The 72,089-nt window shown below is 37.9% G+C and overlaps 2 protein-coding genes and 3 pseudogenes across 2 annotated transcripts; all 5 read left to right on the top strand.

Annotated features, from left to right (window-relative positions):
* Positions 1–6,132: 6,132 nt before the first annotated feature.
* On the top strand, positions 6,133–13,374 carry LOC115953734 (annotated as a pseudogene).
* Positions 13,375–18,972: 5,598 nt separating this feature from the next.
* On the top strand, positions 18,973–44,579 carry LOC115953735 (annotated as a pseudogene).
* A 7,159-nt stretch (positions 44,580–51,738) lies between these two features.
* On the top strand, positions 51,739–52,215 carry LOC115951657. Its single transcript, XM_031068820.1, has one exon. The coding sequence runs from the start codon at positions 51,739–51,741 to the stop codon at positions 52,213–52,215; it is 477 nt and encodes a 158-aa protein (XP_030924680.1).
* Positions 52,216–62,998: 10,783 nt separating this feature from the next.
* On the top strand, positions 62,999–65,525 carry LOC115953868 (annotated as a pseudogene).
* A 1,721-nt stretch (positions 65,526–67,246) lies between these two features.
* LOC115954075 (cytochrome P450 81Q32-like) lies at positions 67,247–71,620 on the top strand. Its single transcript, XM_031071934.1, has 2 exons — positions 67,247–68,134; positions 70,994–71,620. The coding sequence occupies exons 1-2, from the start codon at positions 67,247–67,249 to the stop codon at positions 71,618–71,620; spliced, it is 1,515 nt and encodes a 504-aa protein (XP_030927794.1).
* The last annotated feature ends 469 nt before the right edge of the window (positions 71,621–72,089 follow it).

Genomic DNA, 72,089 nt, shown 5'->3' with positions numbered 1-72,089 from the left:
CGTAGTCCTCCTTGTCCTCTATCTTTTCTCCTTTTTATCTCCTGATGGAGGAGCTAACAAGTACCTGGAATAACCTCTCCCTAAATGAGAGAGAAGGCTCAAAATTTACTCTCCAAACCCAACATAGGTCTGTGGAGTTTATTATTGCAGCAAAATTTCTGACTAAACGTGTGCTGAATATGGAAGCCGTGGCAAAAACTTTTAGGCAACTCTAGAGATCCACTGAGGGTTTTAAGTTGAGGAAACTTGATGACCATTTGATCTTGTTTGTGTTCAAGAAAAAAGGAGACCTGGACCGGGTTCTTCAGAGTGAACCTTGGTCTTTTGATAAAAACCTGGTAGTCTTGCAACGTTATGACCAAGATGATCCAGTTAAGGATCTAAAGTTTGATCGGGCTATGTTCTGGGTCCAAGTTCACGACATTCCGATCCGATATATGTCTAGAGAAGTTGCTGAATCTATTTGTGAGTCGGTTGGTGTTGTTTGTCATTCAAATGCAGGGGTGGAGGCGGATGGTGGCAGATTTATTCGGGTTAAAGTGAGCCTGGATATCTCCCTTCCCCTTTGCCGTGGACGGTTGATTACATTAGATAACAAAAAAAAGCATTGGGTTAGCTTCAAATACGAACGGCTCCCCAATATATGTTACTGGTGTGGTAGGTTGGACCATAACAATAAGGATTGTGCTCTTTGGATTCAGAGCAAAGGCTCTCTTACAGAGGAAAATAGACAATATAACCAAACGTTGAGAGCTTCTCCGTATAGGCCCCAAAAGTCTGTGATTTTTGTCCCAGGTTTCTATGAGAGAGCTGAGAATCCTAGGACGAGTTCCGGTGAGCCTACGGACGATCAGGTGATGCCAGAATTTTCTGATCCTCCTCCGTCGACTGTGATGAACCCAGAAATGGTAATGGACACGCATGAAGAACCCAGTAAGGCTGATGCGACATCGGATGTGTCAGGTTCACGGGATGATAGAGACTTAACGTATGAGCCCCAGGCCGATCCTGGATTTTCCTCTCCCTCAACTGTCATTTGTCAGGCTACTGAAGAGCGTGCTATCCCAAATGGTGATGGCTCTCTGCTGGCAGATTTGGAAGCCATTTCAAAGCCGCCCAAATCAGAAATGTTGCCAAAAAACACTGGCACCTTTGCTGATGGTGACCCTTTCCTTGCCAAGCTCCAAGAATTTGATAATGACAAAGAAATATGACCATGACCCGAGTTTCATGCCTAGTGTTTTGGGTGAGTCAGGCTCTGGCTTAGATGGGTTGGTGGCGGTACAGACTCGAAGCGAGAAGGCAGTAGAGAAACCTTTGATAGTTAGGCCACAAGAAAATGGGCCTAACTCCTTTAAGCTAGAGGTTAACCGGCCCAACAAGAGACTTCCTCTTCAGGATTTATCAAATTCTAATGGGCAGCCTATCAAAGCAAAGCCCAAAAGAACACCCAAGTTACAAAAGCCCATTGTATTTTCCAACTTGGCTTCTCCAGCTAACGTTAAAAAAAGAGAACACTCACCAGAAGATACTTCAGATGCTCCAGCATTGAAAAAGAGAGGTGTAAGCTCCAATGCGTCTTCCTTCTCTGTTATTCCATCGGCGGTGGCTGCCTCTCAGCCCCGCCGCGAGCCATGAATTGTTTAAGCTGGAACTGCCGGGGGCTTGGGAACCACCGGTGAGTTCGCGAGCTTTCAGAATTGGTGAAAGCTAAAGGTCCTAAGATAGTTTTTCTCATGGAAACGAAGAAGAAGAAGTCGTATCTTGAAAGGCTTCGGTGCCGCCTGAAGTTTGACAACCTGTTTATTGTGCCGCGAAGAAACTTGAGCGGCGGTCTAGCTCTGCTCTGGATGAACGATGTTAATCTGCATGTTCGCACTTTTTCTCCTCGGCATATCGACGCAGTTCTGAACCCAGGAATTGATGACGCTTGGCACTTCACGGGGTTTTACGAAGCTCCCGAAGTGGCCAACCGGGAAGATTCTTGGTTAGTTCTTCGTCACCTTAGCTCTCAATTTATTTTACCTTGGGTTTGCATTGGGGATTTTAATGAAATCACAAAACTTAGTGAAAAACTGGGTGGGGCTATACGGTCTGAATTTCAAATGCAAAATTTTAGGGATTGTTTGGATGTGTGTGGTTTGAAGGACCTGGGTTACTCTGGTTAACCGTATACATGGTGTAACAGAAGGTTTGGGGGTCAAGTGGTTTGGGTCAGACTGGATAGAGCCTTTGCGACCTCGGATTGGTTGTTAAAATTCCCAACGGCTTGCCTCCATCATTTATCGGCATCATCCTCTGACCATAAACCTATCTGGCTTTGTCTAGATAATATTCGAAATCGTTTTTTTAGACCCGGGAAGCCTTTCCGGTTCGAGGCCATGTGGCTCAAGGATGTGAGATGCGAAGGAGTTGTTCATTCGGCTTGGGAGGAGGTTGTTCAGGGGGACTTGATGGGGAAAGTCATCAAGAAGGTCGAAAATTGTCAAGCTCAGTTATAGTTATGGGACAAAAATGTGTTTGGCAATGTTCGTCGTATTTTAGCTCAGAAAAAAATTGAGTTAGTTGAGGCTGAAGCTGACTCCATGGCTGGTAGAGGAAACTCTAGATTACAAGGGCTCTCTGATGAAATTAAGAAGCTCATGGACCTGGAGGAGTGTATGTGGAATCAACGATCCAGGGTTGATTGGTTGAAGTATGGGGATATGAATACGAAATATTTTCACTGCCGTGCAACAGAAAGAAACAAAAGAAATCTTATAGCAGGTCTAGAAAATGAGTTTGGAGAATGGGTTGAAGACGAGAATTGTATTGGGGACATTCTGAATTCTTATTTTTCCTCCCTGTTTACATCGGCAAATCCCAATGTCTTTGAACCAGTTCTAGAGGGGGTGGAAACAAGGGTCTCGAACACCATGAACGAGGAGTTGCTCAAACCTTTCGTAGCAGAGGAAGTCAGGGTGGCTTTGAGTCAGATGGATGCAGATACGGCCCCAGGCCCCGACAGTCTCCCTCCTCTTTTTTATAAGCAATTTTGGGATAAGGTGGGAGGGGAAGTCACAGGGGCAGTCCTATCCGCCCTAAATTCTGGTTCTTTTCCTAAGTCCATAAATCATCCCTATATAACTCTTATTCCGAAAATTCAGAGTCCTAGGAAGGTTACCGATTTTCGGCCCATTAGTTTGAGCAATGTGCTGTACAAGCTTATTGCGAAGGTGCTGGCAAATCGCCTGAAACCCCTGCTACCTCAACTAATTTATGAAACCCAAAGCGCTTTCATGTCAGAGAGACTTATTACGGACAATATTTTGGTTGCTCATGAAATTAGATATGCGAAAAGCATACGACCGAGTTGAATGGAAGTTCCTTGAACAGATCATGGAAAAAATGGGTTTCGCCTCGAAATGGATCAACCTAGTTTCTGCATGTACCCGTTCAGTGTCTTTCTCTATTATGCTAAATGGGCAACCCCATGGTCTTATCCATCCTACCAGAGGCCTTCGCCAGGGCGACCCCTTGTCCCCTTACTTATTCTTACTGGTTACTGAAGGTCTCCATGCTCTTTTCAGAAGGGCTGAAGCTAAGGGCGATATTAGCGGCGTCTCCCTCTGCCCAGCAGGTCTTCGGATTTCTCATTTGTTGTTCGCTGATGACAGCTTAGTCTTTTGCAGAGCCACTGTCCCTGAGTGTGTTAAACTCCAATCTATCCTGTACAATTATGAAGAGGCATCGGGTCAAAGTATTAATAGGGGTAAGACAAATATTTTTTTCAGCTCTAATACTTCGCACCAAACTCGGGTAGCTATCATGAGCTTCTTGGGGATTTCGTCTACCCAAAGCTTCGAACAATATTTGGGCCTCCCATCTTTGATCGGTCGGGTGAAGAAGAAGTCCTTTAGTGTAATTAAAGAAAGAATCTGGAAGAAGTTAAAGGGATGGAAAGAAAAATTATTATCACAAGCGGGGCGGGAAATTCTTATTAAAGCTGTAGTGCAGGCTATTCTGACATACACTATGTCTTGCTTCAAGCTCCCAAAAGGCTTGATAAAGGAAATTGAGGTGTTGATTAGGAATTTTTGGTGGGGCTATAGAGGTGCGCAAAAGAAAATCCATTGGTTGAGCTGGGAAAAACTTTGTCTCCCTAAGGGAGAGGGTGGAATGGGGTTTAAGGAGCTAAGCAAGTTCAATGATTCCCTTTTGGCTAAACAGGTCTGGAGGTTAAATACCCATACTGATTCTCTATTTTATAAAGTGTTTAAAGCTAAGTTTTTCCCCGATTGCTCCATCATGGAATGTGTTAATTCAAATAAGGGATCCTTTGCTTAGAAGAGCTTGATGCAAGCTAGACATGTGTTAGGTTTGGGCATGATTTGGAGAGTTTGTAACGGCGAGTCTATAGTAATCAGACGTGATATGTGGCTGCCAAGAACTTTTGCCCCAAAAGTGGTTTCTCCGGCCTCTGTTCTGCCCCCAGATTCACGGGTCTGTGACCTTATAGACCAAGCGTCTCATACATGGAAGAAGGGGCTGATTGCCCAGGAGTTTCTATCACACGAAGCAAGTCTGATTGTTGGCCTGCCTTTAAGCCTTCAAGCTACCCCGGACAGGCAAGTCTGGTTGCCTTCAGCTAATGGTGAATTCTCAACCCGATCAGCCTATCAACTCCTAGCCACCTCTGGCCGGGCTGCCAATCCATCATCCTCGTCTAACAGCCGTGGAAAATCCTTGTGGAAGGGTATTTGGAATCTCCAGGCCCCTCAAAAGGTGAAACATTTACTATGGAGGGCAGCAAATGAATCTATTCCCACTATGCTCAATTTGTGGAAGAGGAGGGTGGTTAATGTAGCTTGCTGTCAAATGTGTAAGGCAGAACCTGAAGACACAATCCATGCCCTGTGGGGTTGTAGTTCTCTCTCAGCAATTTGGCATCCTCTTGAAGAGCTGAAGAAGATGGTAAGGCTTAAATTTGGTGTGTTCTCTGATTTGTTGGAAGTGGTGTTCAGTAGGCAAAGTTGTGTTGATGTGGAGGTGTTGGCCATGATGTTTTGGTTAATATGGAATAATAGAAATGCTAAAAGATGTGGTGGGGAAATTATAGATTATCACTTGATAAGGTCTAAGGCAGAAAGTTTGATCGCTTAATTCAGGTCAGCCCAAGTTTCTCTCAGAAAGCCGTCTGTTGCTGCAACTCGTGCTGTGAGGTGGATTCCACCTGAACCTCCATCATACAAGATCAATTTCGACGGGGCAGTTTTTAAGGAGTTGTGTAGTGCTGGTCTGGGTGTCGTGGTGCGTGATTTTTCTGGCCGTGTCATTGGTGCTCTAGCTGAGAAGATTCCACTCCCTAATACAGTAGCAACGGTGGAGGCTTTAGCATGTAGAAGAGCTATGTTTTTTGCCAAGGAGCTTGGCCTCTTTGATTGTGTATTTGAGGGAGATGCCGAAGTCATTGTTAAGGCCATCCAGAGGGAAGATTCATCGCACCCAGAATACGGCCAAGTCCTTAGTGATGTTTTATTCCTTGCCGCTGACTTTTGTGTATGCACTTTTTCTCATGTAAAACAAGCAAGTAACTTAGTTGCCCACTTTCTCGCTAGACAGTGTATGTCTGGTGATGAGCTATAGGTTTGGTCTGATTCCATTCCTGAGGATATAGCTCCTCTTGTTGCGCGTGACGCGTTGTAATTTGTTTCTTTTCTCCTTTAATATATTTCCTAGACCTTCGGGTCTGGTTTCTCGAAAAAAAAAAAAAAAAAACTGCCACGGTAGTCCTGTCCTTTTCTCATCAACTATTGTTGCCTCTTATCCACATATTATATATCTTATGACGCATGCAAAGCTAAATGCGATTATGCACTCGGTGACGCAAATCAAATAAGAGAAACAAATATACGCAGTCAGTGACGTGAGGCACTGGTCATCACTGTCATTGAAAACGTGATCACCCATGTGGTGTACACAAAATTGATTTCTGCTCATTTGAAGAGTGTCGTGTGTCAACGTGTGATTTACCTTTAAAGCAAATGATATTCTAACACTAACTACCTAGTCCCTGTAAATATGCAGTGATCACATGCATCTTCAATCACAGAGCATCAGAAATCATTTCAGTATCAAAATATCATAAAAATAGACATGGATGCCATCTTACTATATTTGTGTTTCACTCTTCTCAGTTTTCTTGTTGCTTTCAAGCTCATCCTCAAAACAAGAACTACTCGACCAAAACACCTCCCACCTAGCCCACCTTCTCTTCCAATTATAGGTCATCTCTATATCATTAAAAAACCATTACACCGTACTTTCCATGCCCTCTCACAAAAATATGGTCAAATATTCTCACTCAAATTTGGTTCACAACTTGTGGTCATTGTTTCATCCCCATCAGCAGTTGAAGAATGCTTCACAAAGAATGACATAGTATTAGCCAACCGTCCTCCCTTCCTATTAGGCAAGCACGTTGCCTACAACAACACCACCTTAGTACAATCCCCATATGGCGATCACTGGCGCAACCTCTGCCGCATTAGTACCCTCGAAATCTTCTCAAACAATCGCCTCAACAAGTTCTTAGGCATCCGAAAGGACGAGATCAAGCACTTGTTACGAAACCTGTCCCGCAACTCTTGCCACAGTTTCGCCAAGGTGGAGCTACAATCAATGCTCTCGGAGATGACATTTAACAACATAATGAGAATGGTGGTAGGGAAACGGTACTACAGGTACGGTGAGAACGTGAAGGACGAGGAATAGGCGAGACAGTTTAGGCGGATAATTAAAGAGTTAACAAGGTTTGGAGGGGCATCAAATCCAGCAGAGTTTGTGCCCATCTGGCGGTGGATGGATTATGGAGGTTTGGAGAAGAAGTTGAAGAGTCTCTCCAAGAGGACGGATGAGTTCTTGCAAGCACTCATTGATGAGAAAAGGCGTAAAGAGGAAAAGGGTAACACTATGATTGACCATATGCTTTCTTTGCAAAAATCACAGCCAGATTACTACACGGACCAAATCATCAACGGGCTTATATTGGTAAGTGCACTCAATAATTCTTTATCTCTTATTGAGAAAACTAGGAAATCATGGTTTTGTTTGATTCTTACATCTTAAAAGCAGTTAAACAATTATCTGTTTCATTTTTCTTTAATAGCTTCATCGGAATTGCTATCTAGTGCGAAAAAGTGATATTCTTAGTCCCAGGAAAAAAAAATTCACAGTAACATTAGACTAACTAGTTACATATCATCATCATTGACAGTTTTTAGACCTCTTAAACAATTGATTAAACTTAGGTAATTAGCCAAGTTGTTACTTAGTTCAATTAAACAAGTCTAAGTTATCACAATAGTAAAGATCAAATCATGCAAAGCAGCGGAAAATAAATAACACACAATATGATCACCCAGGAAACCAAACAGGTAAAAACCTGGGGAGGATTTGACCTAGCTATCCTCAAGGTAAAAAGCAAATCCGCTAGAAAGAATCGAAGTTCATACAAAAGGACTTACAAGCACCCCCACTTGACTTCCTAATGCTACCAACCAGTAGAACTTACTGACACGACCATGTGCAAGCTCTGAATCTATGGACTCCTTCTTTCTTTGGCCTTTGCAAAACATAAACACCCCCGTTTGTGACTATGAGATCCCACTCAAAGGTTTAGCAACACAAACACTCCTATTTATGACTCCAAGACCACCCTTGAAGGTTTAGATCATCAGCACCTTTGATGACAAGAGAAGGCAGCAACTTCTACAATACCGGATCTTGAGATTCTTCAAGGAATAATACCGATAGAAGACATAAGAGAGATTTTTAGGAACAAAACCCTAAATACAAAAGAGACACACTCTTTTCTCTCTGAAAAGCCACACAAAAACGTGCTTAGGGTTTCCTTTATATAGTGGGAGAAGTAGATTAGAAACCCTAATCCTAAATGGGCTTGATCTGCTGTTTGGGCTTAATTAAAATTCTGCAGATACGACTTTCGATCGGTCGAGCCAGACAGATTATGAAATCTTCTTCCTGCAGCTTGTATGTTCTTGAATCTTGACTTGAATCACATTGAGCATTGTCTAATAAAACCTATAGACTCTAAGATCTATATCTAAACAAGTTTGTGTTCACGATTTGCCAATTGTTCTAAACATTTAGAACCTAACAAACTCCCCCTTTGGCAATTCGTGACAAAACTTTCATACAAAATGAAATGCTCAAATACAAGAACAACCCAATACAATAAAATGCCCAATTACATCACAAATCCCAATCTAAGACTCCTAACCTAGAAGTTGCATGAAGAGGTAGAAGGTCTCGATCAAAATGCACTTGTCTTTCCTGAAATACTCAACAAACACATCACCGCATGTGTGGAAAGAAAGACATATAAACAATAATATGAAACAGAATATAAAAAACAAAAGTAAATTCTAACTCTCCCCCTAAGTTAGATACATCAAAAAGTTTTTATATTCTCCCCCTAAACAAAACAAACAGGTCATCTATTTCTCCCCCTTTTTGTCACGTATTGACAAAGACTACCCAATCAGAAGGTAGATAGAAAACATACGCAAGAAAGTAAGAGAAAATAGAGACAACTCCCCCTATGAAGAGCAACAACTCCCCCTATGAACCACAAAGGTTAAAAAAAATTTCTCCCCCTATAAAAATAGGAAAAACAAAACAAGTTTTGGGAAAAACAGTTTTGGGAAAAAATAAAGGGGTTGGGGATAATTATAAAGACACAAACCAAGATTTAAAAAAAAAAAAAAAAACTAAGTTGAGGATACACATGAAGAAAAATATTCACTCTTTCAATAAAATGCAAACATGGCACTATGTGACCCATAAACAGTTTCATGAGTAGAGAAAATATTTGCACATTGATTATCCATCATATCTCTTAAGAAAATAATTTTCTACAATTCACACATAAAAATAGCATATACTAGAAAGTACTTAACTCAAAAATTAATCAATCAATTTTTAAATCAAGTTGAGTACCCAATGTAACAAAGTGTATGCATGTTATGTGTGAAAACAATGAGAGATATGACTGCAAAACTGCAAGATGGATACAAAAAACAATGCAATACATGTGAATCCTAAACATAAATGATGCATAAAAAAATTTTGGTAAAAAAACATAGAAATTGAAAATTTTCAATTTCAATCAAACATCAATCGAGTCTGGCAGACTCAAACCAAAAATTTTAATCGCAATTTCGATTGATCGAAAAACAGGTTCGATCGATCGAAAGTCTGCAAAAATCATATTTTTGAAAAACAGAGCATTTTATAGCAGAAACTCCTCAAAGCACATTGTTTTATAAAAAATGCATGAGTATGAGACGAAAAGTTTTTTTTTAAAAAAAAAAAAAAAAAAAAAACACTTGAATTCAACCCAGATCTTCCAAAAACAAGATTTTTTAATCAATTTGTCTCCAAATCTCAAACTTTAAACATATTTTGCATCAAAATCAAGGAATTTTCAATCTTGGATGGCCAAAACAAGATTACACACAATATAATGTACCAAGTTTAACAAAGAGTAACTTGTGTAGTGTGTGCAACTGGCAAAAACTTAAGATACATGTGAGGTGATATGTGAATAGAAATCAAACACAAAGTCTACAAAATTCATCACATAGAATTTGAAAGAGACTATCACCAAAAGAGTTACATCATATAACCCTCACATCTCCTAGAAAACAAGCTCGCAATCATGTAAGTTTCTTGATTTTATGCCTCATAATATACACACCAATTTTAATTATGTGATCAGGCATCAAGCCTAATAGTACACACCAATTTTAAGTATTAAGCAATTAAACCGAGGCTATACCTTATGTTCTTTTTGTGCATGTGCTACACTTTCTCGAGCACAAAATCTTATGATATGCACTAAGGTGTTCATGATTGGCTAGTAAACAGTGGTGAGATGGTTATTTATGTATTTCTCTAAAAGTTCAAGTCCAACATTTAAAAACATGTGACTTCAAGATTAAGACATAGTAATCAAAAACCATCAACATCTTTCCCACACAACATGCACTACAAAGTTTCAACTAGTAAAGTGCAATAAATAAGCTCATCAAAGCTAAACAAGGTACATAAACTTGTTATGTAAAGATAATATGGCCAATCCTTGACTATAAATCCAAGATGTGAAATACAAAACACAAAAATTTTTTGGTTTAAAAAAAATTTATGACCAAAAACAAAAAGCACACATTATGCTAAATGAACAATGCAAATGCAATGCATGACAGTGCTTAACTAAGCTATAGAGGGTACATAAACAAGAAATATCAATTTCTTAATTAACCCTTGAGTACATGTACAAACTAGTACATCCTCACATAAAATCAAAAATAACTTTCAAGTTTCTCCACAATGTCAAGCATGTTCTAAATCAAGAGAGATATCATAATTCATGTAATCCTCAAAACAAATAAAACAAGACACAAAATAAAATATTTTTGTCTTTTTGAAAATTTTTCAATGTTTTTGGATTTTTTTTTTATTAAATAAAAAAAATATTCTAAAAGAAACAAAACAACCAAAAAAAAAAAAAACAAAAAATGTCCATAAACAATTGAAAGAATTAAATCAGGGACAAGTCAGCAACACTCACTTTAGAGAATCTTTTCTCACCCATCTAGCACGAGTCTTCGGCTTTGTAGGTGAAAATCCATGAGAAGCAGAGTGTATTTGAGGGATTACACCAATTTTCTAAGACAGATTGAAATCCTGCAAATTCCTTTCACAAGCCAACAAGCTCAAATTTTTCAAAAAAATATGAAACAATTTATATGGACTTATGGCAGGAGAAATATCATCACAAATCCTAGACTGAAACATAGAATGCTTAAATTTCAGTTTATGACAATTATGACGAATGTGACCACGGACACCACAAAAATGGCAGATAGGAACAAATTTAGGAACATCAGTATTCCTAACAACAAGTCTAGTCTCAGATTTTGGTTTTTGCCTCAACAAAGAACAATTTGGTCTAATATGACCAACAACACCACAAAGGTGACAAGTAGGCACAAAAACAGATTTATTATGCTCTCTAACAATAGGTTTAGACTTAGGTTTAGAAACTTCAGCGTCAACATCAGAACTTTTACCTTTGTCTAACCTAGCAAAATAAGCCTTTTCTTTATTATTCCTCTTGAAAGGAGGGATATAAACTTTCTCAGTTTTAGGCTTAAGAGAAGCAAAAATACTTTTGTTATCAACAACAGGCTTGGTACTAGTCAAAATTTCAATTTTAGCTTTAGATTTAACTAACTCTTGTTCCAAGCTTTTCATCTTCTCATCTTGAGAGGAAATTTTATTTCTCAAAAATTCATTCTTTTTATTAAATTCATCTAATCTAACAATCAATTCCTCTTTTTCAAGATTAGCCAATTTTAACTCTTCCTTAAATTTCTTAGCAGTTTTCATAGATTTCAATAATTCCTTACGAAGAGTTTCATAGGCATCAATAAAATCAACAGAAGCATAAGCAGAAACATGATCAGAAAGACACTTCAAATTATCCATGACAACAAGGGTTAAGGATCAGCTCTTAGATCAAAAGATCTAAAAAAAGAGAGCAACCCGCTCTGATACCACTTGACAGTTTTTGGACCCCTTAAACAATTGATTAAACTTAGGTAATTAGCCAAGTTGTTACTTAGTTCAATTAAACAAGTCTAGGTTATCACAATAATAAAGATCAAATCATGCAAAGCAGTGGAAAATAAATAACACACGATATGATCACCCAGAAAGCCAAATCAGTAAAAACCTGGGGAGGATTTGACCTAACTATCCTCAAGGTAAAAAGCAAATCCACTAGAAAGAATCGAAGTTCATACAAAAGGACTTACAAGCACCCCCGCTTGACTTCCTAATGCTACCAACCAGTAGAACTTACTAACACAACCACGTGCAAGCTCCGAATCCACGGACTCCTTCTTTCTTTGGCCTTTGCAAAACACAAACACCCCCGTTTGTGACTTTGAGATCTCACTCAAAGGTTTAGCAACACAAACACTCCTGTTTATGACTCCAAGACCACCCTTGAAGGTTTAGATCATCAACACCTTTGATGACAAGAGAAGGCAACAACTTCTACAATACCGGATCTTGAGATTCTTCAAGGAATAATACCGATAGAAGACATAAGAGAGATTTTTAGGAACAAAACCCTAAATACAAAAGAGGCACACTCTTTTCCCTCTGGAAAGCCACACAAAAACGTGCTTAGGGTTTCCTTTATATAGTGGGAGAAGTAGATTAGAAACCCTAATCCTAAATGGGCTTGAACTGCTGTTTGGGCTTAATTAAAATTCTGCAGATACGACTTTCGACCGGTCGAGCCTGTCTTTCGATCGGTCGAGCCAGACAGATTATGAAATCTTCTTCCTGCAGCTTGTATGTTCTTGAATCTTGACTTGAATCACATTGAGCATTGTCTAATAAAACCTATAGACTCTAAGATCTATATCTAGACAAGTTTGTGTTCATGATTTGCCAATTGTTCTAAACATTTAGAACCTAACAATCATCTTTGTTGAATGTTGCAGTACATATGAACAAACCATTTTTATTTAATATATTGATGTTCTATTCTAAACACCTCGTATATAATGCACAGGGATTGTTACTTGTTGGAACTGATACATCAGCAGTCACATTAGAGTGGGCAATGACTAATCTACTTAATCATCCGGATATATTGAAGAAAGCTAGAGATGAGATAGATAGTCAAATTGGAGAAGAGAAATTGATTGAGGAATCAGATATTTCCAAATTTCACTACCTTCAGAATATTATCTTAGAAACACTTCGATTGTATCCAGCAGCACCATTGTTAGTACCCTATATGTCCTCCACTGATTGCACCGTTGTAGGATATGATGTACTGAGTGGCACAATGTTATTGGTCAATGCATGGGCCATACATAGAGATCCTAAGGTGTGGGATGATGCAACTAGTTTTAAACCTGAAAGGTTTGAAAATAGTGAGAGTGAAGGACGTAAGCTAATGCCATTTGGGATTGGGAGAAGGACTTGTCCTGGGGCAAGCCTCGCCTAACGTACAGTGAGCTTGATGTTGGGTTCGTTGATTCAAAGTTTTGAGTGGGAAAGGGTTACCACAGAAGAAGTTGATGTACATGAAGGTAGTGGGCTCACTATGCCTAAAGCCATGCCATTGGAGGCCATGTGTAAAGCACGCCCAATCATGCATAAGCTTCTTTCTAAGTCAACAGATGATGTTTGAACAATCTCCTTGAGTTACTTTTGAGAGACTTGCTTAGTTATTTGTTGATAATTTTAATCACTTAATAACCTAAAATAAACCATTACATATTCAATTTGAAAATTGAATTATTGTATCTATATAAAGTTGTATCCTTTTTTGGTTTTTTTTTTTTTGGGGGGGGGGGGGGCAGGGGGGGGGTGTGGTGTAGTGTTGTTGTTTTTGGCTTGTACTGGATGGTGATTTTTATATTTGTTTAAGGAATAAGAATGGATTTGGATGATTTTACTTTTCCCTTCCAAATTTTTATGTCAAATTAGGATATTTTGTTATAGGATATAAATAAAACAATTCGTCTAAAATTTGAAAGTAATATTATCAAAAGAAAATAATTGAGAAAGATTTTTTTTTTAAAGGGAAAGACAATGGTGAAGAAGAAGAAAACTACTCTCTCTCTCTCTCTCTCTCTCTCTCTCTCTCTCTCTCTCTCTCTCTCTCTCTCTCTCTCTCTCTCTCTCTCTCTCTCTCTCTCTCTCTCTCTCTCTCTCTCTCTCTCTCTCTCTCTCTCTCTCTCTCTCTCTCTCTGTGTAATAAAAAAGAAGGAGAAAAACTATGCTTTTACACAAAGCCTACCTCCCTATATATATACAAGAGTGTAACCCATGCACGTGAAATGAGGTGTACCAAGCCCAATGAAGAAAATAATTACAAATCAATAAGTGGATTATTTGGTTTTCTCTCTTTATCTTTTAAACATTGAAACTACTCCGATATGATATTATAAACGCAAATAATTAAGGATTATGTTGCCTAACATTAAGTTAAAAATCAGTCTCTCCCACTTGGGAAACATAGGTTATTCACAATTTTTATTTTTAAAAAGAAAAAAAAAATGAAAATTAGGATGAAAGCTATGTGGTTTCAATAGATATCCAACACCCTTTTGATCCTGGTATATGAAGTAATAAATCTCTCAATTTTATTCAATGGGACAAGTAGAAAGATTGCAGGGATGTTTAGTGGCTTTATTATTTACCTTAATCCTTAATTATTTACATTTGTCAAATAATATTGAAGAAGTTTGAATTTTTAATAAATAAAGAAAATAGACCAAATAACTCACTTATTGGTTTGTGATTATTTTTGTTGTTGGACTTGGTACACTTGAATTCATGTGTAAGGGTTACAATCCTCTATGGAGCAAGGGTTTGTGTAATAATAGAGTTGTTCTCTTATTTTTGCACTTAGTAGTCACAATCTCTCCATGAGAGAGAAACAGAGAGAGAAGGGACAAGAGAGAAGATTAACCACAGATAAAAGTTGACTAGAATAAGCTCGATTGGTAGTTTTCTTCTTCTTCACCATTGCCTTTCCTTTAAAAATATAAAAAATCTTTCTCATTTATTTGCTTTGGATAATATTATTGTAAATAAGGAAAGACACAATTGAATCTAATATAAAAGTCAAATTCAAGATGCGTATCATTTATAAAAAAAACAAAACAAAAGAAATATTTTATCCCAAAATTTATAAATGACAAAAGAACGGGTTTGATGGATGTGTAGTGTAATAGAGGACAAAAGAATACATAGTTGGGGTATATACTGAGTTTGTAGTGTGATAGTAGGGCTTGTTAGTTGAATTTTCCTATAAGGCAAGCGAAGTATTAAAAGTTTAGTATTGTTCATTTAACTTTATTTCAAACACTTGGCAAGCTCAAACTAATCATCAAATTAGAAAAAAATGACATTAATTTATGAACTTTTAAAAATTAGATTCACAAATATTAATTGTTAAAATTTATATTATACATATCATGGATTGTCCATATTACCAATTTTTCTTTTTCATTTTTTAAATTATTTTCCTTTGTCCTCCAGATACATATGTGAACCCAAAATTATCAAGTTTGATAATCAAACAATTGAAATAGTTTCACAAATGTAATGTTCATTGATGAATTTGTAAGTACAATTTTATGTATTTGGATTCTAATACAATAGAATAATCATCTGAGTCTATCTTCTTTTAATCTTGGTTTGGTCGTGAGAACTTCTTCACTTTGGTTGGAAGATAGATAGATAGATGGAGTGGTCTTCACAATAAATCGTTGGTTTTGAGCTTGTTAGAGATTTGTTGTTCTTCAAGTGTTCTTTGAAGATTTTTCGAACACAAAGGCTTTTGGATGGAAATTCTTTGGAGCTTTGGAGGCTTGGTCCATTGAGCTTCAATGATTTAGGGCTTTTTGAAGTTTGTGGAGGCTTTTGAGTTCGATTCCAATAGAACTCTGAGTCTTGCAAGAGTGATTTGAATGAATTTCTTTGAATGTTTTTAAGTGTTTTTAAGGCAAAATTTCTCTTGAATTTTGATGTCTAGAGAAAAGTTGGTGGACATTTATGATGGAGTGCCCTCTATTTATAGTGTCTTCAGAGAACGAATTCCACTTTAAATTGATCTACTTGAGGATAAGTAGTGGATTTTGATTGTCCCAAAGTCAAAGAGACCCCTAGGACTTGTTGCATGTAGATAATTATCTCTATTTTTAAAAATTTATTTTGATAAATAGAATAATCAAACAAAGAGTCCCAGATTTATTACTTGTAGATAATTGTCTCTATTTTTTTATAGTAAAGATAATTATCCATTAATTCTAAATAAGAAATTTAACTTTATTTTGTGGGCTAAAGACATGTGGAAAATTTTCATTTGCCAATGTGATATCATCTTGGATTTCACATGTCTTCATTTGATTTAATTAATTTAATGACACATAAATTTGGAATATCTCATTAAATTTTGACTTGGCATATTGTAATTGGATTAATTAATTTTTTTCCTTCCACAACGTTAAAAAAAAAATAATAAAAAAATAAAATAAAAGAAGACAAAAAAAAAAAAAAGAATAATGTTTGTGTAAATTTACAGAGTTATTGTAGCAATAATTTATTTTTACAAAACATTATAAAGACTATTGTGAATGAATTTTAGGCTTGGTTAGCTAAAATGTTATACTTTTTTTTATTATGCAAGCATTGATGTGGGTGCTCTTACACATTGCCCGTAATTTAAAGTTTTCATGACAACAATAATAGGGATACATACATATATTTTTATATATAATCTTTTTTCAAGTTACTAAAGCAGTAAGTTGTGATTAGTGGCAATATAGGCCACTAATATCATCACATTTTCATCTATCAATCACACCTTGTTGAAATAGCAAGTTGTAAAAAAAATGTGTAAAACAAATATTGTACATAAATTTACTCGTATTTAGAGTATTCATAGTAAAACATGTAAAAAATATAGCCTTTAGTAACTCAAAAAGTCACTTTATTTATTTTAACAACTCAATTTATAATACACCCAACATCAAATGTTTTATTTTAGTATTCAACACACCTTATTTCCTGCTTCTGCCAATGTTGATGAGTAAGAGGTCTTAAAATCAAACAATTTTTTACCGCAAGAGGCAGGAAACCTATGCTGTAAAGGATATGATGATCAAATTAGAGTGGAAAAAGCGTAGAGATGTCTTGCGGCATCTCCCACCTACGTATGCCATTGTTCAAGCAAATAATTAGGCAATTGGATCCTAATTCTTTAAACTCTTTCTTAGCTAACACAATCACGTACTTGACGACGAAATAACAAAGAAAAGAAAGCAAATACGCGCAGCCTTTGATTTTGTGGTTTACCTTTCAAATTAGGAAAAGAAAATAGCTTGCTAAGTAGCTAACGCCAAAATGATTTTGTGGTTTACCTTTTAAACAAAATCAGCATGTCCTTGTTGACCGCTCAATTTCTTTTTCTTTTTTTTTTAAGGAAAATTTAAAAACAATTTATGGATTGTTTCCCTTTTGCTATTAACGTTAATGTTAAGATTGGGACCAATTTTCTTTGAAACTTGTCAATGAATACCATTGTGGAGAACTCCATGAAACTTATACAGGAAAAAAATAAGAAATAAATGAAAAGTCAACTTCATGAAGCCTATCTCTTTTCACAATTAAAATAATAATTATTAAAAGTATATTATTTCACAAATTTTGCCTAACATTCAGATAAAGGAAAATACTAAAATTGTTGTTAATTTTATTACAAAAATACTACAATCTAACGTTATAATTAATATTATTGGTGGGTGGTATAAATTGTTGTTAATTTTATTACAAAAAATATTACAATCTAACGTTATAATTAATATTATTGGTGGGTGGTATACATAACACAATAAATATATTTATAAATTACTTTATTTTTATTTTGTATTTAAAATTCAACACAAAAATTTAATAAAACTTATACATTACCTCTACCAGTGCAGTTGAGACTGGTGTAGAGATTAGAGAGAATTTGCCGTATTGACTTCCCATCTACCACCTATGCCATTACAAGAGCAAATAATTTCGCAATTTTTTTTTTTTTTTTTTGACACCAAATAAGTTCGCAATTGAATCTTAATTCCTTATTTTTTTCTTCTTCCATTTCAAACCTGCCACGATATACCTTCAACTCTTCAACTGTGGCCCAAACATCTATATATATATATATATATATATATATATAAAACTGAAACTTTTGAAACTCCCACATTTTTACACATCAACGTTATTTTTTAAAAAAAAATTATTGAAAAAGAAAACCTAAAATCCTTAACTATTTCTCCCCAAAACAAACCCGATAAAATTTACTCTCTTCAACTCCTAAACAAAACCCGATACAAAAACCCAAACTCAGCCCAACCAAAACTGCAAGACCCATAACACAGGAACCCAAAAACGGAAAATCTAGACGCAGAGCTTTCTCTCTTCCCCTCCAATGGTAAGCTTCAATTGAAGAAAGTGAAAGTAAACCTAACATTTGACTGTTGGAACGGCTACAGGTAAAATATTTTATATTAATTTTGGGTGTTTAAGATTTAAGAAATTGGTTCAGATTTTGTTTTGATTTAGAATTGGTTTTTATCAATACTCAAATCCCTAATATAGGAAATCCCTCAATTTTGGTTCCTTTCAATATATCAATTTTTACTATAGGATTGGGGATATGGGTTTTGGCATCAGAATCAACCCCACATAATGAGCTTGAGTCTAAAAGCATGACCTACACATTAAGCAATCTAGGTTGGATTATAAACTGTCATGGGATGGGATTGTAGAAACATCTATGCTAATCGGAAATTTCAGCTTTTACTAAATGAAGCAGGCTTGATTTTATCACAGCATGATAGAGAGGTGTTCATTGTCAGGGATGCCTAAGCATGTATTTTTGGATTATGAATCTTTTGATATGGTGTGGTGGGTAAAGGTCACAGATTCAATGATATACTAGTAATTGATTTGTATTTCCCTTTTAAAAAATAAATTTTGTTTTTAATTTTATGATGGGTTCTGAAATTAAAAGAAAATACAAAGAAGAAAAAGTAGATTTCACATGTTTTTTATGTTTTGCAAAGTATGTCATTCATGCAAAGCCTAGCTATTGCCAATTGCCATCACGCACTTTGTGACGCAAAATCAAATGAAAGAGACAAAAATATACGCAGTCACTCAAACAATCCTCTAGCTATCTCACAAGATGTAGGATGCCACCACAAAATGATCTTACTCATTTGATGTAGAGAATCGTGTGTCAACGCGAGATTTTTACCTCTCAAACAAGTACTATAAGTACCTACAATTATCAGTATCACAATTTCGAAACAAACAAACATGGAATACATCTTACCATACTCATCCCTCACTGTTCTCCTTGTTGCTCTCAAGCTCATCCACCAAATAAGAACAAAAGCCAAGCACCTCCCACCTAGCCCACCTTCTCTTCCAATCATAGGTCATCTCCATCTCATTAAAAAACCACTCCATTGTACTTTACATGCCCTCTCACAAAAATATGGTCAAATATTCTCACTCAAATTTGGTTCACAACTTGTGGTCATTGTGTCATCCCCATCAGCAGTGGAAGAATGCTTCACAAAGAATGACATGGTATTAGCCAACCGTCCTCCCTTCCTATCGGGCAAGCACCTCAGCTACAACAACACTGACTTGGTAAAATCCCCATATGGTGACCACTGGCGCAACCTTGGCCGAATCAGTGCCCTTAAGATCTTCTCAAATACTCACCTCAACAAGTACTTAGGCATTCGAAGCGACGAGGTCAAGCATTTGCTACGAAACTTGTCACGCAACTCGTTATACAGTTTCACCAAGGTCAAGCTTCAATCAATGCTTTTGGAGATGACCCTTAACGACATCATGAGAATGGTGGCAAGGAAGAGGTATTATGGGTACGGGGAGGATGTGAACAATAAGGAAGAAGCAATATAGTTCAGGGAGATAATGAGAGAGGTTATTTCAAGTGGAGGAGCGGCGAATCCAACAGAGTTTGTGCCAATCTTGCGGTGAATGGATTATGGAGGTGTGGAGAAGAGGTTGAAGAATTTGTCCACGAGGACCGATGCTTTCTTGCAAGGACTCGCTGATGAGCATAGGTGCAAGGAGGAAGAGAGTAACACTATGATTGACCATCTGCTTTCGTTGCAAAACTCACAGCCAGAATACTACACCAACCAAATCATTAAGGGTCTTATATTGGTAAGTGCAGTCAATACACCTTCTCTGTTGTTTAAAAATTGAACAAATTTGTTGAGAAAACTAGGAAATGGGTTTTGTTTGATTCATGCAATTATCAGTATTCTATAGTAGCTTCATGGGAATTGCTACCTAGTGCGAAACGGTGACATTCTTAACAAAAAATAAAAACAATGACAGTAATATTAGAGTTAGACCCCCATAAAATAAATTAGTTTAACGTAATGAATTAGTAAAGTGTTTACTTAGGTTAATTATGAGATTTAGGTTAAACAGTGAAAATCATGTCATGCACGACAACGGAAAAGTAAATAACACACAGATATGATCATCCGGGAAAACCAATGAAACGGACCGTTTCAAAGTAAGAACCTAAAGAGGATTTGACCTAGCTATTCTCAAGGTAAAAAGATTCACTATGATAGAATAGAAGATTTTACAATAGACTTAACCCTAAATCTACTACTACCTCTTATAGTACTTGCTCACACGACCACGGATAGCTCCGAATCCACGGACTCTTCTATCTTGAATCTATTGCACACAAACACCCACGTTTGTGATTTTGAGATCTCACTCAAAGGTTTCAAGTCACCAATAGTTGTTAATCTTATTTGCAACAACTTCTACAATACCGGATCTTGAGTTTCTTCAAAGAATATTCCTAGTAGAAGACGTAAGAGAGTTTCGAGTACAAAAAACCTAGATCTACAATCGAAGGTGTAAGATGCATTCTTCTCTCTCTAAAAACCTCTAAAAACCCCCTCTAGGGTTTGCCTATAATGTTCTTTAATTACTGCAAAAAATGGATCGCAATTTGGGTTTCAAACGGACAAGTTTTGGGCTTTTTAAGTTTGCTAAATTTTGCTAATCTGCGACTTTCGATTGATCAAAAAATTCTCCTGATTGATCAAAAAATTCTCTCGATCTATCGAAAAATTCTCCTAATTGATCGAACTAGTGTGATTTTGACTTTCTAAACCTGCAACTTGAATGTTCTTTGAATTTTGACTTGCAGCACTTTGAACATTGTCTAATATGACTTCATAGACTCTAAAATCTATATCTAGACAAGTTTGTCTTCATGGTTTGCCAACTATTCTAAATTTTTAGAACCTAATAGACTTGGTCATTAAATAATTAAGCAGCAGTATATTCATAGTACTGTAGACACTCGATTTTGCACCCATGATTTAATCAAGGAAGATAACTGGAATAACCATCCATGTACCCAAAAAATCATGATTGCGTTACATGCGTTAATTCATTCATTGCATGTCATAAAAATGATCTTGAGATTCTTATGGTCACAATGGTATGTTCGGTTTCCAAATCAGGGAAATTGGACGATCAGATCAAAAAATATCACATGATTAACTTTGCATGGTCAGCATGCATTATGTCTAGGTAGAGTCGACCATGCATGATTGATTTAAATTAATTCTGATTGGTTAAACAATTAAAATTAATTAAATAATTTTGTGATTGGTTGACAATTAGTGTCTAAAATAGGATTGCTTGCATAAGAATAAAAGAGATAATTGGATAATAATAAAATTATGGATAATCTAAACTTTATCAAAGTTTATTTTAGGATATTTATCTACAAGATAATTGTTCTTGAAAAGACCTGAACTATCTAGAAAAGAGATAAAAATCTTAGAATACGGATTGAAAACAGGTCTAAGTGCAAGGACCGGCTCAAGAAAACCTAAAAAATGAGTCCAAAATGCACCCAAACACGAAAGTGCGATCAGCACCCAAGAGTACCATTCAGAACTTTTGGAGTTCTGAATTGCACTCTTTTGGGTTTTGGTCCAATTCTCTTCGAGTGCCAATAAGGCATATCCTTTTCGACTTTTTTGTAGAAAGATGTGTCTCGATTCGTATTCTACCCGTGGTTGCTTATTTTTTAAGCATTCTGATCTCTATAAATAGGGTCTGGATCCCAAAATTCAACACATTCTTTTACGCTCTAGGAAAGACACCTTTTCACACTCTCAAATTTCTCACCCTTCTTTTCTGGTATTCTTTCTTAAACTAGGGTTTTTAGGTTTTAAATATAATTGAATAAATTTCTTCGATCCTTAAAACATCCTCTCAAGAAGAAGAAGTGCTCCATGCAAGAGGTTGTTTCTAATTACCCCTTTCTTTTCTTAATGCTTCTCTTATTGTGATGATGTACGTTTGTTTATTTTTTTAGTTTAGTTGTTTCAAGTATCCATAACATGAATTGCTGATTTATTTTGTCAAAGCATGTTCTTAATTCCTTTATTATTGTTGTGATCTCTTTCTTATTTTCAAAAATTTGCATTGTTGGGACATATGTAATACTTTTTAGAACATATGTCATATAAAATTGGTTAATCCTTTGACAAAACACACTTACTTGTATTTGGGTAGATCTAGGATGTGTTTAATATTTCAAGAAATAAAAGTTCAAGTTTAGTATTGAAGCCATGCAAGTCTATCTAAGAATCAAGTGAAGTACTGTTCATTAAAGCTAGATAGATATCTCAACAGATAAATCTATCGAGGTTTAATATTTAATTCTCGACAGCTCTTGACAGAAGCTGTATCCATCGAGAATTATGAAATTCATATTTCCAAATCTGTTTTTCACGCATGTCCAAGCTATTTGTGTAAGGTTTCTTTTCTCACAACCCTAGACATATATAAGGATTATTTTAACAGCCATCAAAGATGATGCAACTTGATGCAAAGTGATTATTCACTCAAACTGTGACCAAAGACAATTTGCCCTAGTTCATCTTTCTCTTGAAGAAGCTGCTGTGTTTGTGCGCAAAGGGTTTTGTAACCATGGAGCTTCTGGATCTTCATTGTGTGGATGAATTGAAAAACTTTGTAGCCAACATCTTTCTCAAGTTGGTGTGTTAGTCACATACTTGGATCTGTGCATTAATTGGTTAGTCGCATACTGGGAGTCGTGCATTAAAAGGAGAGATTGTCACTACATTACAAGTCCAATTGTGTATTGGGGTAAGGGTTCAATTGTAGGTTGGTATAGGGTGCTAGGATTCCTTTACTTGTAATCCCTTATTTTGATAATAGTGGATTCTCGAGAGTGGTGACCTTAAATTCATCCGGTAGGGTTTTGCCTCGGTGGTTTTCCTCATTCGTAAACAAATCACCCGTGTCAATTGAATTTCTGTTGCATTTAGTTATTTGGTGATTTGTTTGTGCTACCACGCTCATTGTATGTAATTGAATCTAATCAATTTCACTTGGCTAAATTAATTGATTAAGTTACCAAAGTGGTCAATACATTCTTGGCCTATCATGCATGTTAACATTTTTTTTTCCTTCAAAACAAAAATGAATCTACATCTTCCTTAGATGTAGATCTGAATTTTTCTTCAAACAAAAACGAATCTACATCTTCCTTAGATGTAGATCTGAATTTTTCTTAAAACAAAAATGGATCTGCATCTTCCTTAGAAGTAAATCTACATTTTCCTCAAATTAAAAACTGATCTGCATCTTCCTTAAATACAGATCTGAAGTATTTTTAAAAAATACAAAATTGATTTGTATCTTCATCAGATACAAATCTGATTTTTTTTTGGACATATGCGGATTTTGAAATAAAGAAAAAGATCATGTATGATTGTGTTACATGTAGCATGAATTTATTTCATGAATGAGATTCTCTTCTCAAGAAAAAAAAAATTCCTTTTCATATTTTTTGAACATACAAAAACAGATCTGATTTTTTTTATATATGCAATTTTTTTATCACACAAACAGATCTAATCTTTTACAAAACCAAAACCATTTTTTCTAAGTTTTCAAAAATAGATCTGATATTTTTTTTTTTAAATCAAAAGAATTTTTTTGTAAAAACAAATTTGATTTTTCTTTCATTAACAAACCAATTTTTTTTAGGTCTCAAAAACATATTTGATTTTTTTATAAACCAAATTCAATTTTTTTTTTTTTACTAACAACAACAGATCTAAAATTTTTAAACAAAGAAGAGGATGCATTCATAAATAAGTTTGTGTGATTTAGTTTTATTCACATGTACAACATATCATTCATAGCAAGCATAAAGGGTACACTGGTCACAAGAGTCTAGAAGACCAGATTCTATCTGGGCAGAATGGGTGCCTAACTCCTTCCCATTCTGTAACCTAGCCTCCGAATTTAGGTCTTTTGGATAGGTTGATCTAGCCTTATCTTTGTTTTATTTTGGGTAGATTTTAACTAGGACAAAAAGCCATGTAATTATTTGGTAGTTTGTAACTAGGACCCAAAGCCATGTAATTTCCAAGTTTTCAAACATGTATTTTTATTTATTCAATCAATAAAAGGAAACAATTCAGTCATGTATTTTTGTATTTAGTTTTTTTTTTTTTTTTTGGTATAAAAAATAAGTGGCAACTCCACACCATTTACCCAAAAAGAGAGGTGCCCTAAAAAGCACTTAGAAAATCTCTCTTTTTTTAGAGGCACCTTTTCGCGGTCTCTCACAGTGGCGACTCCATTGCTCACAAGAGTCTAGAAGACCAGACTCTGTTTGGACGGAATGGTGGTAGTAACCATGAATCACCGGTCTTCATTAGATTAGGGTTCCCAGTAGTGAACTCACCAAATCATAGCCTAAAGTCACTAAATCATTTCTTGTTGACTGTAAAGGACAGACCATGTTGTTCGGACCAACACAATCTTCATTATATTACAAGTTGGCAGGTGTAATGTCCTAGTTATGGGAAACAATGAAACAACAAACCCACCCTACAACATAATGACTTAGAACCTACCCTTAGGTCGGTCCCGATTAAAATTGCATTACATGTTGTATGTATTTGTTTAGTTGATTGATTGATGTGGATGGAGACTTAGCTATGATTAACCCGACCAAGCCTGTCATTAGGGGAGAATTTGGTCAAGATCTGAAGGAGGGCTGCAAAGAGAACCTAAGGCTGACACTCAAGCCAGTAGCTCCAATTCCAAGCCCATCACTCCCGTCACGACACTGAAGCCTGTAAGCATAGAAGACACTCCACCGCTACAACTTCACAATCCCATATTCAACCTACAAGATACTTCGAACCCCAATCAAGCAACCCAATACCTACAAATGGGGGGAGACATTTCGAACCCAATCAAATGGCCCAACATCCACAAATGGGGAGAGACACTTCGAACCCCAAGACATCGACCTGAACGACCTAACAAAAATTGCCCACATCATTAGGGGGGAGACACTTCAAGCCCCCACATTTGGAGACTAACAAGCCCACAGATATGTGTAGAGAATTAACAAGCCCCCACATTTGGATGAAGACCCTCTGGTACGGATGCTGAAGGAAGAAGGAACTTACTGGGAGTCACCTACCATCATTGAAGCCACGATTGAGTTGAAGAACTAGGAATGGGAGGGAGCCGCCCACCCCGTGGAGGATTCCGTGAAGAAGATCAAGACCGTCAAGTTAGTCAATCTTGCCAAGAAGATCAATAACATCGAGGTAGTCACTCCCACCAAGAACATTGTTTCTGTCCCTATTGAGTCTATTTCTACTAGTATTTTTATTCCTTTTATGTCCGTTTGTGATAGTTTTCCAGTTAAGTCTGATTTAGTTAAGTCTATTGAGTCTGTTAAGAACTATTTTCCTTATAATATGATTTCTAATTCTGCTTATTTGTTCGATTTAAATGTTTTTATTTCTGAAATTGGTAAAGAAACTCTTAATAATAAGGAATTAAAACATGGACACCTAGAACCCATAAAAGAAGAAACCCAACCCATTAACCTGGGAACTGATGATGAACCTAAAATGATACAAGTGGGCAATACTCTAACCATTTCAGAGAAAGACGCATTAGTGGCACTCCTAACAGAGTTCAAAGAGGTCTTTGTTTGGTCATATGAAGACACGCCCAGAATTGATACATATATAGTACAACATTGCATTCCAACAGGTCTAACCATGAAGCCAATCAACTAGAAGTAGAGAAGAATGAAGCCAAAATGGACTTTCAAGATTAAGGAAGAAGTAGAGAAACAGTATAATGCAGGATTCTTAAGGGTGGTCAACTATCAAGAATGGTTAGTTAATGTGGTTTCGATACCAAAGAAGGATGGGAAAGTCAAAATGTGTGTAGATTTTCAAGATCTTAATAAGGCCAGCCCAAAAGACAACTTTCCTTTGCCTCATATAGACATCCTGATTGACAATACAGCAGGTCATGCTTTGCTATCGTTTATAGGTGGATTTTCAGGGTATAATCAGATTAAGATGGCTCTAGAAGATATGGAGAAAACCTCATTTATTACTCCATGGGGGACATATTCTTACAAGGCCATGCCATTTGGCCTTAAAAATGCTAGTGCTACTTACCAACATGCAACTACCACTTTGCTACATGACTTGATCCACAAAGAAGTAGAGGTTTATGTTCATGATATGATAGTCAAGTCCAAGGACTGTGAGGGGCATATACCGGCTTTGAGGAAGTTATTTGAAAGAATCCGATTCTACAAGTTATGATTGAATCCAAAAAAGTGTGGGGTCACATTCGAAAAGCTGTTAGGGTTTATTGTAAGCCAGAGGGGAATTGAAGTTGATCCAGAAAAAATCAAGGCAATAGTAGAGATGAAGCCTCCAAAAACTAAAAAAATCTGAGGATTTCTATGGAGGATACAATACATCAGCAGTTTCATAGCTCAGCTCACCATGACATGTGAACCAATCTTCCAATTGCTTAAGAAGGAGATTCCTACAATATGGAATGAACAATGCCAAGAAGCCTTTGAAAAGATCAAGAACTATCTGATGAAGCCACCAATACTTGTTCCACCGATACCTAAAAAGCCATTGTTGTTGTATCTCACCACTACAAATACAGCAATAGGAGATCTACTTGCTCAATACCTAGAAGAGACTAGAAAGGAGAATGCAATATACTACATTAGCAAGAAAATGTGCCTTATGAAGAAAAGTATTCACCACTAGAGAAGACATGTGTAGCACTTGTATAGACAACCCGTAAGCTCAGACATTATATGCTTGCTTACAAGGTCTTGTTGATTGCAAGAATGGATCCTTTGAAGTACCTAAAGGAAAAACCTGTGCAAGATGGGAAAACTGCTAAATGGATATTGCTTCTGTCAGAATTTGATATTAAGTATGTGCCTTAGAAATCTATGAAAGGGAGAGTAATGACTAATCATTTAGCCCATTGTTCACTAGAAGAAGCTGAAGAAATTCAAGAAGACTTTCCGAAAAAGACATCATGGGGATCGAAGTAGGATCATGGAAGATGTACTTTGACGAAGCCACAAATCAAAATGGAAGTGGAATTGGAGTCCTCTTAATTTCTCCAAAAGGGACACACATTCCATTTTCTGGCAGACTTAACTTTCTTGCCACCAACAATGTCACTAAATATGAAGCTTGCATTATGGGCCTACAAGCAGCTTTAGGCCTAGGAGTGAAAGAGTTTGAGGTATACGGAGACTCAGCTTTGATAATCTCTCAAATTCAAATTAAATGGAAGATCAAAGAAGAAAGGCTAATGCCTTATCATGAATGTCTTCAGAAGTGGGCATCAAAATCCAGCAAGATTCAATATCAATATCTGCCAAGGATGCAAAACCAAATTGCATATGCTTTAGCAACCATGACATCCATAATAGATGAGCCAAAAGAAGATGAAGCTAGACCAATAGTGTTGGAACAAAAAGAAGAACTAGCCTATTGCATGACAATAGACAAGGATGAGGGAAAGAACGGGGAAGGTGAATGGTATTCAGACATCCTACAATATCTCAAGGATGGAACATACCCAAAGTTTGCAAACAAGAATGATCAATTAACCATCCAGAGGTTGTCTACTAATTACATTATTTGTGGTGAAAGGCTATATAGAAGATCATATGATGGAATTCATCTCCTTTGTGTAACCGCCAAGGAAGCAAAACAAATAATTGAAGTGGTTCATGAGTCAAGTTATGGGCCACATATGAATGTATACATGCTGTCAAGGAAAATAATGAGACAAGGCTATTACTGGACTACTATAGAAGTCAATTGTGCAGCTCATGTTCAAAAATGCTATCAATGCCAAGTCTATGGAGATCTGAAGCACATGCCACCCATGCCACTACACACCATGACATCACCCTAGCCATTCTCTACATGGGGAATAGACATTATTAGGAAAATTCACCCAACAGCATCCAATGGCCATGAATTAATACTTGTAGCCCTTGATTACTTCACCAAATGAGTAGAGGCTATCTCACACAAGGTTCTGAATTCAAAGAAAGTGGCTCAATTCATCCAAACCAATATTATCTACAAATATGGGGTACCACATGAAATTATCTCTGATAATGGGCAACATTTCAAGGGAGAAATAGAGAAGCTACTATGACAGTTCAATATTCAACATTACAAGTATTCACCTTATCGTCCTCAAACCAATGGAGCATTTGAGGCTACTAATAAAAATATAGGGCGAATCTTGAAGAAGAGCACAAAGAACTACAAAGACTGGCACCTACAGTTGCCCTATGCACTCTGGGGGTATAGAACATTAATTCGATCTTCCACAGGAGCCATTCCTTATTCATTGGTGTATGGGATGGAAGCAGCCCTTCCCATTGAAATAGGTGTCCGTTCACTAAGGACAGTATTGGAAAGTTAAACCCCTGAAGTAGATTGGTTGCAAAGCAGATATGACCAACTATGCATGTTGGATGAGAAGAGACTCAAGGCCTTGTATCATATTCAAGATTACCAAAGAAGGCTTAGGAAAGCTTTTGACAAGAAAGTAAGAACTAGAGATTTGAAGTTGGGGGATTTAGTGTTGAAAGAAATCTGAGCCCCGGTTCAAGCTGCAAAACGGGAAGTTCAAGCAAAATTGGGTAGGCCCATACATTATCAAGTAGATATACTCTGGGGGAGCAGTAAGGTTGATGGATTTAGATGCAAACCCTTTCACTGACCTAACCAACATGGATAAATTGAAAAAATACCACGTCTGAGGTGGTAATATGAAAGCACCATGTTTGAAGTGGTTGTAGATTATGCTATTTCCCTTCCTAGGCTTGCCCAAAAAAAAAAATGTAAGTTGAAAACCTGAAAAGGTGATCTATGCAAAAGGAGAGTAAAACTGAGAGTGAAAGAGCCTGCTAGGCTGAAAACCCGAAAAGGCGGCCTAGACAAAAATTAAGGCAAATAAAAAATCAATAAACTACTTGATGACCTGATCCTTCTACCGAGGGGGTACGTAGGCAACCATGCATTAGTCCAGTCATGATTTCCCAAAACCACCATTTGCCCATTAACCACAAATTTTCAAAAATTCAACCATTCCATTAAACCATGTCATTACACAAAACCCTAAATCAAACCTGTAACCAAACCAAAACTTAAGAACCCAAACCCAAAACCAAACCATTAAAAAAATAATAATAAATAAATAAACAAACCCCGAAAGCCTACACTTTAAACAGAACCCTTAACCTGAAAATCCTAACTAATTCCTAAATACAAGAGTTTTTACATCAACTTTTAAATAAACATGTTCAAAGCCAAAGAATAAGGTCATTTGTCTTCTTTCTTTTCCTTTTAGGTTAATCATTGATTTCTTCTGTGTTAGGTGCTTTGTCATCCTTGTCCCTTCTTTTGAATTCATAGTTATTTTCATCGTGTCTTTCCTGGTTATCTCTGAGAAATTGTTTTCTCATAGCAACCATCTCAGCTTCCTTGTCAACAATCTTGTTAACCAACCAATTAGAGTATTCTGTAGTCATTCGGTGAAAGTGGACTTTGGTAAAAGACTGGTCCAGTTAGTCAGCCATCTCTAAGCCCGAGAGCATGTTCTTTATAGAAATAGGATTTGTGTGAACAAGAGTGAAAGTTCTTCTGCTTTTTCCACCGGGAATTCCTTGCTCATACTAGAATTGCCTCAGGAGTCTACCTTATGGAAGGTTGCCCTCCAGAACCCAACAATGAAGATGTGATCTGATCTTGGAGACCACAATAGAGGGGGTGGGCACTTCCACCAATAACAGTTCCATTGGATTAAAGTACTAGATTTCTTGCTCAAGAACTTTACCCAATCACTTTCAGTTTGGCACTCAGTTTTAATTACAGTCCTGCTAAGAAAACTACTAGGCCCATAATTAACAGTTATAGGCTTGGCAATCATATCCAGTCGCTCCATTAGCCATATATGAAAAGTTAAGGAACTCCCTAGGAAGTTTTGAGATTCTCCACCATGAAATACAGAATCCAGTCCTAGAAGAGTTTCTGCCAAGATCAAAGAAACAGGGTTATCACCATCCTTAATTTGACTCATAACACTTATGGCTTGAGCATCCACAAAACCGTGCCTTCCAGAGCAAAGCAAAAATTCTCCCATGAAGCATAGGGCTAAGCCAAAGCTTTTCTACATATTGTCGGTCACTTCATAGGTGCGTTTGTCAATTAGCTTGGAAACAATTGCATGAAAATTCACCATATGTCCTTCAATTATACTACTAGTAATGGAAGTAGGAAGACCAAAAGCATCAAACAAAGATTCCTTATGCTTGGGATCACAAGAAACAGCTACAGATTTCCTGCCTAGATCATAACCCAAGATGGCAAAAAATTCTTCAACTGTGGGATAGAGTTCAACAGTTTTAAACTGGAACACATGATCTTTGGGATCCCAGAACTTCACAGTAGCATGAAGAAAATCCCACTTGATTTTGACATTCCTCAGAGCCTTGATTCCTTCTAGTTTATAGGCTGTAAAATTGGTCTTGGTACTGAAATCAAAGTTACGAACCCATCTGTTGATATCATGAATTGTTGAATGAGAAAAATTATGATTGCTAGCCATGAATGACTTTTTCTTGTGATTATTGTGCTTCGCTAACCTTGATGTAGAGATTTGTTGCAGGAGAATCAATATAAGCTACATCAGCTCCTAAATCAGGTTTAAATAGGTTTCAAAGAGTTTGTAACTGAGTAGGAGAGTATTTCATGATGACAAATAAAGAAAATATTTTTCAAAAAACACTAAAACGTGAAACACGCATTGGGAAAGTGTAAGAAGTCAGCCCACCACAACGTAAGCATCATGGTGTGTCCAAGTGCCAAATGGCACTCCTCATGTGCCAAGTGGCATGCAGCCCCTCCATCATACATCCATGCAATTTTGTGTTCTCGGACATTTTGTTTAGAATCATTTAGCACTCAAAAAGATTTTTTTTTTGGCCAAACTGGGGCATTCCAACGTGCCTAACTCACTTGTTTTCAAAAATCATCACTTCCATCATTGTTTTCAAAAATTGATCAAATTAAGATTTTTTTAAGACTCATGAATTTATGTTCCAAACTAGGGGCATTCGCCCATGTCTCATTCATTTTCAACCAAAAAAAAAAAAAAAATCATTGAGATTTCAAAAAATCATGTGTTCATTTTAAACTAGGGTCATTCAAGAAAGTGCAGATTTCATCAGAGCAAATTAGGATAAGTTTAAATTAGTACTATAGGATCTCATTAGGTGAATTCTAAACTTGTCTTAGTTAAAGCTTCTACATGATCCAAAGCGATTCCAAGGACAAAGGGCTAAACATGGAAATTAATACAAGATTGTTTAAGGACCACCATTTTTTCTTTTTTTTCTTTTTTTAGGAAAAATAAAAAATACAAGTCAAACATCATTGGGACTCTGAGTCTGCTTGCATGAGGATCACCTTGACCCATCTCTAGAGGAGCCACCTTCAGTGTTTCCTTCTTGACTTGTGAAAAATCGACAATCATACTAACGATTTTCAAGTTCGAGGCTCCTGATCCTCTCCTCCAAAGTCCTTTTGGTGGAATCAGTAGCTTCCATTCGATTTTCCTGAAAATTCAGTAAAATCAAGTGTTTAATATGTCATAAAGAAAAGTCTAAGCCAAAGATACTCAAAAAGTATCATTGCATACCCAGCTCGCCTCATTGAGCACATATTGGGAGGACTAAGTACGAGCCAATGATTGCAAGCCTCCAATCATTTGCATACTTTCCTCCATAAGATCCACATCAACCCAAAGCACAAATCTACTAGATCATGAGCCATTCAATAAGCCAAGAAGAAATAAAAATGCAAGAACATACCGGATCGGGTCAAGGAATGTTTGGTGTGTGCTCTGGCCTATTCAAAGGCATGGAATTATACATTTCATCAAAATTCATCACATCATATTGCCATACCGGAAAATGGGGATAAGTTTCCATGAAGGAACTAGAAGAGCTACCAGCATGGTGAGGAGAGGGAATCTTTTACTCTTCCTCTTTAGAAGATGGAGGCTAAAAATCCAACATGCAAATTTTGTTACTAAGTAGAAATATGGAAAAAGAATTTGTGAGATGAAAATTTGACTTCAGAAGGGAAGAGAAGTACCGTTATGCCAACTAAGAAACCTTGCAGATGAACTTGAATGAATTCAAAATAATCCCCTTATACTCCTGCAAAGATATAACCATCACGAGCCCGAGCAACCTCTTCATCAGTCAGAAAGTCAGCCAACCAAACAGAGGGACAAGGAGGAATTGGAATTGTTGTAGGAGGATACTCATGTTGAACTTGGGGCAACACCCGATCACCAAGATATCAATACCTTCCATGCCCACATTCAAACAATACCTGACGGCCATTCAACTCCAAAGCCCGTTCACACTCTGCATACCCCTCATATCTAGCTCAAGGATCTAAAGACATCTAAAAAAATCACAAAGGAACCCATGAAATGCAACAGAGTAGCATAAGTCATACCGCCCTAGTCATAATTCCGGATTCGCTCAATTTTTCTCGTACTCCACAAGTAACGCAGATTCACTATACTGCCTAAATCTAGACACAAGAAAGTCCCAATAAAAAGAAGCATGAACATGTGAGCACCCTTTGCCACAGTATCACATTGGGGAATATTCTCACATGGCCAAGGCAAAGGAATATTTTTACTCTTCATTCTGGAAGGCACAACACCTAGAAGTTTCTTGATTTCAATTGAAGTAAGGAAGTCATTGACACAAATTCTTTCACCACCCAACCTTAGATCGGTAATAATAGAGAAGTCATAAGGTCAATGCCCCACCACAACAAAATGTCCCACTAAAAATTTCACCACAATCAAAATTTTTCACATCCATACACAAGTATCAAATTTTTTTTCCATAACCATGCACAAAAACTTCTACATGACCAAGATAGCCAACAAATAATTTCCTACATGTCCATGCACAAGAAGTAAATTATCACATAGCCAAAATCATAACCACAAAAATTTTCCATGAACCAACATCACATACCCAACAAAATTTTTTCATAAGTCAAAGTTTCATGCCCACAAAATTTGTCCATAACCACAAATTTATCCATGCACATACCCACAAAATTTTTCCATGTTCATAAAACAAAGTTTACACATGCTGACAAACTTTTCCACATACATCATGAGCATATTCATACAAGCCCACAACACAAATTTTTCACAATGCCAATGCTCCCAAAATTCATGCCAAAATTCATCCAACAACATCACAAACTACCAACATTGTCCAAGTTACACCATGATAAAAAAATGAACACTTCAAAAATGCTCCAAAACCAACATTACAACATGATCAATCATACAATACCCCAATTTCCAACAAGAACACACAACAAAATGACAATGTCTCACCATCAAATTTTCAATGAAGCATGAAACAACATTTTTCCAAGCAAATAAACCCAAAGAAAAACTCACCTTGATGTCCATGTGAGAATATGAAGCATGGGTCTTCGGATCTTGAAGGATCCCATCCTCATCATGCCAATCAAATGTTGTATCATATTTCTTATCATGAAAAGTAAGAAAATAGGATCCATTGGAAGAGGAAGACATTTTGATGCAAAGAAAAATGGGTTTGAAAATGGGTTCCACCAAAAATGGGTGTGTGACAAAAGTGCCCAAAAACACAAGGATCTAAAGAAATATTGAGGGAGATGGATGAGGGAAGGTTGAGAAGCTTAGAAAAGTGTTTTTTTTTTTTTAGAAGAAATGGTGAGATGAAGAAAAAAAATCAAGTGGAAGAAGAAGGTGAATAGTGTTAATGGAGGAAGAGAAGGTGATGAAAGAAGAAGCAAAAAAGAAGAAAAGAGAGACAAGATGAATGGGGGGCCAAATTCGGTCCCCACATTAAAGTTACAGCTGAGTTGCAGAGTCAACTCAATCAAACTAAGTTGACTCAGTCAACTCCCAAAAAAAAAAAAAAAAAAAAAAAAAAAAAAAAAGAACCAAATTCACATCATGGAAAAAGAAAAAAAAAATCAAAAAGGAAAGGAGGAAAATTTTTTGGAATGGATTAAGGATAAAACTTCAAGTTCAAAATTTTCAAGTTTTTTTAAACTCCAAATCCAAAATTTTCAATTCAAAATTTTCATTCCCAAGTTTAAAAATTTCACACTCTAAATGCCCAATTTTTAAATTCAAAATCCCCAAAATTTCAAGTTGCAAAAATTTCAAACCTCATATTTCATGTTCAAAATTTCAAATCATAGATTTCCAAAATTCCAAGTTTCAATTTTTCAAAATTTCAAGCCTCAAAACCCAAGCCTTAAGTCTCAAAATTTTAAATTTCAAAATTTTCAAAATCTCAAGTTTTAAAATTTCAAAATCTCAAGGTTTCAAATTCCAAATCTTAAGTCTCCAAAATTTCCAATTTTATTTTCAAAATTTCCAGTGTCCAATTCCAAGCTTCAAAAATCAAATCTTTTTCAAAGCAAGAAAAATATCTTTTTCAAAGAACCATCAAGAAACAATCAAAGTTTTCTTGATGAAAATGAAAAAAATTTCAAATCAAGAAGAGAAAAATGAAAATCACACATTTCAAAAATGCAAAGGAACAACAAAACACTCATCAGTTAAAGACTAATTCCAAATTTTGACGTTTGCAGGCAACAACTAGGTTTCAAGGATGAGAAGCCCTTGATTTCCTTAGTCAAGGTCAAGATCTTTTGGTTGTAGACATTTCCTTATTCAAGATCAATATCGTGGTCGTAGACATTTCCTTAATCAAAATCAAGATCGTGGTCACAGACATTTCCATAGTCATGATCAAGATCCTTTAGTCGCAGACATTTCCTTAGTCAAGATCAAGATCGTGGTCGCAAACATTTCCTTAGTCAAGATCAAGATCCTTTGGTTGCAAACATTTTTTTTGTCAAGATCAAGTCCTTTGGTTGCAAACATTCCTTCGTTAAGATTGAGATCATAGAAAATTTCTTCGTCAAGATCAAGGTCGCAGACATTACCTTTCATCAAGATCGAGGTCACAGACATTGCCTTTCATCAAGTTCGAGGTCGTTGACATTTCTATCGTCAAGATCGAGGTCGCAGACAGTTTCTTCATCAAGATCGCGGTCGCAAATAGTTCCTTCGTCAAGATCGAGGTTGAAAAGCTCCCTTGTTGCAGACAACTCCATTATCAAGATTAGGATGGAAAAGCCTCTTGGTCACATAAATTGTCAAGAATCATTTCCAAAATTCATCAGCTATCAATTAGGTCAAGTATTTTCATTTTTGTCAAAAGGTAAGGCACTAGTTCTATGTTCTAAAGTTTTAGGTTTGAAGGTGATAGGCCAAGAATAGATGGACCCCTTTGGTAAATTAACCAATTAATTAGCCAAGTGAATTAATTATGTTCAATTACATGCAATAAGTGTGGTAGCACAAACAAATAACCAACTAAGTTAATATATAGCAAAAAATAAATTTTACAGAAGTGATTTGTTTACGAATAAGGAAAACCACCGAGGCAAAACCCCACCAGGTGAATTTCAGGTCACCACTCCCGAGAATCTACTATTATCAAAACAAGCGGTTACAAATAAAAGAAATCCTAGTACTTAATACCAACCTACAGTTGAACCCTTACCCCAATACACAATTGATGCACGGATCTAAGTATGTGACTAACACACCAACTTGAGAAGGATGTAAGCTTCAAAGTTCTTTAGTTCATCCAAATGATGAAGATCAAGAAACTCCTTGGTTACAAAATCCTTGGTGCAAAGATGCAGCAGCTTCTACAAGAGAAAGATGAACTAGGGCAAATTGTCTCCGATCACAATTTGAGTGAATAATCACTTTGCACCAAGTTGCATCACCTTGCATCACCTTTTACGGCCCTTAAAATAATGCTTATATATATATCTAGGATTGTGAGAAAAGAAAGCCCACACAAATAACTTGGATATGTTTGAAAAACAGATCTAAAAATTTGAATTTCGTAATTCTCGATAGATACAGTTTCCCATCGAGAGCTGTCGAGAATTATACATTAAATCTCAATAGATTTATTTGTCGAGCTTTAATGAACAGAACTTCTTCACTTGTTTCTTGGACAGACTTGCATGGTTTCAATACTAAACTTGAATACTTGTTCCTTAAAGTATTAAACACATCTTAAATCTACCCAATTTCAAGTAAAGTGTGTTTTGTCAAAGAATTAGCCAATTCTACATGACATATGTTCTAATAAGTTCCACATATGTCCTAACAAAAGGATGGGAAATCTTTGAAAATTCAACCTCAATTAAATCATGGCCGCTAAAATCATTGTCTTTGTTTTACATTGACGTTCACTTTCCAAGATCTGTCAATGAGGGGCATTCTATAGACACTCAATTTTGCACCCATGATTTAATCAAGGAAGATAACTAGAATGACCATCCATGTACCCAAAAATCATGATTGCATTACATGCATTAATTCATTTATTGCATGTCATAAAAATGATCTTGAGATTATAACGGTCACAACGGTGTGTTCGATTTCCAAATTGAACCGTCGGATCGAAAGATATCACATGATCAACTTTACACGGTCAACATGCATTGTGTCTAGGTAGAGTTGACCACGCATGATTGATTTAAATTAATTCTAATTGGTTAAACAATTAAAATTAATTAAATAATTTTTTGATTGGTTGACAATTAGTGTCTAAAATAAGATTGCTTGCATAGGAATAAAATGGATAATTTGATAACAATAAAATTGTGGATAATTTGAACTTTATCAAAATGTATTTTAGGATATTTATCTTCAAGATAATTGTTCCTGAAAAGACTTGAATTATCCAGAAAAGAGATAAAAATCTTAGAATATGGATTGAAAACACGTCCAAGTGCAAGGACTGGCTCAAGAAAACCGAAAAAAGGAGTCCAAAACACACCCGAACACGAAAGTGCAATTGACACCCAATAGTACCATTTGGCACTTTTGGAGTGCTGAACATCACTTTAAAAGTGCCGAATTGCACTATTTTGGGCTTTGGCCCAATTCTCTTTGGGTGCCGATAAGACACACCCTTTTCGACTTTTTCGCAGAAAGATGCATCCCAATTTGTATTCTACTCATGGTTGCTTATTTTTTAAGCATTCCAATCTCTATAAATAGGGATTGGATCCCAAAATTCAGCACATTCTTTTATGCTCTTAGAGAGACACCTTTTCACACTCTCAAATTTCTCACCCCTCTTTTTTGGTATTCTCTCTTAAACTAGGGTTTTTAGGTTTCAAAGATAATTGAATAAATTTATTTAACCCTGAAATGTCCTCTCAAGAAGAAGAAGTGCTCCATGCAAGAGGTTGTTTCTGATCACCCTTTTCTTTTCTTAATGCTTCTCATATTGTGATGATGTATGTTTGTTTGTTTTTTTAGTTTAGTTGTTTCAAGTATCCATAACATGAATTGCTGATTTATTTTGTCAAAGCATGTTCTTAATTCCTTTATTATTGTTGTGATCTCTTTCTTATTTTCAAAAAACTGCACGTTAAAATTTTTTTTCTTCAAAACAAAAACGGATCTACATCTTCCTTAGATGTAAATCTGAATTTTTTCTAAAACAAAAACGGATCTACATCTTCCTTAAAGGTAGATCTAAATTTTCCTCAAATTAAAAACTGATCTATATCTTCCTTAGATGCAGATCTGAAGTTTTTTTTAAAAAAAAAATACAAACTGATTAGTATCTTCATCAGATACAGATCTAATTCTTTTTTACATATGCAGATTTCGAAATAAAGAAAAAGATCATGCATGATTGTGTTACATGTAGCATGAATTTATTTCATGAATGAAATTCTCTTCTCATGAAAAAGAAATTATTTTTCATACTTTTTGAACATACAAAAATAGATCTAATTTTTTTTATATACGCAAATTTTTTTTATCACAAAAACAGATATGATCTTTTACAAAACCAAAACCATTTTTTCTAAGTTTTCAAAAACAGATCTGATATTTTTTTTTCAAATCAAAATATTTCATTTTGTAAAAACAAATTTGATTTTTCTTTCATTAACAAACCAATTTTTTTAGCTCTAAAAAACAAATCTGATTTTTCATAAACCAAATTCAATTTTTTCTACTCACAACAACAAATTTGAATTTTTTTAAACAAAGAAGATGATGCATTCATAAATAAATTTATGTGATTTAGTTTTATTCACATGTACAACATATCATTCATAGTATGCATAAAAGGGGTACATTGGTCACAAGAGTCTAGAAGACCAGATTCTATCTGGGCGGAATGGGTGCCTAACACCTTCCCATTCCGTAACCTAGCCTCCAAATTTAGGTCTTTTGGATAGGTAGATCTGGCCTTATCTTTGTTTTATTTTGGGTAGATTGTAACTAGGACAAAAAGGCATGTAATTATTTGTTAGTTTGTAACTAGGACCCAAAGCCATGTAATTTTCAAATTTTCAAACATGTATTTTTTTTTTATTCAATCAATGAAAGGAAACAATTAAGTCATGTATTTTTGTTGTAGGTGAACAATTTGGTGACCCAATCCTTGTCGCTCAAGTCTTGGTCCAAAGGTCCCTCACAATGAATTTTTGTAAAGTATAAGCTAAAGAACTCGGTTTAAAAAAGTTTAAACGGGCTGTTGCATGGGTTAAGGGTACACACGAACGAGAACGAAAATGCCACTATGTAGAAAGGTCTCCAGAAATGATAAGGCTAAAAACTTGATTAATAGATACAAATCAATGCAGTCAGGCTTCTCTACAGTATTCTCTCCTTTTTTTTTTTTCCCGTCCGTTCTCTTGGGGGACTTTTACATATTATATAGGCCCTTTCCAATCATCTGGGCTTTACACTTGTTGATCATCCAAACCCCCACTTGAGCACCTGTCCCATCAGACATCTCTCTCAGTTCTTTGTGAGTTGCGGTAGCCAAGGTAGCATTGTTCAGGGGTCTTCTCCTCATTAATGCGGTCAGGAGAGTAGTTGTAATGCATTTAATGTGGTGGTGGCAGACTTTGCTGAGATATTTCGAGTTTCCTTTCTTTTTACGTATTTGGAAGATGAACTATAGTGGCTTAGATGTACCTTTGCTCAGGATTTTGCAGTATCCGAGGAGAAATTACTCCTCGGACATGTTCTCTTTGCCCCAATGGGCCTGAATAAGGATTGATTGGGCCCCGCTGACTCCTCGAACGGGCCCAGGGCCCAGCTAGCCTGTTATTTTGGGCCGGTCCCCACAATAGCCCCTCAAAACTCCGGTTTTTGATCTCCTTCCGAGGAGAAAAGCAGGGTTTTGACATTACAAAGGATGGAATTAATTAGCTTCTGATTCACACGTGTGGGGGCAGTTACTTTTGACGCACTACAATTTACGAGGCGCGATTATTTACTCCAGGTGGCTTCGTGTCTCCCTTATCCAACGGCGAGACGCAGATCCAATGGCTGACATTCTTCCCACAATTCTTGAGCGGGAGTGATTTCCTTTTTCCCCTTAGCTATATAAAGCCCTAGAGAGACTCGTTTTTCTCTTTTACTAGCATAAGAGAAGTCCAGAGAACTCCAGAGAACTCCAGCGCCCAAAGACTCACGAACATTTCCGACCTTCACATTTCTGTAGCCATTTCTGCGAAGGACCCTTCCTTGAAAAGATTTCCAAGCTTCTTGGTGATTGTTTGTGAGGACACCCGTAAGTTCCGCTTGCATCGTTGCTTCAAATTTCTCCTCGGCTTTCAATTTTCATCTCGGTTTTCTTTCCGTTCCTCCAGTTTAACTTAGATGGGTAGATTCAAGGATCTAGTAGATACCCCGGCTGCCATGGAGGCTTTTAGGGCAAAATATCATATCCCACCGGGTGTGATTTTGCAGTACTGTCCCCCAGAAGGAATATTAACAGATAGAGACGTGGGTCAAGTCGTCATTCCCATGATTGCTTTTATAGAAGGGGGAATGACACTTCCCATGCGTAGGATTACCCGGTACTACTTGTTCCCATGCGCTCCAAACATGTTCAAGATATTAGGCTGCATAGATGTCCTGAACGAACGGATGGGTCTAGGCCTTACCTGGCATGATGTGGTTCATCTGTACGAGTGCCACTACATCAAGAAATGAGGGTATTATCTTAAATCTCGATCCGAGGTCGTTAGGCTAATCTCCTGCCTCCCCACATCCAATAAGACTATGAAAGATGATTTCCTCATTGCCTCAGGAGAGTGGAGCGATGGTTTTCATTGTCCAACTCGGGCAGGAATTCCAGGTGCGGCGCCTATAGGGCCAATCCTTTAGGGAGGGGGCTTAGCTCTTTAGATTCATTCTTTTTTCTTTTTTTTTTTTTTTTTTTTGCTTAAGTATCAAAAAATTTTATAACTTAACCATAATCTCCTTCTCGGCTATTTTGCAGATAGAGCTCAAGTTGCTCCTCGGCTGAGCCACGTAAATGTTCAGGTCTTGAACTATCTTTTGAGGTCAGAAATCTACGTTACCGAGGACGGGTAACTACGTACGGCTCATATGGTTTTGGGCTACCGACCCCTATCCCGCGCTTTCCAAGGCATTGGCCACGCCATAAGAGCTGGTAGTCCGAGGTTAGCTAGAATTGACGTGTCCAAGCCCAAGTTTTTGGCCCGACAAGATCTCAAGCCAGTCGTGTTACCTGGCGTTCGGAATCCTCCACCAGTTGCGCAATTGCCTAAGCCAGACAACCTTGAAGTTGCTGCGCCAGCTAAAGGAGAGACTGAATCATCTCGTCTTTCTCTTGAGGAGGAGATAGACGAGTTCTATTTTGAAGAGGAGATTCCCAAAACTCCTTTGATTGAGCTTTTAGACCCTGAGGGAGAGCAGGATCGAAATTCTGTGGTCGGCCCCAATTATTATAGCCTGCTTGGACAACTCCTCAGACGATGAGGTAGATAATATGGCCGCCGGCAAACGGAAAAGCCTACGAGAGTTGATGGCCTCCTGAGGCAAAGGTCAATCTTCAAAGGCGGCATCTTAGTCGCAGACCCCTGTTCTTCCTCCCGTGGCTCCTCAGCCCCCTTCTGACCCCGGCCTAAAGGTTGAAACCCTTGAGGAAGGTGAGGTGGGCCCCCGCCAAGGCAAGCAGCAAAAAACCACCCGGGAGCAGAAGAATAAAAGGGCTCCCTCCGTAGAAAGCCGGGATGAAGAGAATCGGGTTGAAGTGCGTGTTAATCCACGCACTTGGAGCCCGAAGCTCGAGGTAGACGGGGTCGCCATTCCCTATACTACCTCGGTCTGAGAATACAATAGGGGCTGAGCAGGATATATAGCTGAGGCCCTAGAGCAGCCAGTGCTTCTTCCCCGGGACATGGAGGCCTACAGGCGATTCTCTCAGCCTGAGCTCTTTCTATCCCTCAAGAGGGACCTTGCAATGGTAAAGTGACTCTTCTAACCTTTGATAAAATCATTAGACCTTGTCACATTCTAAGATCTCGTTTTGTTGTTTTGTGGGCAGATTACTCAGCAAGTGTTTGTGGCCGAGGAGTACTACCGCAACAACCGCAATTTGGCTGAAGCTGAGGCTCAGTCTCGTGCCGAGGTGAAGAAATCTGTAGGATCCCTCAAGCAGGACAATTTTGAACTCTCGGAGAAGTTCAAAGAGGCGGAGAAATGCTACAAGAGCGCTCTGGCCGGACTGAAGAACGTTGAAACCCAAGCCGAGGACCAGCGCTAAAAACTGTTCGTGACCGAGACCAACCTTGCCACTGAAAGGCAAACAGTGTTGGATCTCAAGGCTGCGTTACAAACCCAGTGGGCCTGAATAAGGATTGCTTGGGCCCCGCTGACTCCTCGGACGGGTTGCGTCCTCGGACAGGCCCAGGGCCCAGCCAGCCTGTTATTTTGGGCCGGTCCCCAAAATAGCCCCTCAAAACTCCTGTTTTTTATCTCCTTCCTAGGAGAAAAGCGGGGTTTTGACATTACAAAGGATGGAATTAATTAGCTCCTGATTCACACGTGTGGGGGCAGTTACTTTTGACATGCTACAATTTACGAGGCGCGATTATTTACTCCAGGTGGCTTCGTGTCTCTCTTATCCAGCGGTGAGACGCAGATTCAACGATTGACATTCTTCTCACAATTCTTGAGCAGGAGTGATTTCCTTTTCCCCCCTAGCTATATAAAGCCCAAGAAAGACTCGTTTTTCTCTTTTACTAGCACAAGAGAAGTCCAGAGAACCCAGTTTTCGAGTTTCCTTCCTTTTTACGTATTTGGAAGATGGACTATAGTGGCTTGGATGTACCTTTGCTCCGGATTTTGCAGTATCCGAGGAGAAATTACTCCTTGGACATGTTCTCTTTGCCCCAGTGGGCCTGAATAAGGATTGCTTGGGCCCCGCTAACTCCTCGGATGGGTTGCATCCTCGGACAGGCCCAGGGCCCAGCCAGCCTGTTATTTTGGGCCAGTCCCTACAATAACCCCTCAAAACTTCGGTTTTTGATCTCCTTTCGAGGAGAAAAGCAGGGTTTTGACATTACAAATGATGGAATTAATTAGCTCTTGATTCACACGTGTGGGGGAAGTTACTTTTGACGCGCTACAATTTACGAGGCGCGATTATTTACTCCAGGTGGCTTCGTGTCTCCCTTATCCAACGGCGAGACGCAGATCCAACGGCTGACATTCTTCCCACAATTCTTGAGCTGGAGTGATTTCCTTTTTCCCCCTAGCTATATAAAGCCCTAGAGAGACTCATTTTTCTCTTTTACTAGCACAAGAGAAGTCCAGAGAACTCCAGAGAACTCCAGCGCCCAGAGGCTCACGAACATTTCCGACCTTCACATTTCTGTAGCCATTTCTGCGAAGCACCCTTCCTTGAAAAGATTTCCAAGCGTCTTGGTGATTGTTTATGAGGACACCCGTAAGTTCCGCTTGCATCGTTGCTTCAAATTTCTCCTCCTATCTATTAATCAAGTTTTTAGCCTTATCATTTCTGGAGACCTTTCTACATAGTGGCATTTTCGTTCTCGTTCGTGTGTACCCTTAACCTATGCAACAGCCCGTTTAAACTTGTTTAAACCGAGTTCTTTAGCCCATACTCTACAAAAATTAAGGGAGACATGAAGCCGCCTGGAGTAAATAATCGTGCCTCGTAAATTGTAGCGCGTCAAAAGTAACTGCCCCCACACGTGTGAATCAGGAGCTAATTAATTGCATCCTTTGTAATGTCAAAATCCCGCTTTTCTCCTCGAAAGGAGATCAAAAACCGGAGTTTTAAGGGGCTATTGTGAGGACCGGCCCAAAATAACAGGCTGACTGGGCCCTGGGCCCGTCCAAGGACGTAGCCCGTCCGAGGAGTCAGCGGGGCCCAAGCAATCCTCATTCAGGCCCACTAGGGCAAAGAGAACATGTCTGAGGAGTAATTTCTTCTCGGATACTACAAAATCTGGAGCAAAGGTACATCCAAGCCACTATAGTCCATCTTCCAAATACGTAAAAAGGAAGGCCTTTGGACCAAGACTTGAGCGACAAGGATTGGGTCACCAAATTGTTCACCTACATTTGTATTTAGTTTCTCTCTCTCTCTCTCTCTCTCTCTCTCTCTCTCTCTCTCTCTCTTTGTATAAAAAATAAGTGGCGACTCCACACCACTTACCAAAAAGAGAGGTGCCCTAAAAAGTATTCAGAAAATCTCTCTTTTTTGAGAGGCACCTTTGGCAGTCTCTCACAAGTACCTTTAAGCAAACCTTTCTTTTAATATATATCATTATTCTATTATGGGGATCAAGACCTCTTGTTGTTTTCTAAACACCTTGTGTATAATTAATATACAGGTAATGCTACTTGCGGGGACTGATACATTTCCTATCGCATTAGAGTAGGCAATGTCTAATCTACTAAATTGTCCTAATATATTGAAGAAAGTTAGAGATGAGATTGACAGTCAAATTGGACAAGAGAAATTGATCGAGGAATCAGATGTCTCCAAATTACAATACCTTCAATGTATAATCTCAGAAACCCTTCGATTGTATCCTCTTGGACCACTTCCAGTACCTCATATGTCTTCTATTGATTGCATTATTGGAGGATATGATGTACCACGTGGAACAATGTTATTGGTCAATGCATGGGCCATACATAGAGATCCTAAGATGTGGGATGATGCAACTAGTTTTAAGCCAGAAAGGTTTGGAAATGGTGAGAGTGAAGCATATAAGTTCATGCCATTTGGGATCGGGAGGAGGACATGTCCTAGAGTGGACCTTGCCCTATGTACAATGAGCTTGGCTTTAGGGTCGTTGATTTAGTGTTTCGATTGGGAAAGGGTTACTGAGGAAGAAGTAGACATGACTGACGGTAATGGGCTCATCATGCCTAAAGCTATGCTGTTGGTGGCTATGTGTAAAGTATGACTAATCATCCATAAAGTTCTTTCTGAGACGGTGAATGTTTGAACATTTTCTTGGAGTGACTCTTAGGTATTTGCAAAAAATATTAATCAATTAATAAACAAAGTTATAAGAATCACATTTTCAATTTGAAAATTGAATTTTTTTAATTATAAAAATGTTATATCTTTATTTATTTACATTTTTTTTATTGAATAGTAATTTATATCTATGTTTAAGGAATAAGAAAAGACTTGGATAATTGCACTATTTCCTTTCGTAATTTTTCAGGTTAACTTAGGATATTTTGGTATAGGATGCAAATATATCAAGCGGTCTTCAAAGAAAACGCCTGTTTTTTGTTTTGGTTTATTGACTAAATTAGTGAGATTGAACTCTAGAAATTTGAGACATTTTGGAATAAAGTTTTTTTTTTTTTTTTCTTTTTAATTATATGTATCTTTAATTGAATTAGATTTTATATTAGATTTAGTTGCATCTTTCGTTATTTACAATTATATTCTAAAGCAAATAAATGAGAATATTTTTTTGTTAAAGAAGAAAATACCAATCAAGCTTATTCTTGTCAACTTCAATACATAGTAATGTTACTTGCGAGGACCGAAACATTGATAGTCACATTAGAGTGGGCAATGATTAATCTACTAAACCATCCTAATATATTGAAGAACGCTAGAGATGAGGTAGACAATCAAATTGGACAAGAGAAATTGATTGAGGAATCAAATGTCTCCAAATTACACTACCTTTAAAGTATTATTTTAGAAACCCTTTGATTAATATATCTTATGGCCGACTAGGACCCTATATGTTCTCGTTATTAGTCAATGCATGGGCCATATATAGATCCTAAGGTATGAAATGATGTAACTAGTTTCAAACCCATAAGGTATAAATATGGGGAGAATGAAGCACATATGTTAATGCCATTTGGTATCAAGAGAATGACTTGTACTTCCTCACTCAACTTAGAGTGAACCTAACTCTAGGACCATTGATTCAGTGCTTTGAATGGGAAATGGTTATTTGATTTAATTAGATAAAATGACATTCATTTAGGAACTTATGAAAAGTTGATTTAAAATTGTATGCGATTTGGCTAGATTTGAGGCAGTGACCCTCTATTAGAATGATTAAGAGAAATTAAGCGAGAGAAAATGCACTTATGGCAAAAATTTGCAATATTATTCCAATGATCTTTAAATGTGATTACAATTAGGTATTTATAGACCATAAAACTACTCTATTGTCATATGGCCTTATCCTATTGGTTCTATTATTCCCCATACGCACTAATAATTCCAATATTTATTATTCTCAAAAAAAATAAAAAATTTCCAACATTTATTAAATTTGATTGAATCCTAGGAATTCTAACTTGCTAACCTACTAAATTCAACATTACAACATTAGTATCTATTTGCCTATATTAGGGGTTCCTAACACACACATACACACATTGAGTCTCCTATATATAAACTTGTTTATTAACACATTACTATGCTCGAGCTTGACTTGTTTAATAGTCAAACTTAGAGTTATGAATAAGTTTGGATCATTTGTTAAGAAGACAAACAAAATGGCTTTTATCTAGCTGAACCCAAGTTATTAATAATAAATAAGTTTATTTATGGCCGTAAGTATTGGTAATTTTGAAAAAAAAAACAAAAACAAAAAAAGAGGAAATAAAAATGAATAAAAGGGAGGAGGGGTGGGGGGAGATGGAAGTTGCAATGCAGAACAGGCCATTATTGTTTTGTTTAATATAGTTCGTATTAGGTATTGCTCCAATTTGAAGTCTTTTTAATTACAACAATAACAAGGATTGACTTTTCTTTTTTAGAATCTTTTTATAAGTTACAAAGGTAGTAAATTGTGATTAATTAGCTGAAATATAAGGCGCCAATATCATCACATTTTCATCTACACCACACCTTAGTAAGTTGCAAGTTGTAAAAACAAACGTATACAAATTGGGCTCTTCTTGCTATAATGAGTATTTAATATTTAGGAAAACTAATCATATCTCCTGCTTTCACAAGTGTAAGAGAACTTAAAATAAAACAAATTTGTACCGCGAGAGGTAGGGAACAGTGGTGGCTCTAGAAATTTTTTCCAAGGTGGTTCTTAAAAAACTGAAATTACACAATCTAATGAAAAAAGAAATTCATATATTGACAAAAAAAAAAAAAAAAAAAAACACACAAATACATAAAGTTTTACAATTTCTATCTACGAGTTTTCATATTTTGAAATCGTTGCAAGATAGTTTTTTGTCAATGCTGCAAGTTACATTTTTTTCAATGTACACAGTGAAGCAACCATTCATCCACTGATCTCTACTTAGATTGTGTAGTTCATTCTTTATATATTTCATTAGTGAAAAACTTCTTTAACTTCACAAGCAATTAGTCTATTGGGTAAGTGTCAGGCTTCTATGTCTTTACTAAATTTTCAGCAAGTTCACATAAGCATGAAAATACTTGTTGTGTCCATAGCATGACTCTATTAACGATTTAATCCAACATAAATTTTTGTTGTTTAATTGTTTTATTATTTTTCTTTATTGACCACTAGCAGTCTAGCAAACAATACCTACTTTACACAATGTAAAGATTGAAAATATACTACCTCGTCGGCTCACTCCCATTGCGTTATGTCTTTACATAATTTAATTTCTTTGTCTTTTATAATTTCTTTTTTACTTAATTTACTATCCACTAGTCTAGTCCACTACCCCAATTGCCCAATACATGCCCACATGGCCCCCACCCACCCCCCACTCAAGAGGCAAACAACCCGATGACACTTACACAAAAGCCGAAAGACTAAGAGCCCAAGTCACAAAGTCAGTGGATAGTGGGTCAAGTCAAGAAATATAATAACATTAACAATTAACACAAAAGGACAAAGTCAAATAAAGCAAAGGGATATCACATACACGTTCCTATAATCCTATTCTGCTAGTCAATATTTAGTTTAGATTATTCAATTCCAGAAAGAGAGAGAGAGAGGTTGAGACCATTGGCTAGGCAATGAAGGCTGGGTCAGGATCAGTGAGTCAACGACGGTTGTGGCAAGACGATCCCTATCCAATACTGAACAAGGCAATCTCGCTAATATGGACTGGGACAGTGGCTCTGGCGTGGAGGTTTTTGTTTCCCTTTTAGGTTACGATATTTTTTTGGTTTAAAATTTGATTAGATATTTAGTTTATAGCAATTTAATTATTATTATTATTATTATTATTATTATTAATTTAAAAATCTGTCTGAGTGAGGACTTGGGCTTTTTCTTCTAAGATTTAAAATCTATAGGCCAAAATGGCCCATTAGCATTAATTTTTGAAATATTTAGCAACAGAGCACTGTTTTGGAAATAATTAGGGAAATACCACTTTTTCCGGTACTCGAGCATGGTGAGCTCGAGTACCATCTTTTCATTGGTCAAACATCTTCTCAAAAAAAAAAACGCCGCTATAGGGCCCGAAAACGTCACTATAGGACTTAAAAAACGCCACTATAGGGCCCCTTTAACCTGTTATGGGGACTTATAAAAAAATTTTGCAGGAAAACGCCGCTATAGGGCCCAAAAACGTCACTATAGGGCTTAAAAACGCCACTATAGGGCCCCTTGAACCTGTTATGGGACTTATAAAAAAATTTTGCAGGAAAACGCCGCTATAGGGCCCAAAAAGGTCACTATAGGGCTTAAAAACGCCACTATAGGGCCCCTTGAACCTGTTATGGGACTTATAAAAAAATTTTGCAGGAAAACGCCGCTATAGGGCCCGAAAACGTCACTATAGGGTTTAAAAACGCCACTATAGGGCTCCTTGAATATGGGGCGATGGTGGATTAAAAAAACATGGTACTCGAGCTCACCAAGCTCGAGTACCAAAAAAAGTGGTATTTCCCTAATTATTTCCGAAACAGTGCTCTGTTGCTAAATATTTCAAAAATTAATGCTAATGGGCCATTTTGGCCAAATCTATATGAGGTTTTTATTGGGCTTGCTATCATTATAATTTTTTTTATCAAATTTTATTAGTTCAATAATTTTTTGGCCTTTTTCTTTTTGCCTGAAAGAGTGTATTATACTGTTAAGAGGACTAAATTATGGATCAAAGTTTAATTTTATTGGGCTTAAAAAAAAAAATTTTGGATGGTCACAATTTTTTTTAAGGGTAGACAAATATAAAAATTTTAAATTATTATATATAATTTTTTTTCCAAGTCGGGTGGTCTTGTAATCACCTTGGCCTCAACGTGGCACCACCCCCGGCAGGGAACCTAGGGTGTCAAGGATTTGATGATCAAATTACAGAGAAGCAAGGCATGAGCATTAATTAATGGACTTGACATAGGTCAAGTGCATTGAAATTGGACTCATTAGGATGGTGACTTATGTTAATTTTTGTCATGTTTCATTATCCTAATAAGTCTAGTGCAGAACACGTAATATTTATTTGATTTTTAAATATTATATATGTTACATTTAATTCTTAAACACCTCTCTTATTCGGCTAAATATTAGGTACTCTTTGGGTAGTTTGGTTGAAGGAGTGAAAAAGTGGAAGAATGGAAAATAGTGGGAGGGATGGAAAAGTGGGAGGATAGAAAAGGTTTTTATTTCCCTCCTTTTCGTTTGGTTGAGAATGAAAAAGTGAAAGATGGAAAAAGCGAGTTTGTATAAATTTACTTATGTACCTTTGTTAAAAATGATGTCCAATTAAAACCAAAAAAGTGACAAACAACCAAAAAAAAAAAACACAAAAGAAAGCAAAAGGAAAAAAAAAAATTTATATATGAGCAATGTACACATAAATCAAAATCAAATAAATAATAAAAAAAAAAAAAAAAAAAAAAAAAAAAAAGGAGAAGAGGCAACGTCCAAGAGGAAGGAAAAAAATGTGAAGAAGAGCAACTGTATGAACAAAGCTCATGTGCAAGTGCACAAGGGTATTTTGTCCATTAAGCAGTCTCATTTTCTCCCTTTAGTTTTCTCTCCATTTTGCAGAAAAAAAAATTTTGGTGGGTTCGGGGAGAAAACACCTGGACCCTACCATTTATTTTCCTGCCTTCTCACTTAACTAAACACACACCAAAAAAGTTTTCCTTCTCATTTTATCTTCAAAGTTTTCCATCCACCCTATTTCACATCCAAACAAGCACCCTCTTAAAGTATAATGACTTCATATGTATGGTGAGTTTTACCTATAAATTAAATTTATAATAAAATCTATCAAAAATATAAGAGATGAGAGCACGATATCGTTGACAAAATAACAAAGGAGAAAAGAAAGCAAATACGCACCCACTGACGTAAGGCATTTTATAATTTTTATCATATATGTAAGGATGCCAACGCAAACATGATTTCTTTGTGGTTTACCTTCCAAAGAAAATTAGCATGGCTGCTCTCGTTGGCCACATACTTTTTTTTTTTCTTTAACAAAAAACTACCAATATTTTATAGATATTTTCAATATATTTTTTTGGGAAAAATGCCCACACTCTTCTTTTCATTGGATTCAGATTTCAGATGTGGCATTTTAAATATCATGTGTGTCTCACGTGCATATTTTGTTAGAATTTTAGTAACAGACTAACTGAGATGGTGATTTGGCACATGCATAAAGTTTTAGGATTAAATTAGCCAAATTAAAATTTTAAGGAGTGTAATAGCCACCACCATAAAGCTCGAGGGGGGTTTATGAGCATCTTTTTTCCTATTTCTTTTCTACATTGTTGTATCCTATAGGGGTAAAGTCCCCAGATCAAACAATGGGCCTTGGGCCCCATATAGAATTCGACCACGTCCGAGAAGAAGGTGTGGGCGCCAAAAGGGCTCCCGACCCAATTCTTATGGGCCCAAACTTGTTTAAAAGGCGGTCCGAGGAGAAATGTCTCCTCGGACGTACCAAGTATGGCTCAAACATGCACCCTACCAGCAATAAAGAATCACTGCAACGAGTATTAGTAGTAGGGATGAGTCCCACAAGCCTGTGAGAGGGAAGAGAGTATAGGATGTTAAGGGAGAAACTACAACTGCCACATTAAATGCATGGCCGTTACTTTTCTGGCCGCATTAATGTGGAGAGGACTGACGAACAGTGTTACCTTGGCTACTACAACTCACAGAAAGATGGGGGAGATGTCCGATGAGACGGGCACTTAAGTGAAGGTCCAGATGATCAACAAGTGTAAGGTTCTGATGACTTCAAGGGGGCTATATAAGAGAGGGGAGTCCCTATGAAGAGGGAGACAGAAAAAAGGAGGAACTGAGAACAGAAGAAGAAGAGAAAGACCATAGCCTTTGAACAGAGACAAGAATACACCCCATACATCTCCTCGGACCATATACCTAATGGACATGAAGGAGATTTTCTTATTTTTGATTGTTGTATGGCCCAAAGTTAACTAGCATGCACTTCGTTAGGGCCTAGTTTTGTAACCCACTCTTTACAAATTCATTGTCTAGGGCTCTTTAGGCTAGAATCCCATAATTGTTGGGCCTAGGCCCCGAATCAAGACCCTACAATTGGCGCTGTCTGTGGGAAGAACTCGTGCCTCGACAAGTGAAACCGTTAGAAATGGAAGGATCAGGTCCACGCCAAACGGGACATGCGGACTCCTAATGGCAAGACAACTTCTTGAACCTCGAACGGGAGAGAGATCAAGATAAGCAACGAGAAGGTAGTGTAAACACCTCCCACACGAGCAGAAGTCGCTCAAGAGGGAAAGGTCTCGCATCCCATAAGCGAAATGATCATAGGGCTCTACAGCAAGAAATCGACGACTTGAAGTAGAAGTTACGCCGAGCGCAGCGAAAGCGTCCTTCACCCGGCTCGGACACTAGCGATGAGGAGGACAATGAGTACAGGTGGAGATCGAGAACCCCTCCAAGTGAAACCATTTCCTCCGAGGAAGAGCAACCTCGCAAACGCGGCCACAAAAGCCCATTTTACCAGGGCCTAGCAAACAACGCCATGAGTAAGGCCCTGGACCGCATCTCCCAATCGCCCTTCACGCGTAGGATAAAGGGGGCTGAGCTTCCTCAGCAGTTCCACCAACCCACTTTTGCTATATATAATGGTCGGATGGACCCAGTAGAGCACGTTAGCCAGTTTAACCAGAGGATGGCCGTCCATTCTAGGGACGAGGCGTTGATGTGCAAAGTGTTTTCGTCCAGCTTGGGACCTATGGCGATGAGATGGTTTGATGGCCTCAAGCCAAACTCCATAAACTCTTTTAAGCAGCTGACACAAACTTTTGGTTCTCGTTTCATAACTAGCAGCAAAGTCCCTCGGCCCCTAGATTCCCTCCTGTCCTTGTCCATGCGAGAAGGAGAGACCCTGAAGGCTTACTCAGACAGATACTGGGAAATGTATAATGAGACAGAGGGAAATTACGATGACGTCGCCATTAGCACATTCAAGAGGGGCCTGCCGACAGAGCATGGTTTAAGAAAGTCCCTGACAGGGAAACTGGTCACTAGCGTGCGCCAACTCATGGATATAATCGACAAGTACAAGAGAGTCGAAGAAGACCAACATACGGGAAAGGGCAAAGCGAAGGTTGTCCCTCAGGAGAGGAGGGACTTCAAGTCGGACCGCTTTAACAACAGTAATCAGCCGAGAAGGGATTACTCGGAGCAGTCTAGATCCACAAGGGCATAGGCAGTCCATGCTGTGTTTCGAGAACCATTACATAAGATCCTAGAGAAAGTGAAGAACGAACCGTTCTTTCAATAGCCAAGCAGGATGGCAGGCGACTTCGCGAAACGTAACTAGAATCTGTATTGCGCGTATCACTAAGAGCAGGGCCACACCACCGATGATTGTAGGAATCTGAAAAACCACTTGGACCGGCTGGTCTGAGAGGGGAAGTTGCAACATTTGCTGCATCACCTTGTCGGATGGCAGGAGCAGTCAAACATCGAAACAAGGCAAAGCACATTAAGACCACCCATTGGCACGATAAATGTTATCCTCGCCGCACTAGGACGGACCGACTCCCATCCTTTCAGAGTAATGTCGGTGGGTAGGCTCCTTTCTGAAGTTGACGACAGGGAGTCCAAGAGGGCTAGAGGGATGGGCACGCCCCTAATCGAATTCTCGAATGAGGACAAATTGGGAACCCTCTAACCCCACGAGGATGCCCTAGTCGTCGCGCTCAGGATTGGGGGATACGACATGAAGAGGGTGCTAGTCGATCAGGGCAGCGCCGTGGAAGTAATGTATCCCGACTTGTACAAGGGGTTGAAGCTGAAACCGGAGGACCTGACAGCATACGACTCTCCTTTAGTGAGTTTCGAGGGAAAAACCGTCACTCCGTAAGGCATGATTAGGCTACCTATACAAACAAACTCGGACGTGGTGGAGGTGGACTTCACGCATACTCCCCCTACACCGCCATCGTAGTTAGACCGTGGCTTCATGCCCTAGGGGCTGTGTCATCAACCTTACGCCAAAAGGTGAAGTATCCATCAGAAGGTCGAGTGAAAGAAGTAATAGGGAACCAAGTCATGGCCCGACAATGCATGGTGTCAGCAATCTCGCGACGACCGAGTACTGAGCCCTCCACCTCAGCCGAGAACAGCTTATAGCAATTAATGACCCCGGCCCTGGCCTCGGGTAGTGAGGGACCTACCGAGGAAGTGAGTTGTGAGGATTTGGAGAAAGTTCTTGTTGGCTCCGACCCGGAAAGATTTTTTCAGGTCGGCTCAGAATTACCGCCCCAAGAGAAGGAAACACTAATTGATTTTCTCAGACAGAATGTGGACGTGTTTGCATGGGACGCCTACGAGGCTCCGGGGGTCGATCCAGATTCATTTACCACCACCTTAATGTTAGCCCGGCCGTAACACCTAAGAAGCAACCTCCTCGGCGATCGTCAAAAGAGCATACAGACGCAGTGAGAGAGGAGGTTATAAAATTGAAGAAAGCAGGGGCTATCAAGGAGGTATTCTACCCCGAATGGCTGGCCAACACAGTCGTGGTGAAGAAGAAGAGTGAGAAATGGCAGGTCTGTGTGGACTTCACAGACCTGAATAAGGCCTGCCCGAAGGATCCTTTCCGTATGCCGCAGATAGAGCGATTGATGGATTTAACTGTGGGACACCCTCGAATGAGTTTTTTGGACGTCTTCCAAGGCTACCATCAGATACCCCTAGCCGCCGAGGACCAAGAAAAAACGGCTTTTGTCACTTCCGTTGGAAACTTCCATTACAAGGTAATGCCTTTTGGCTTGAAGAATGTTGGGTCAACCTACTAGAGGATGATGACCAGGATGTTTGAACTACAGATGGGTAAGAGCATCAAAGTCTATATAGATGACATGGTGGTGAAGAGTAAGTTAGTGCCCAACCACGTTAGAGACCTCGGCAATGTCTTTGGAATTTTGAGAAAGTACATGCTGCGCCTAAACGAGTCCAAGTGTTTATTTGGGGTGGGGTCAGGGAAATTCTTAGGTTACATGGTGACCTATAGAGGCATTGAAGTCAGCCCCAACCAAATTAGAGCTATCCATAGCCTGCAGCCTCCTCGGAACCCTAAAGAGGTCCAAAAACTCACTGGCATGATTGCCGCCTTAAACCGTTTCATCTCCCGCTCGGCGGACAGGTGCAAGCCTTTTTTCCTCTTATTAAACAAGTGGAAAGGTTTCGAGTGGACTGAAGAGTGTGCCTTAGCCTTCCAGCAGCTTAAGGAATACTTGGCTCGGCCACCAATCATGTCCAGTCCTGAAGCCGATGAGGTGGTATTCGCCTATATTGCGGTAGCCCCTCACGCAGTGAGTTTAGTGCTGATCCGGAAAGACAATGGCACACAACGGCCCGTCTACTACGTAAGCAAATCGTTGCATGAGGCAGAGATCTGTTACCTCCCCCTCGAAAAGGCCATCCTAGCAATTGTGCAAGCCACGTGAAAGCTCCCCCACTACTTCCAGGCACATACCGTTGTTGTACTGACCCAACTTCCGTTCAGATTAATACTCCGGAGTGCCGACTACACAAGCAGAATAGCAAAATGGGGGACGATTTTGGGCACCTTCGACATTAGGTACATGCCTCGCATCGCTGTGAAGGGTCAGGTTCTCGCGGATCTAGTAGCTGAGTTTGCAGAACCCATACTAGAAGGAGGAGGAGAGCCACTAAACCCAGACGAGAAACTGATCTGCACAGTCTCACAGCAAGAGCCCACTTGTTGGAAAGAACACATTGACGGCGCCGTCAACCAAAGGGGCTCAAGGGTGGGGCTCATCCTGGTTTCCCTCGAGGGGATTACCATTAAAAAATTGTTGAGGCTGGGCTTCTCCGCCACGAATAACGAAACAGAGTATGAGGCATTATTGGAAGGAATGTCAATGATCCAGAAACTGGGTGGAAAATCCTTAAACATGTTCTCGGACTCAAAACTTGTCGTGGGACAAGTAAATGGGGAATTCGAGGCGAGGGATGAAAGAATGTAAGAGTACCTAGTCCAAGTTAAGCTTTTACGGGCGCATTTCGATCACTTCAATCTAGTGCACGTGTCCAGGAACGGGAACACCCATGCTGACTCTCTTGCAACGCTCGCCACCTCCTCGGCTCAGCCACTTCCTCGGGTTATTCTCGTAGAAGATCTATACAACCCAACGATGGCGAAAACCGACTTAGTACGGGTTCACAGCATCAGGGCAAGGCCTAGTTGGATGGATCCTCTAGTACTATTCTTAAAGAACGACACCTTACTAGAAGATAAGAACGAGGCTGACAAGATTAGAAGAAAGGCTTCTCGATTCTGGCTGTCCGAGGACTCCAAACTGTATAAGCGCTCATTCTCAAGACCGTACTTGCTATGCATGCACCCAGATGCCATTGAACTTATCCTGGAGGAATTACACGAAGGAATTTATGGAAGTCATATGGGGGGTAGGTCCCTGTCCTATAGGGCCATAACGCAAGGTTATTGGTGGCCGAGCATGCAGAAAGAGGCGCAGGAATATGTGAAGAAGTGCGACCAGTGCCAAAGATTCGCCCCGAATATACATCAGCCAGGCGGAATCCTTAATCCGCTGTCCAGCCCTTGGCCATTCGCGCAGTGGGGTCTAGACATCCTAGGACCATTTCCTAAAGCAATGGAGAACAAAAGGTTTCTTCTTGTCGGCACGGATTATTTCACAAAATGGGTCGAAGCTGAGCCGTTGGCAAACATTAGAGACATTGATGCCAAGAAATTTGTTTGGAAAAATATTGTCACTAGGTTCGGAATCCCTCACACCCGAATCTCGAACAACAGTCTCCAGTTTGATAGTAAAGCTTTTAGAAGATATTGCAGCGAGTTGGGAATTGCTAATAGGTACTCCACACCGGCTTACCCACAGGGGAATGGACAGGCTGAAGCCATCAATAAAACCAGTAAATGGGTTGAAAAAGAGGTTAGATGATGCAAAAGGAATGTGGGTAGAAGAACTGCCCCATGTTTTGTGGATGTACCGTACCGCGCCACGCAGGTCCACAGGGGAAACCCCCTTTTCGATGACCTACGGAGCTGAGGTTGTTATTCCGCTAAAGACAAATTTTCCAACATTGAAGACCAGCTCATTCTGCGCCAATGCTAACAACAGACTGCTGGAAAAAAGCTTAGACCTCATCGAGGAAAGAAGGGAGAGTGCAATGATCCAACTTGCCTACTACCAGCAGAAGCTCAAGCAAGGTTCGAAGCCAAGGTGAAGCTAAGGCCCCTGGCACTCAGAGATCTGGTATTGAGGAAGGTCCTGGGCACTGCAAGAAATCCCGCGTGGGGAAAACTCGGACCAAATTGAGAAGGCCCATATCGTATCACCTCGGTGGCCGGTATAGGAGCCTATTTTTTAGAAGATTTGGACGAACATGTAGTGCCACGCCCTTGGAATGTAAATAACCTGAAAAGATACTACTATTAATGAGAGTTTGTAATTCTTGGTGCCACACTACTGTGCAATTTCTTTTAAGTGTGAAACAGAACCTAAGTCCTACCTAGCTCCTCGGACCACAGGCTTGGGGGAAATTAACCAGAATGCAATTTCTTCTAAGTGTTAAACAGAACCTAAGTCCTACCTGGCTCCACGGACCACAAGCTTGGGGCAAATTAACTAGAATGCAATTTCTTCTAAGTGTTAAACAGAACCTAAGTCCTGCCTAGCTCTACGTACCACAGGCTTGGGGGAAATTAACCAGAATACAATTTCTTCTATGTGTTAAACAGAGCCTAAGTCCTGCCTGGCTCCTCGGATCACAGGCTTGGGGGAAATTAACCAGAATGCAATTTCTTCTAAGTGTTAAACAGAACCTAAGTCCTGCCTAGCTCCTCGGACCACAGGCTTGGGGGAAATTAACCAAAATGCATTTTCTTCTAAATGTTAAACAGAACCTAAGTCCTGCCTGGCTCCACGTACCACAGGCTTGGGGGAAATTAACCAAAATGCAATTTCTTCTAAGTGTTAAACAGAACCTAGGTCCTGCCTAGCTCCTCAGACCACAGGCTTGGGGAAATTAACCAAAATGCACTTTCTTCTAAGTGTTAAACAGAACCTAAGTCCTACCTAACTCCTCGGACCACAGATTTCGGGAAAATTAACCAGAATGCACTTTCTTCTAAGTGTTAAACAGAACTTATGTCCTGCCTGGCTCCTCGGACCACAAGCTTGGGGGAAATTAACCAGTGTGCAATTTCTTCTAAATGTTAAACAGAACCCATGTCCTGCCTGGCTCCTCGGACCACATGCTTGGGGGAAATTAACTAGTGTACAATTTCTTCTAAGTATTAAATAGAACCCAAACACCTATGTGGCCCCTCGAACCATAGCCTTGGGGGAGCCTTGGGGGAAATTAACCTCGATGCAATTTTATCTAAGTGTTAACTATCATTTTCCTCATACATTCATTCATGCTTAACCGTGTTGCTTAAATTTTGAATAGCGTTTGGCTCTCAGCAGTTAGTAGCATAACAGAAACTCATTCATAACAAAGGCAGAAAAAGAAGCAGTGAAACAAGATTCAAAGGAGAAATAATATCATTCATTGGACTCCAAAAATGCGTTCACTTACAAACGTTGGCAAAATAAGGAGATAAAAGACAAAAGAAGATAACTACAAATAAAGTCCTACACTAATGTCCTAAGCTTTATCCTGTGTATAACTCTTTACAAGAACCTCCACCTCGGTTTGATCACCTCCTGCCTTGGGCTCGGGAACGGCCTCCTTGGCTTGCGCGACAACATCCCTTATTGTGAGGGTGTCCTCAGGCGACTTGTCCTTTGCAAGTGGCTGCACCTCCTCAGTTTCAAGTATGACGGAATCCGAGGTAGTGACCTTAGCAGAGAGGAGCTTCTCAAGAGGAACCAAACCCGGAATCTCGCGAATATCTTCAGGAAAGAAGATATTCTCAATCTTTTTGAGGTCGGATTCCGTAGGAATTGCCGCTCGGTCCAAGGCCACCCTCAGGACATAGTAATGTAGTCCCTACATACTGAAGCCACCTTCTCGGTCAGCCTGGCCTCAGTATCCGCCACTCCACGTTGGTAGGAGGCTGCCACCGCAGCCTTAGCCGCCTCCCTGGCCAGGCGAGCCGCCTCCTTTGCCTTTGATAGCTCGGCCTTGAGGTCTGCGACCATCTGCTTCTCGGTCGCGAGGTTTATTTCGGACAGATGAAGCTGTTGGCGTATGTCCTCAGCCTGTTTGGTGGTGGTCTTAAGTCCGGCCTCGGCACTGTCACGGGCCTTTAACGCCTCCTTTATTTCCTTATTTAGGCGATCCTTTTCCAGCCTGAGGACGCCGGTTGCCTTCTCCGTAGCGAGGCGGGACTGAACCTCAGTGTTCAGATCTTCGCGAGCCTTCTTAGCCCACTCCTCAGCTACAAAAATTTGTTGAGTGACCTGCGTGGGAATAATGGAAGATTGATTAAAAGAAAATAAAAAATAGACAGGTGTGGAATAAAAAAACTGAATAAGGAAGAATCTTCGTTTACCATGGCCATGTCTCTCTTCAGCGACATGAAGAGATCCGGTTGCCGAGTAGCCCGGAGCCCCTCCATGTCAAGAGGTAGGAGAAAGGGCTGCTGCAAGGCCTCAGCTAGATAAGACGCCTGTCCTCGTTGGGACTCCCACAGAGTCTCGTCCCATGAGATAGGGGCACCATCCAACTCTAGGCGTGGGGACCAGGTCCGCTGCTCCCTCCTCATAGCCGCCTCGTCTCGGCTATCAACATATCTTGTTCTTTTTTCCTTGGGCTCTTTGCCCTTCTTCTGTTGCTTTGCCTTTTCGGGGCCGACCTCGCCCTCTTCTAACTCTTCCACTGGTCTCTTTCGCCTCAAGTTGGGAAGAGGCTGTAGCGTTGGGTCAGTTGTGGTGGGAAGAGGAGGAGGAAGTTTGGACATAGCTTGCTCCTTGGGGGCATTCCTGGAAGACTGTCCCTTGTTTCTATTGGACAAGAGGCCCCGAAGACCAGACCTTGGCTTCAAATCCATGTCCTCTTTTTCAACCTTTTGGCTACTGTCAACCTGAGCAATCACCAAGCCAAGGGTGGGAGCCGTTGAGGACCGGTCTATGTCCGAGCCGGAGTCTGAGAGCTCTACGGGCCTAGCTGATACCTCTCCTTCCCCGGCGAAGCGGAATTGGTCAATTTGAGCCTTGAAAGATGAGTGCGAGGAATCAGCTCCTTTTCCTGGGACAACTACCTCTGGAAGAGCGTGTTGAGCAGGCAATTGGACGGGAGGTAGGTCTCTCCAAGCAAGAAATCCTGTTATAGAAACGTCAATGCGAGCTAATCGGGGACTTCCAGCCTTGATGGCTTGACCGGCGTCCACTAGAGAACGTGAAAGGGGCTCGTAATCCAAGATGAGAGGAGCGGCACGCAGTTGCCCGTCCTCACTCACAAAGATTTCGAACCTTAAGAGGAAGTTGAGGGACTGGACATTGACCAAACTGAGCCACGAAGTTGTTTGTTCTTTGTCTGCAAAACCCAGAGGAAGGGTTACGTTAGTCCGAGGAGGCAAATAATCAAAGCAAAAACTGAAATAAGGAAGAGAAGACTCGAGACTAAGATCCCCTCCAAGGGATCTGACCCTACAGCGCCCCACCTGGTGTTCCCGCCCTAACTGGGCAGTGAAGACCGTCGTGCCATGCTCTGGAGACAATCAAAAGGTTGTCCTTCAAGCCTTTGTTGGACTTGGGAAGGCAGGATATCAGCCTCACCTTGTTGGACCTGGATTTCAAGTAATACGACTCGTTGAGGCAATGACATTCATATAGATGAACTACATTGTACCATGAGAGGCCGAGGTTCATCTGTTCGTTCAGAGCGTCTACACACCCCAGGATTCGGAACATGTTCGTGGCGCATTGGTGGGGGGCCAACCTATGACTACGAAGATAATCCCTAGTTATTCTCCCCATAGGGATCGTCATTCCTCCCTCTATGAAGGCTATCATCAGAATGGCGACCTGCCCTGTCTTTCTCTTGGTTAAGACTTCATCCAAGAAGCAATATTCTAGACCTACTCCTGGCGGGATACGGTATTTGGCCCTGAAGCCTTCCATACCGGCCGGAGAGTCTACCAGTTTCTCAAGCTTACACATCCCATTAACCCTAGGCAACGCGAAGAAGGTTTACTTAAGGAAGAAAGCCGGAAAAGGCAACGGAAGGGAAATGAGCACTTACAGGAGCGAAGATCCTAAATCTCTCGAGCTTGTGAAGAACTCGTCGGGAATCTTCAAGGGAGTGTCTGTGGAGTTTTGAATGCTTTGCAAAAGAAGGTGCTGGAGTGCTCTGTGACGCTTGAGTGCTTTTTCAAAAAATGGGAGTAAGTTCCCTTGAAAATCTTATATACCAAGGAGAAACTGAACGAGCTTACTCCCGCCCAGAGAAATGGGAAAAATATCAACCGTTGATCAGGTGCCCCACCGTTGGATTAGAAGGACATAAAGCCGCCTAGCACAATAATTAGCGCCTCGTGGGTTACGAAACGCCATTAGCAGTAATGAGGCACGTGGGGCTGTACCTCCACACACGTAAAACAAGGATTTTCAATAAGTGACCCCATAAGTGTCAAAATCCTGCCTTTTCTCCTCGGATAAGAGGGAAAGAACTGGAATTTTGAGGGGCTATTGTAGGGGTAAAGTCCCCAGATCAAACAATGGGCCTTGGGCCCCATATAGAATTCAACCATGTCCGAGGAGAAGGTGTGGGCGCCAAAAGGGCTCCCGGCCCAATTCTTATGGGCCCAAACTTGTTTAAAAGGCGGTCCGAGGAGAAATGTCTCCTTGGACATACCAAGTATGGTTCAAACATGCACCCTACCAGCAATAAAGAATCACTGCAATGAGTATCAGTAGCAGGGATGAGTCCCACAAGCCTGTGAGAGGGAAGAGAGAATAGGATGTCAAGAGAGAGACTACAGCTGCCACATTAAATGCATGGCAGTTACTTTTCTAACCGCATTAATGTGGAGAGGACTGACGAACAGTGTTACCTTGGCTACTACAACTCACAGAAAGATGGGGGAGATGTCCGATGGGACGGACACTCAAGTGAAGGTCCAGATGATCAACAAGTGTAAGGTTCTGATGACTTCAAGGGGGCTATATAAGAGAGGGGAGTCCCCATGAAAAGGGGGATAGAAAAAAGGAGGAACTGAGAACAGAAGAAGAAGAGAAAGACCATAGCCTTTGAACAGAGACAAGGATACACCCCATACGTCTCCTCAGACCGTATACCTAATGTGCATGAAGGAGATTTTCTTATTTTTGATTGTTGTATGGCCCAAAGTTAACTAGCACGCACTTCGTTAGGGCCTAGTTCTGTAACCCACTCTCTACAAATTCATTGTCTAGGGCTCTTTGGGCTAGAACCCCAAAACTATTGGGCCCAGGCCCCGAATCGAGACCCAACATATCCCATCCATTAACTTTGATTAAAAATCAATAAATGGATGATAAGTATGCAAAAGAGAATTAATGTGAGTAATATTTTTATGGATTATGCCTCTATTTTAATTAATTATTTTATGGTCTAGGAGTAGTAGTCCTCCAAATCATTTTACATAGGGCCAGCCTCTGGGCAAGGTCACTTAGGCATTGCCTAGGGTCCCAAATAGAAAATAAACTTCAAATATTATAAATTAATTATTAGTGTATTTAAATATTTAAAAAAAAAAAAAAAAAAAAAAAAAAAAAAGGAAGAGAAGAAGAAGGTGAGTTCCTTTTGGTAGTAAAAATCACTCTTTTTCAATCCTAAATTGTCTAAAAAGAATAAAATTGAGTGTATCAAATTATCATTAATGATAAATTTCCCATAACGACTTCCATTTTCAATTTTTATAAGTCCTGCTTAATTTGAGACCCACACGGTAAATTGCTTATATTAGCTATCCAATCTCTCACGTGACCATACATCAAATTATTTCTTTTTACTACTAGTATCTCTTAGTGTTTTCAAAAGAGACATTCGGCATTTAAATCCTCCCACCTCAATTATTAAATTATCAAAAAATGCATTTAAAAAATAAAAAGTAGATATTATAAAAACTTATATTTTAAAACAGAATTAGTAATTTTGCATATCAAAAGCAAGGAAAAAAACATTCCAATATAAAAAGAAAATAAATAATATATATATAAAATAAAATAAAATAAAATAAACTCACTCAAAATTGTCACGGTCTTAAATTGCCTCAGGACGGGCCTTGATTTTACAGATAGTAGTGATTTTTTTTTTTTTTTTTTTTTTTTTTTTTTTTTTTTTTTTTTTTTGCTGAGAAAAAAAAAATGGGTAGAGGGGGAATTAGTTGTGAAAATCATTGTGGAATAATTATTCAATAGAAGAAAGAGGAAATATTATCCTTAGAAGATTGAATAATTTTCACACTGGACCCTATGTATACTCTCTTATCTATTGGGCTAAACTTTTTTGGAAATGATATTTGCAGTCACGTCATCATCTGCTCCTTTTTTATTTTCAGAACAAAAAGTTACATCCACCATTCATTTTTAAAGTCAACCACATATGCTAATTCATGAATAGGTGCGAAAAGAATTTTATATAAATTATAAAATAAATAAAAAAATTATTAAGCTTTAAGGGTTTGAGATTTGGAGGTACCGCGCCTAGCGCAATCATGAATCCAATGACAGGAAAAAATGTCTTTATGTTTAACGTTTTAACCATTTTGATCCAATTGGATTCAATTACATCCGGTGCAGAACTCAATCCTGCTTAATAAAAGTTGCAAAGTATAAATTAGTCATCAAAGAAATAGTGAAATACTAGAATAAGATAAGAGAAATAATATTCTAAAAGTTTAAATTTATAAATGTCTGCACAACCTTGATTTTTCTTGAGAGTCAGAGGACGTGAGCAAGTTGAAAACGAGTTGGGATTTCGTAGTTATATATATTGTTGATTTCTTGCTCTTACACATTCAGATGCAGCCCCCATATATTACCACATCCATATTTGAAAAATAAAATCAAAACAAACAAACATGGAAGACATGTTACTATACTCATCCCTCTCTCTTCTTCTCCTCCTTGCAGCTTTCAAGCTTTTCCTCCAAAGAAAACCACAACACAAACACCTCCCACCAAGCCCGCCTTCTTTGCCAATTCTAGGCCATCTCCATCTTGTAAAGAGACCCCTCCATCGCTATTTCCACCGCCTTTCACAAACATACGGTCAGGTTTTCTCTCTTCGATTCGGTTCCCGTCTCGTGGTTGTGGTATCATCCCCATCCGCGGTAGAAGAATGTTTCACAAAAAATGACGTGATTTTTGCAAACCGTCCTAGGTCCCTAGCAGGCAAGTACTTTGGTTACAACCACACCACCGTGGTATCAGCCCCGTATGGTGATCACTGGCGTAACCTCCGCCGCATCAGTGCCCTCGAAATCTTGTCAGCAAATCGTCTCAACATGTTCACAAGCATCCGAAGAGACGAGGTCAAGCACTTGCTACGCAAACTATCACACAACTCTAGCCAAGATTTTGCCAAGGTTGAGTTGAAATCTTTGTTCTCAGAGCTGACTTTTAACATTATAATGAGAATGGTCGCAGGGAAGAGGTACTATGGGTATGGAGAGGCGGTGAAGGGCGAGAAAGAAGCGAGGCAATTCAGGGAAATAATGAAAGAGAGTGTAGCCATTGCTGGGGAGTCAAATCCAGGACAATTTTTGCCTATGTTGCGGTGGATTGATTATGGGGGTTTTAGAGAAGAGGATGATGGGACTTTCCAAGAGGATGGATGAGTTCATGCAAGGTTTGATTGATGAGAAGAGAGGAAAGGAGGGGAATACTATGATCGATCATCTGCTTTCTTTGCAAAGATCTCAACCTGAATATTACACAGACCAAATTATCAAAGGACTAATACGGGTAAAGTTCACTGTATCTCTCCTTTTCAATATATATATATATATATAGACTTGAGTTCGAAAAGTTTCTAAATAGTTTTGAAACAACCGTGTATGGCGGCCTTTGCTCGTTTGTTTATAATAAAAAATAAAAAGGAAAAGAAAAAACGTACAAATTATCAGAGGCCTACGTTTCCATACAATCGGACTTCATTAGCTGCAAAACTTACACTAATTAAGATATTACAATCTCTTTAATTTTAAACCGAATGAAAAGGTTAGTAATATGTGTGTGTGTATATATATATAACTGAAAAGGACTAGTTAAGTGAAAGTTCAAATTTCAAAATACTATATAGCTGATGTGGGACTCAATATACATATATAAAATACACATGTATTCAATCCAATTTACATAATTTGTAATATATTACAGTCTTATTCTATTCTCACGTTACTTTTATCAGTTTATAGAATCCCGTAATCATCTTACAACAAGATCTAAAAGACACTTCTACAACCAATAATCCATTCCATTCTCTTTTGATTTCATACTAAACATTGTGCAGGTGTTGTTATCTGCTGGGACTGACACATCGGCAGTAACATTAGAATGGGCAATGTCTTCTTTGCTCAATCATCCTAATGTAATGAAGAGGGCTAGAATAGTGTTGGACAATGAAATTGGGCAAGAGAAATTGATTGATGAACTAGATATTTCTAAATTACAATACCTTCAAGGTATCATCTCAGAGACTCTTCGCTTATACCCCGCTGCCCCAATGCTAGTTCCCCACATGTCCTCCAACGATTGCACTGTTGAAGGATATGATATACCACCTGATACAATGTTATTGGTCAATGCATGGGCCCTGCATAGAGACCCAAAGGTGTGGGATGATCCAGAAAGTTTCAAACCTGAGAGGTTTGAAGGTGGCGAGCAGGGGCGGAGCCAGAAATTTTGGTTTGGGGGGGCCAAATTGTAATGCTAATATATTAATTAAGACAAACCTCTACATATACACACACACATAAATTAATTTACTAAGAGAATTTATCATTTTCTAAATTTTAATGAGTATATAAAAGTCATGTATTTCTTCTATTAGACATGTACAAAAATTTATCATTTTTTACATAGTTTAATTTGTTAAACCTCTTAAATTATATGATTTTAATATAATTTCTCTTTCTTTTAAGAGCACCATTGAAATGACTCAAAAATTGGAGGGGCCAACTTCAATTTTTACATGCTACATTTTTAAAAATGTAAATAATATATATATACTATAAAATATTTTTTTTAAATTTTGGGGGGGCCTTGGCCCTCCCACTCTTGTGTGTGGCTCCGCCACTGGTGGCGAGGGTAAAACACACAAGTTAATGTCATTTGGATTGGGAAGGAGAGCATGTCCTGGGGAGGGACTTGCTCATCGTACAATAGGCTTGACTTTGGCATCGTTGATTCAATGTTTTGAGTGGAAAAGGGTTAGTGAGGAAGAAGTTGACATGGCAGAAGGTAATGGAACCACCCTGCCTAAAGCTGTGCCATTGGAGGCTATGTGTAAAGCACACCCTATTGTGCATAAGGTTCTTTCCGAATCTAAACATGATGTTTGAACAATGTCCTTAGCACGTATATTTGATTCTCTGTATCTATATAGATAGCATTACTCAGCTTGTATTGAACAATAATTTTTCTTTCAACTTTGAAGCTTTATTTATGAAATAGGAATATTTTAGTACTAATTACTTAGTAAATACTGCTCTAATAAATAAAATATTAGCACATACATTTCATTCTTGTATTCATCTAGATTGCATTCATGATGTTTATTTTTGGACTCAGAATGAGGTTTCACAATACATTGACAAATTAAGTAGTGCATATACAATCGATCATGATCCAACTTTTCAAATATTTTAATTGATGATCCAGGTGAGCTGTATTATACTATTATCTTCAAAAATTTCCTTTCATGTCCTATCTTCAAAGATTGGTTTTAAACAGTGGATTTGTCAATGAAAAAGCTCGGGTTGCGGCTCGAATTGCGTGAAAATTCAATTGCGAAATTACTTAGGAATTTTTTTTTTTTTTTTTTTGGGCCAAAATTACTTAGGAATTATATAGATATATAAAAATTAAACTGCACTTGGCCACTTTTGATACATGTAACTTCTTTTTAAAAATATTAAAAAAATCATTTTAAAAATTAAATATAGCCATATCAATCTATAATATATAGAATGAAAATCTTAATTTTTTTTTTTTTTTTGGTGCGAACTTCTAATTTGTCATAACTCATATGAGCTTTTGAAAACTCATATATTTCCAATCACAGTTCACTGTTTCCACTTTTTATGTAAGACAACCCAGCGCTAATTTTTTTTAAATATTAAAATAGGTTTAATATTCTCTAAACAACTATCAACTAAATTTTGGATTTTAGTTTTTTCTTTGGTAAACTCTCTTGTCAATAAATAAGAGATTTAGAATTCAAACTTCAAATACATGAAAAAAACAGCTGATATTTTGGCTTAATAATAAACAAAATTTATTATAAAATGAACGTTATAGGTTAAAAATCTATTGTATATTTAAAAGGAGTTTTATTTATTTTTTTATTTTTTTATAACTTCAAATTAACTTAGCAAGGACATTTTTTTACAAATTCACAAATTTCAATTTTTTTGTATTAATGCTTATTAATCCATTTTGTATTATATATAAATATTTTTTTATCAAGTTGTGTAGGTTAGTAACATATAATTACAGAAATACGAAGCACCTTATATGATAAAAATAGTTATAAGAATAGACTTAAGTGGTTGAAATAGAAGCACTAATTAAGCACCTTATGTAAGAACCTTGTATGATAAAAATAGTTATAAGAATAGATGTAAGTGATTGGAACAAAAAGACTAAGAACCTTAAGGGATAAAAATAGTTATTATATCCAGGTTAGTTTGACTAAGATCTTTTTTTGTCCTGCTTTATAGGATAGAGAGGCTCATGAATGGTTGCAGAACAACTGAAACGTACTAATTTCAGTAACTTCTAGGGTTTGTTGACTAAGTGTATATTTAGCAATAACTTATCTAGTTTTTTGGTTGAAAATGTGCTAAATTATATTTATATGTTAAAAAAAGAGAGAAAAAACGAAGTTTAAAACATGGTATATAAAACCAAAAGTTAAAAACTGAGTTTATAAACTCAAGCCAAACTGACACTGAATTAGCATTTAGTAGTTCATTTCTTGGGTTAAATTGTTTCGCATAACCCCCTATACAGGCCACGTATATTCATCATCTTTTATCACATACAAACAAACAAAACATAAGTGATATGGAAGACATCTTTCTCTACTCATCTCTATCATTTCTCCTTGTCTTCATCGCTTTCAAACTTTTCCTTCCAACAAGAACACAACACAAACACCTTCCGCCCAGCCCACCTTCTCTACCAATTCTAGGTCATCTTCATCTCGTTAAAAAACCTCTTCACCGTACTTTTCACCGCCTATCACAAAAATACGGTCATGTTTTCTCTCTTCGATTCGGTTCCAAACTTGTGGTCATCATATCATCCCCATCTGCAGTCGAAGAATGTTTCACCAAGAACGACATTGTTTTAGCGAACCGTCCTCGCTTATCAGTGGGCAGGCACTTAGGCTACAACTACACCACTCTGGTATCAGCCCCTTATGGAGACCATTGGCGCAACCTTCGCCGCATCAGTACCTTAGAAATCTTTTCAACAAATCGTCTCAACATGTTCTTAGCAATTCGAAGAGATGAGGTCAAGTGCTTGCTACGCAAACTATCCAAAAACTCGTGCCGAGGTTTTGCTAAGGTAGAGTTGAAATCTATGTTCTCGGAGTTGACATTTAACATTATAATGAGAATGGTGGCAGGGAAGAGGTACTATGGGGAAGATGTGAAAGACGTGGAAGAAGCAAGGGAATTCAGGGAGCTAGTGAGTGAGGTAATAAAGATGTCTGGGGCATCGAATCCAGGAGAATTTGTGGCGCTTTTGCGGTGGATTGATTATGGGGGTTTGCAGAAGAAGTTGAAGGGATTTGCCAAGAGAACAGATGTGTTCTTGCAAGGACTAATTGATGAGGCTAGGAATAAGGACGAGGAAGGGGAAAAAACCATGATCAATCATCTACTTTCTTTGCAAAAATCACAACCGGAATACTACACCGACCAAATTATCAAAGGGCTTATGTTGGTAAGTGCCACACTGCTTTAATTTCTCTCTTCATTCTAACCCATACTACATCTCTCTCTTGGCTCCACTCTTCCTTTCCTTTGGGTGAAAAAAAATAAAAATTCTAGATCACACACTTACACATTTTGTCACAATTTAGACATTTGACAAAGTGATAATTAGATTATGTTTCGATAAGTATTATTGGTGTACCATATATAAGTGGTGTGATCCAATCATGTGTTAAAAATATATTGTATATTTAAAATTTAATTTTAAATGAAGAATTACATATTGAAAACTAGAATTGAAATACTTCCTTTAAAAAAAAATCAATTAAAATCCTTTTTTTTAAATATTCATTCAAATATTTTTAAATAATTAAAGTGAATCTTTTTTTTCAATATTTAAATTTTCATAATTTTTTTAGATGTTCTTATACTTATTTTTTGAAAAAAATGAAATTTCACGTATGATATTTTTTATACAAGTGGAGTCAGGGACAACTCTACATAGAACTTAAGAATTATTAATAAAAATATATATATATATATATACACACATAATTATATCTATTTTGTCTACTCTAAAAAAATATATTGAACATCTTAACTTAAGAATCCCAAGAATTTGAGTTTAACAAAAATAAAAGTAATGTTATGGACATAACAAAATATCACAACATTCCTAAATTAGCTTGCCAACTCATAGATAAGCCCACCACAATCTTTAATTCTTTTTTTTTCTTTTTTCTTTTTTCTTTTTTTGTATTCTAATTTAGGAATGTGTTAATTTTTTTTTTTTTTTTGTCATTTTATTGTATCTCTTGCATTAACCACAAAAATAATCTTGATCCACCAAACATAGTCCTTAACTCCTTAAATAATAATAAAATTAAACCTCAAATAATAATAGCAAATATAGGCCATCCAAATAACAACAAATAAACAAAATATTCAACAAAAAACCTCATCCAAAAACAAAAGATAAAATCCCTAATATTTCAGAATCATAACTTATCCATTCCATTACATAAAAAATAATTTATAATTTCATTTATCCTAAAAAATGGAACCACGAGATATAATATGATTCTAAGTTTTCCTTTGTCGTGCTAGCAACAATGCTCTTCTTGACTTTATAGTTGTGGTAGCTCTACTCTCTTCAATGCTTTGGCTTGCAATTGCAACATGTATTATCCATTTCTCTCTCTCTCTCTCTCTCTCTCTCTCTCTCTCATCATTTCAAACTCTCTCTCACTTTATTATTCTCCTCTCAGCATTTTCAATTATCACTTTATCTCTTAGCAGTCTACTTTTTCCTTTTAATTTTTTAACTAGAAGCAATTGTAAAACTTCATGTATATAGTTTTTTTTTTTTTTTTTTTTGAAATATTTATGTTACATTTTGTACAATTTAAATTTTTTTAATGACTACCCAAAAAAAAAAAAAAAGTAGAGCTACTGCTATTTAGGAGAGGGAAAAAAACAAAAAATCAATAAAAATTGGCAAGTTCTCTCTCTCTGTGTGTGTGTGTGTGTGTGTGTGTGTGTGTGTATTATATATATATAGTTTTACCCTTTCCATGTGAAGTGTTGATATTTTATAACTTGGGTTTGTATTTTATAACTTGGGTTTATGATTTATATTTTGATGGCAAATGTTTGATATATATATATATATATATATATATATAGATTGGGTAATTAATGGAGGGGATTAACGAGCCCAAAATCATATCGTTTTTTTACATGTTACACAGGGCCACTATACATGTATTGCAGGGTGGTCACAAGACCATCTTGATTTGTTAAAAAATGTATACACACACTAAACTAACCTATTTTAACCACCCTAATAAAAATATAGACCATCCTAATTTGAGAATTACAAGAATTTCAATTCAATAAAAATAAGAATAATACTACATTAACAAAATTTTTACGATAATTTCATAACAAATCTTATATGATAAGTGGAAATCGTTTATTAATTCTAATTTGGCACCAATATTGACATCACTTTTTATAACACTAATAAAAAATTGTTGTATAAGGTTTATATATATATATATATATATATAATATTGTAAATGTAGCATTACTCCAAAAATAATTTTGGCTCTTCAAGAAAAATATTGTAGTCCTAAGTTCTCCTTAACAGTGTCAGCAATTTTTCTCTTTTTGGCTTTGTAGTGACAATAATTTTGCTTCTTTAGCAACTCATCTCATAGTTGTAGAAAACATCATCCTTTTTCTTTCGATTCTCTACTGTCATTTCAATTCTCTTACTTAATTACTCTAATCTCATCATTCTCAATTCCCAATTTATCTCTTATCAATCTTTTTTTTTTCTTTTTTTTTTCTTTTTTTTTAACTTTTCTCTTTGTTAGTGGAAAACAACATGGTAACATGCACTTCATGTATTTTCGTAAGTTTTTTTTTTTTTTTGGTGATATTGATATATCCAAGTTTTTTTTGTATAATTTAAGTTTCTTAGTAACCACTCTAAAAATAATTTTGAAGCCGCCATTGATGTTACACATAGTTTTTGTTTTTATTTTTATTTTTTTAATGTTACTCTTATATGGGTAGATAATGGAGGAGGGAAGAGGTGTGTTTGAATCACTAAGATGGGACACCAGATGCTATTACTATTAGACTATCACTTCAAACTTAATTATAGCTAATTGTTAGAAGACCTCCCAAATCTTTTTCTTTCTTTTGGGTAAGATTCTATTGATATGAAAAACAAAAAAAGCAAAAAACAAAAAACAAAAAAAAAAAAAAAAAAGATTTTTTCATAGGGTATCAAATCAATTCTTTTTTTTTTTTTCTTTCTTTTTTCATTCTTCTTATTTTTCTAAACACATATTGGCAGGTCTTGATACTTGCAGGAACTGACACGTCAGCGGTGACATTAGAATGGGCAATGTCTAATTTGATTAATCATCCTGAAGTGTTGAAGAAGGCTAAAGCAGAGTTGGACACTCAAATTGAGCAAGATAAATGGATAGACGAACAAGATGTTTCCAAATTACACTACCTCCAATGTATCATCTTAGAGACATTTCGATTGAACCCTCCTGGCCCTTTGTTAGTACCTCATTCGTCTTCTAATGATTGTACTATCGGAGGATATGATATACCACGTGACACAATGTTACTGGTCAATGCATGGGTCATACATAGAGATCCTGAGTTGTGGGAAGATACTACTAGTTTTAAACCTGAGAGGTTTGAAATTGGTGAGGTTGACCCACATAAGTTAATGCCTTTTGGATTAGGGAGGAGGGCTTGTCCTGGGGCAGGCCTTGCCCAACGTACGATGAGCTTGACTTTGGGATCGTTGATTCAATGCTTTGAGTGGGAAAGGGTTACTAAAGAAAAAGTTGACATGACTGAAGGTAATGGACTCACCATGCCAAAAGCCGTCCCATTGGAAGCCATGTGTAAAGCGCGCCCTCTCATGCATAAGGTTCTTTCCGAATCTATGCATGATGTTTGAACTGTGTCCTTGGGTTTTTAGTGAGTAACTTAGCTATATTTGCAAACACTTTCATAACATGGTGAGTAATACTATAATTTATACAGACTCTTGAAATTTCTAAAAAAATTAACTTGGAATATTTGCCATTGTTCTGCAAATCATGATGATCCACTAAAGACTACTGATCAAACCATGCGCCTGGGCCTAATAGTATGTTTTCTTCCACTATATGCATTTGTTCATGAATATAAGCACCTACCATGTCAGCGTGTAACCCAAATCATGGATTTTTAAAGTTGTTGTTAAAAGACACATTAGCACGCTTATGGGTCAAGTGGTTGGTTTGTGTTCAACCATGGGCAGCTCTATGAACAGTTTAGTGGGTTCATTGTCAAAAAAAAAAAAAAAATTATATACTTTTTAAATTTATTTCTTGACCCTCCTAAAATAAAATTTTGAACCCCCCTAAACCTAAATTTTTTTAAAG

The sequence above is a fragment of the Quercus lobata genome, chromosome 7 (genome assembly GCF_001633185.2).
Source record: "Quercus lobata isolate SW786 chromosome 7, ValleyOak3.0 Primary Assembly, whole genome shotgun sequence".
Taxonomy (NCBI): Eukaryota; Viridiplantae; Streptophyta; class Magnoliopsida; order Fagales; family Fagaceae; genus Quercus; species Quercus lobata.
The sequence above is the reverse complement of the archived record's forward strand: the minus strand, read 5'-3'. Positions and strand labels throughout refer to the sequence as shown.

Bases quoted from the DNA above. Each gene is read 5' to 3' on its own strand.
- LOC115951657 (XM_031068820.1), top strand. From the start codon at position 51,739: ATGGCGATGAGATGGTTTGATGGCCTCAAGCCAAACTCCATAAACTCT.
- LOC115954075 (XM_031071934.1), top strand. From the start codon at position 67,247: ATGGAAGACATCTTTCTCTACTCATCTCTATCATTTCTCCTTGTCTTC. The intron at 68,135-70,993 runs GTAAGTGCCACA...ACATATTGGCAG, and splicing joins TTATCAAAGGGCTTATGTTG to GTCTTGATACTTGCAGGAAC.